The sequence below is a fragment of the Eleginops maclovinus genome, chromosome 22 (genome assembly GCF_036324505.1).
Source record: "Eleginops maclovinus isolate JMC-PN-2008 ecotype Puerto Natales chromosome 22, JC_Emac_rtc_rv5, whole genome shotgun sequence".
NCBI classification, from domain to species: Eukaryota; Metazoa; Chordata; class Actinopteri; order Perciformes; family Eleginopidae; genus Eleginops; species Eleginops maclovinus.
Window position 1 is genome coordinate 19,880,012 of NC_086370.1, and position 53,588 is coordinate 19,933,599.

Here is a 53,588-nt window from a genome sequence, read left to right on the forward strand (position 1 = left end):
AAGTTGGTGTTTTAGACTGCTGAAATGTTTTCTGTGCACAAACTCTGTGGCTAGGTTTTATGGAAACAATATTTGCATGTACTTTAAAAAAAAGGTACATGTGAACTGTTTTAGGTGTAACTATAGAGAGATAGTCTTTAGAAAGTTTGGTAATGGCTATTTTTAGAAGGTTACACTTTGTGTGATACTATATATTTGGCCATGTGTTCAAAAACTAAAGAAAATGAAGAAAGAAACCTGGAGAAAGAACAAAAACAAACATCTGAAAAAGCAAGCTGCAAAATGTGCCTGTTTTATCTCAGTAACGGAGAAAATTTATTAGAGAGGATACATCTGGAGAAATATAAAAGTACATGTGATGATATCCTCTATATGGATCGCCACATAATTAGCATTACATAATGTAAGACACACACACACACACACACACACACACACACACACACACACACACACACACACACACACACAAAGATACATAGGCCATTTTCACAAATTAACTCCCATTTAATTTTTCTTTCCCTCTGTACTCTCCCTCCACACACACACACACACACACACACACACACACACATCATGTGGAACAGATCCTTGTTCACAGTGTTTCCTGTGTTGTAGAGCAGCTCATCACTGCTTGCTATCCGGAGCCTTTATATAATGGCTGGAGCTGTTTATATCTGGAGAAACAAACAATGGACCCGGATTGTTGGCCTGTGTTTTTTTTTATTAATCTTTGCTCATCAGCTGACTGGATGACCAAGATTGTAATAGCTTGAGTTTTCATTCACTTCACTCAGTGTGGTTCCCCTCGTCACACCAGTATACAACAATCCACTGTGCTAGTTACTGAAGACCCAATTTCTTCTCAGCTCTTCAGTGAATGAACTCTGAACTCGTAACACATTTCTAAGTTCAGGTTAATTTATTTACTTTAGTTTTTACATCTCTGAACCTGGAGGATTGTCTTAAATCAACACTTACAGTACAGTGTGCTCTTTGTAGACAAATACTGCTTTACTGTTCTTGACATGATCCGCTTTTGTGGCATATTTTGACATTTGAAGAGAGGAGGACATAGTTCCCAGTTGGTTTTGTGTCTGATGACTCTGCTGACCACATGAAATTATCTTGCTGTGCAGACTAAAGCGTTTATCTCACCTTTCATAGAAGTCGTTCACCTGCCTTGTCCTTCGTAAATGGGTTCGGATATTCAACGTTAAAAGTTACCCGTCTCTGAAACGGTACTCATTTTAGTTTAATCGCAGGGATGCATTAAAAAGTTATGTCAGACGCTTCTTGGAAACTGGATGTTTTTTAGTGTTGGCACTAAACAAATTCTGCAACACATCATAGAGGGACTAGAGGCTATTTAAAACTAATCACAAATAGCATCAGGAATCATTGCAGCCAATCATGTGTAGTGGGAAATATACCAGCATATTTAGACTAGGGAAGCCCTAAGAGAACAGTCTTCCTTCTGTTCATTATGCAAATAATTTTCAGTTGGTTTGGCGCCCTGGAGCTGGCCGGTCCCATTACTAGATAAACCATTCACTTCTGACTGTTTATGTAAACTACCTGATCAAACACAGAGGTTGACATTTTGACGGATGTCAATCAGGCAGCTCCAGCTCACTTACATTTGATCCAAATCCTAACCCAGTATAAGAGGATATGAGGCATTATAGAAGGTGTTGTTTAGCTTCTCAGTCACTTGTAAGAGGGTTAGGGCCAATTAGGGCCAGTTAGAGCTTATTTTAAAGTTTGTTTTCCACACTAGTAGAGATGGAGGGGAGCATAGAGGCAGTGACTTGGATCATGAAGCTGCAACACAATTTTCACTTTACATTGTTTTTGCACCAAACATCTTGCAGTATGTGTAGGTCAATGTAATATAGAAAGATGCTTTGGAGTTCCACGCTTTATATAGTGTTCACGGTTTTGCTAAGTGTTAGATGCATGAATCGTGTTGTTTTGTTCTTTAAAATAATCTTACTCTCAGCTTTTGTTTTTACCTAATTTGACATTATCTTTCTGGCAGAGAGGTTAATAACCAGCTTTGTGATTTGGTGATGTGAGGTTATATTCATCCCGTGTTGCCTAGACCGACATGGGAGCGCTCCATATAACTGCGGCTGATTGACAGAAAGTCGATCAAACGTCCCCTCAGGAGCCTGCAGGGTCAATGGTTGTGAATGAACTCACTCCCCCCCCCCCACCACCACCACGCTCTCGCTCTCTGTTTCTGTCTTTCACATCCTCACAGTGAAAAGAAAACATGAATGAAAGTCCAAATGAACTGGAGAAGCTACATTTGCTAATTCCTTCTTAAAACCAATGTTTTTTTGTTGTTGTTGTAGATGATTGAATATTAAATTAACTTTTTAGTCACAAAAAGGTCAAATAGATCAAGTTAGGCGTTACACATGCTTATAGAGTGAAAACCCAGTGTATTAGTAGTAGCTTTGGGTAACTAGCAGATGGTTGGTATTTTAACTTGATATACAATATTGAATTACCTGTATGTCTCTGCACTATTCAGGCCATAAATGTCCCTGTACTGGGAGTTTCAGCACATGTGGTAAAATACTGCTCAGAGCACCAAAAGTAAAAAACCAATAATGTAAAAATGCAGATTGTGAAGCCACTTCCTGATCGCTTGTGTGTGTGTGTGTGTGTGTGTGTGTGTGTGTGTGTGTGTGTGTGTGTGTGTGTGTGTGTGTGTGTGTGTGTGTGTGTGTGTGTGTGTGTGTGTGTGTGTGTGTGTGTGTGTGTGTGTGTGTGTGTGTGTGTGTGTGTGTGTGTGTGTGTGTGTGTGTGTGTGTGTGTGTGTGTGTGTGTGTGTGTGTGTGTGTGTGTGTGTGTGTGTGTGTGTGTGTGTGTGTGGTGGGGGGGGTTCTGTTGATCCAGCAGAGGTGCGGCCAGTCATTCCTTATCAGAGGAAGTATAGCCGCCCTTATCACACATGGCTGGGCTGCCCTCACTGGCCCTTTTATCTGTCACACATGAGCTGGATTCCAGGCCTGATAACCAGCCCTCTTTACTGCTTTACTGCAATATTGTTACTCACAGACCACGTCAGGTATTTATTTGCTTCCCACCAACTAGTTTATGCTCCAAAAAAGGAATTCAAAAGAAGTGTTTCAGCTCTATTTTGTGGTGTTTTGAAGGTACAGAATGCTTACAGACAAACTCTAAATGGATCTTAAGAGTTCATAGAATGTGCTCTAATGTGGCTTGGCAGGGAGTCTACAGGTGTTTGTACTCCACCCATAGCTTACTTCCTCCAATATCATACAGACTTGTTTGCAAGGTGTGGACCTGTCATACAAATAGAAAGTATAAAACAAATGCTTAAAACACAGCAATGGTGCAATGACTCGTAACCTTTCTAAATAATAGAATTGTTTGCAACTCCATAGAAAAACAAACAATTGGAACTTTGAGATAATGGGGCATGTGTAATCACACTGTAGAGAAGCTGTTTGCTAATATTGTTTTCATACTACAGCCAAGACATGAAAACCATGAATGAATAACAAACTACTCTACACTAGCTTGTGTAAAAGCAGCTTTAATTTAAGATGTTAGATATGAACCAGAGTGAATTATCACATATTTTTGTTGTTGGAAAACCTGTAAAACTCACTTTATGCTACGATTAGCTCAGTCAGTAAGTAGCTGGTAATTGTAGTAGTGAGATATTTTCCTCAGGCTTTAGTTGAGACCAAAAAAAGGCAAAAAGGAGAGCGCAAAGTGGAATTTTGGTCGCCATGTTTTCTTAAATATGACTCTAAATGAATGCTAATGTTGCTCTGTGTCTGCTGGAAGTGTAAATAGGCCATTTCAACCTTAGAGGAACTACCTCTTAATGCACACTGAATTGATTCATGATGCATTCAAGGGTCAGTGCTAAATTATACCAATAGTAAAAAGCATTATTTGTTCCTCAAAATAAAGGTTGAACTAATGTCTGTGAACATGGAGGCGTGGCACCTAAACCTCCACTATCTTCAGCTTCGTTCTGCTCAGTGATGGTAGTTTGTGTGCCAGGTTGTTTAACTCGGTGTTGTTAGTGATAGTCACCATGCTCTCTCACCTAACTTTATATTATTATATTGAACAGCTGGCGCCTACACGAGCAGAGGGAGCTTGTGAGTCATGGTGGGAGGAAGTGAGCCTGCAGTAAATTACTAATGTGGCCTAAAGACATGAAAAACAACGCATTGGCCACCAACAGGCAACAGTACATTGTGGTACAGTAAAAGACGTTGAGCGGCTATAAAGTAATACCTATCTTTGAGAAGTAACAGCCAGGCACACCTTGCACCGACCTTTGACCCGCACAGCTCATATTCAATTGAACCAGGATGTGATGCATGAATTGCTTTCCTTATCAGTGAGCTGTTGAGTTCCCCCTCTTTCTTCCTCCAAAACTGAGTCATCACCACACTGTAGATGCACCGTTTCACCATAAAGACACTTCTGGTCTGAGCATGTGATGATTGCAAATCACCTCAAGGGGTCCATTTTTTGTTTCAAACATTTGGTTGGAAATAGAGTTTTGTGTGCTGCACAAATACGGGATTATAAATACGACCGTCTTTTCTTAAGGTGGACGTCACCATCCTTTTTCCAGCATGTGTACCTCGTGCCACATTCGTGCAGACTGAATTAGATTCACAGTTCCCAAATGTACGAGTGTGTATTTGTGCATGAATGTGTGGTCACTCCCAAGTGTATTAAAGAAGCGCGTTGCTGCTGGTTGTGGCTGTCTGTGTGTTCCAACCACAGATTACAGGGTATGTCTGCAGACAGGGCTCTAAACATGGGTCACAAGACGAAACCAAAATGTGACAAGTTCATCTCAGAGAGCCGGTGTCATGTATCTTAACGCACATGTGCTTATATAGCGCAGAATTTGCTGTTATTTCTGTATGCGGGTGCACTGGATGTGAGGTTCTGTATGTGCCTGGTGTCGGACATGTGTTTGAGTCATGCTAAACCGCGGTGGTGCTTCAGCCGTGTGGATTTTCACTGTAAACATGTTCAGTGTCAGAGGCAGATAAGACTTCCTAGTAGAATCAAAGTCTGTGTCGTGGTTTCTCGATACAACTCACCACAGATTTCTATCATCAGGCAGTTTTTTTAAACCTACTCTTCAAAAGAAAAGTTAATTTCTTTAGTCGCTCGAGCCACGCGAAGACTTTCCACCGTATGAAAAAAGCTGCAAAAGGAAATAATTATCCACAAAGCGGTGGCGTAAAGTACATTTACTTCTCTTCTTCGGTACATTTAAGTAACTTGTTTAGTATGTTAATTTTACGCTACTTCCAATACAATTTGGAAGAAAATATTGTACTTTATACACCACATCTAAAAGATAAGTTACTTTAAAAGGTTGTATTAAATAAAATGAATTTAGGGAGATTTTTGAGATTAGCATTATAAAAAAGTCTTGCATTTATCTCAATAAAACTATTGTGTTCACATCAATGTAATACTTATCATCCAGCAATACAATCAATAGTAATTCTGCACAATGATTACTTTTAGTTTTTTACTTTATGTCAATATATGTTGCAGCACAGGCAGTATGAGAACAATAAAGACCTTTAAGTAACATTTCGAATACCCAACTTTTACTTGTATCAGAGTACTTGTACACTGTGGTATAATTACTTTTACTCTATGATCTGTACTTCTCAGCCAGAAAGTTAGTGCTCTATGAAAGATCTTGAACCATAAAGACATAAAATAATCCAGTTGTTAAAGGCTTAGCCGGCTGTCAGATTCAATAAGGCCGCCGGTAAACTAGATTCCTTCCTCTCAAATCAGGAAATAATGTGATCATAAATAGATCATTGACGTTTCTGTTTTCAATTTCCTTTGTTATTATTGTTGCCATTCAAGTTTCCCACGTGGCTAAATATTTTCCTCCGCCCATTGTGGTTTGATGAATGAAATGACGCCTTCCTACAAACTGTACCACAAACAGTTGCAGCCTGCCAATAACAACTCTACTTTTCCAGTGTTTTTATTTTGAATCTCCACCGTCTCCACCGTCTTAACTTAATGCTATTTGTCTAAAAATACTTTGATTCGCTTACACAATGAACTTTAAATATCTGAAAGGAAAAGTCTGATTTGAAGACAGGGATTCTGTGTGTGTGTGTGTGTGTGTGTGTGTGTGTGTGTGTGTGTGTGTGTGTGTGTGTGTGTGTGTGTGTGTGTGTGTGTGTGTGTGTGTGTGTGTGTGTGTGTGTGTGTGTGTGTGTGTGTGTGTGTGTGTGTGTGTGTGTGTGTGTGTGTGTGTGTGTGTGTGTGTGTGTGTGTGTGTGTGTGTGTGTGTGTGTGTGTGTGTGTGTGTGTGTGTGTGTGTGTGTGTATAAGTGCATGAAAAGTGCAAACCTTGTGGGATAATCTGTGGTTGCTTTTCTGTAGGAGTTGTTTGTGCTCTGTCACCCAGTCAGTCTGTCCGTCATTCAGTCGGTTTTATGAATGTGTGTGGGCGGGACTCGGTGAACCAGTTTTGCCGCCTGTGTGTGTTTTCATGTGTTTGTGTATGTGTGTGTACATCAAGTCCCTGGGACTGTCTGTAAGCTAATTATATAACAACACCTCTCTCATTCACTCCTACTTGTCCTCTCTTTCTCTCTCTATCCTTCTGCCACCCACACACACACACACACACACACACACACACACACACACACACACACACACACACGCACACACCGTGCAGCGTGGATGGAATACACAGAGGTACATCCTGTTATTGTCAGATCATTCATGTGGATTTAGGCTGTGCTCGCTGTGTCCCTGTGAGGGAGGTGGCTGTCATGCTCACGCTTGAGAATGTTTTGTATTTTAAAATTCACTCTCCATTGTATCGTCTCGTGTTCAACTCTCTGACGACTCTATCCACTGCAGAGGGAGTTTTTGTCATGAATTGTTGTGCGCAGACTAAACTGTAGCTGTTGTTGTATGGAGGCTTCACAAACTGAACAGAACAGAAGCTGGAAGAAAAATTACTCTGGTTGAATCTGTGAACGATAAGTCTCCTAATCACTGCATCTGGTGATGAGAATTATTAGTTTTAAATGAAATCGCCCCGCTGAGCCAAAGGAGATGACTTCAAGTTGCGTGTTTTGCCTGAACAGTCCAAAAATATGGACGAACGTATTAAAAAGGAAGAAAAATAGAATACTCTCCTCACGTTTTCCATGTCTGTGATAACCCTAAGTGTTTATTTAGATAATCCTTTTTAATGGATGACACATTGTGACTTCATTAGCTTCTTTCTGCTATTTATTTAGCATTGATTGGAGGATTTTGAAGTCACATACGGTCACAATTTTGTCGTTTTTTCTTTATCAGACATAGATTAAAGGTATTATTAACAGGACTTTTTGAATGACTTTAATAGTGACAGTTGAAATACAGACAGGAAATGCATTATTGAGAGCGTGGAGTATTATATATAACCACTAAGACACTGGACCCTGGTCCTTTTTTCCACAAATGATCACAGAATTACCTCAGGAAAAAGTTGAATCGAGGTGTTAAGCCATGCAAACAGCCATATTTATTCAATGTTGAAAAGCCAGTTGGCTCATCTCTGATCATTGCCGATTCTCGATTGATTCTTTGGGTGGCCAGTTATTTGATTGAATAATCATCCCATGTTGAAATGAACTTCTAGCTGAACTACCTCAAAAGTAAATGCAACACCGAGCTGCATTACATTCAAGTGTGAGAGTGTGTGAGTGTGTGTTTGTGCAGACTTTTCCCGGTGCGACACCTCCCACCTCACACAGCGAGGACGAGGCAAAGTCGTGACTTGAGAGACGCCCTCAAACAATCTGCTCTGTGTGAAGGCAGGTCTATAATTGCCGGCTGTGGCATTAACCCCCCCTAAGAATTAAAACTTAAGTTTGAGTTAACAGAATAGATCGGTCTCACAGCTTGGGGCCGGGATTAAATGGTTTGTTGCTTCCTGAGGAATCATTTCTGTCAGCTGAAGAGCTTTTGTGTTGCGTCGAAAATATATTTGGTGCATTTAATGCTCACCTGGTTTCTCACAGTGAGGTTTCTGATTATTCTTTTTGTTATTTGTAGATCTTAAATAGCTAATAGTTGTAGTTGCAATGTGTTTGATATTAGTATACGGGCATAGTTGAGGTCTATATGAGCATCAAGATGTGTAAATAAAAGTGTTTTGAGACTTTTTTATTATAACCCCACCCTACTTTATATATAAAACTAAGACATCATGCTAATAGTTCTTCCTTTCTCTTTGTCTCTGCAGTGACAGCTACATCGTGCGTGTGAAAGCGGTGGTGATGACGCGGGACGACTCGAGCGGAGGCTGGCTGGCCGAGGGCCCCGACGCTCTGAGCAGGGTGGGGGTGTGCCGCCTCTTGCCGCCTGAGCTGGGGCTGCTGCCGACCTCCAGCAGCTCCCAGTTCCTCATCCGGGGGGAGCGGCTGCGGGACAAACAGGTAAAAAGAACACACTCCCAGACAAAATAAAAAGCATGTCAAAGTTTATTGGGAGGATGCCTGTACCTATAAGCTTGTGTCTGTACTTATGGATGTGCTTGGGTCTGTTGTGTGTTTATGGTTTTGTATTAATGTGCTTTTTAACTGAACATCTGTGGTTCAATTGCTTATGGTAGTGTGTCGTTCTATGATTATAATCAGCCTCTATTGCTAAATCAGATAATATTTTGTGGTTAAAGGAAATTAATACGGATTTTCTTCCAACAGGTGATCCTGGACTGCCCTCTGAGGAAGGACCTTGTGTACACCATAGCTACGCCCACGTTCCACCATTGGAAGGTGGAGGACATGAAGTGTGGGCTCTCCTTTCAGAGTCCAGCTGAGGCCAGAGCGTTCGACAGAGGCGTACGGAAAGCCATCGAGGACCTGGCTGAAGGTACGGGGGAACGACTCATAGATGCACACAGCTTTTTTTCCACACAGTCCATCTGCTGCTCACTATCAGAGGACGAGCTGCCGGGTTAGCCATGTGAAAAAACATCATCCTTGAGTGTTAGATGGGTGAATTAAAGGGTGTTTTCTTCTCTGTAGGCTCCACCACCTCCTCTACAGCACTCCAGAACGAGGGCGAGCTGGGTGACGACGACGTATTCACCGTAAGCATGTTTCCTACTTTCATGTGCTGAGGAGAGATTAAGTGCTATCATGTTACCAAGTAAGGCGTCATGGTGCAATAAATAGCATGTTTCAAGGCTATAGAAAATTCCCTTGCTAATCAAACAGGACATAAACTGTGAAAGATATTGGTTAGTTTTCATAGTGATGTATTTCCACACATGTGTTGGTAAGAATTAAATGAAGGGAATAGCCTACATCCCAACTTATACATCTTTTTACAACACATAACTTTTGCTTTGTGAATTTTCTCCCCTTAAACTGAGACTTATAAACACGCTGGTGACGCGCTTTTGCTTAGAAACTCAGGTATTGTGTTTGAGACTGGACAGATACCTCAAAATCAATGACCGTGACCATGTTTGCTTCTTTTTTGGAGTCCATCCCTTATTTGTTTAGCCCCATTTAATAAATTAAAATATCCCAGGCGTTGCTGACCTTGTTGCCGAAGCTATGTGCATATAACTCCAGCATTTAGTAAAGATGCTGCTGCCTACATGTGCAGAAGGCAAGCTATTGTACAAGCCATTCGCGGGAATTCTCACATCCAGAGGGTTATCCTGTTTCCTGTTTTGACCAACACATGCCTGCAAGGTGAACGTGAACGGTCATGTGATGTGGGTCTTAAGGTTGGAATAAAGGATGGTTATTCCTGAAAGCCATGAGTGTGGATGTAGCCTAAGAGTACTGGGAAGCTGCTGCTGGTGACCTTATTTTTATCAATGAAACGGAAGTAGTGCCAAACACTGATCATTTATTCAACTAAAACCAAGAGGAGCCTTTCATGGTTTGATCCATGAAGCAGAAAGTATTTAACTTCACTGTGTGTGTGTGTGTGTGTGTCTGTGTGTTTGTGTGTTTGTGTGTGTGTGTGTGTGTTGTTTATGTGTCAGGGCCTCTCTACCTTAAGTTAGCATGAAGGTCCCCCTCCCCCTGGTCCGTAACCTGACACCAGGAGCAGCAGGCAGGGTCACAAGGTCACTTCCTGTATCCCACAACCTCTCCTGACGACCCCCCCCCCCCCCCCTCCCTCTCTCACCCACCCTCCCGGTTGAAAAAGAGAGCGGCCACCAAACTAGCAGCTAGCAGCTGTTTCCCAGCTTAGTGCGGGCCGGTGATTTACGAGAGGAAGTGCCTCGTGGTTCATCTTTGACTCGAGCTGTCTGTAAGGGCCAAGACTAATAGGTGCTCTGCTGGGAGTGTACAGCCACCACAGAGACGCATACAAACACATGGGGGGGGGGGGGGGGGGAGGCTACAGTGATGTCAGAGGGTGGAGCAATTCCTCAAATGGAGCATCAGGTTTTCAGGAAAGTAGGAGCTTTTAGTGCAATTCATTTTGCTTTAAAAGCTGCCATATTTACCCCAAATGACTCAGCTGCTCACTTGTATAGCCATGTGGAGGCTCATGGTAAAACAAATACTGAGATCTCCTCCATTTTTATATGCAAGAATACTTTCAAACTACTGGCATCATTGCAAAGTTTTTGACGGCTTCATTTCTTAAGCAAAGTGAGGGCTCGCCACAAGCTCAAATAGCCCCCTAAACTGGGGATGTATTTTGCATCTATACTTATATAATTGTACTTCCACACATCACCAACATTACACCTAGTAGCCAGCAGACCTGCACACACACCTTTTTATATATACAGTCTATCACACACACACTCTTGGCCAGCATTGGAGAAATTGCCAGCCTGTGGTCTGTATTTGAAATCCAAAAAAACTAACAGTGTTTAGGGATGATAAAAATCCAGCCTGCCACTTAACAGTCTATCTTTAAACTGTCTCGTTATGTGTCTGATGGCTGGCGCTTTTAATTTAAGCTTTGCACGGGTGTAGTCATCAGAAGTGGAACAAGACAAATAGGATGATTGAGAGCACGGAGCATTGAATATGCAACCACTACAAATTGTGCAGGGCATATGAGGTGTTGCAGAGGAAATGCTTTCACCGTTTCCTTTTTCCTATCTTGTTAACAATCATCTTACTGTCAAGTGTAGCATCAACTTCAATTGTCATCCATGGGTTATGGGTTCAATTCTGCTTGTGCTCCTCTCCGCCCATGCTAATGTCCTTTCCTAAAGTTAGCGGTGGCGGCAGGGTTTGCGAGGCAGGCAGTCGTGGACAGGGGGAAATGCAGCAGCAGATTTATAGCCTTTAGGGGGGGACGGGGGAGGATGGTGCGGAGGAGGGGGAGCTAGGATGGACATACTTCCCTAAATTATTCCTCGTTCGCCAAACCTAAACTTAACCCAACCCTTCCTCTGTCCCTCCCTTCAGCACGTCTCCCCTCTCTCTCTCACTCTGTCTCTATTTTGGCTCATTCACAACAGGGGGAGTGAGAGTCATTGAAGCAATTCTGGGCTCATCCCAGGAGAGCGAGACGGGCCTGATGAAGGATGAATCCTCCCGAGCTTTTGAGTCGGGACATGTTTTGTGTCAGAAAATAACTTGAAATGCCCTCTGTCCAGCCTTGGGCCTGAATATATAGAGGAGAGGATGTCCAGAAATACAAAGTCTCCCCCTCAACTCCTCTCTGTCCGTCCTCTTGTGCAGCGTGCAGAAAGCCTGGTCTGTGTTTTGAATTAGTTGCCGCCGTGGAGGCCAGAGTCGGACTGGTTTTAAACCATATCCCCCCCGGTAATGTCTTCTGCAGGGGGGCGGGGCCTGGAGCGGAGGCAGCATGTTATGTTATTTTTGGCCGGCTGCTCTGAGGGCTTTGTAAGAAAGCTGGGGGAAATTCTCAGCATGGCGGTATCCATGTGGGGAGCAGGATATAATAGGGGATAGCTTCGGCAGACAGACGGACAGACACACACCAGATCGTGGTCGTATAACTCTGGCAAATAATATTTTGCATCGGTTAAAGGGCCAGGTTCTGACGCACGGGACAACGATTTTCACAATTTGATAACGTTTGAGAATGATTGTTGTGAGGGGGATATGTTACCTGAAAAGAAACCATGTTAAAACTGCAAATAATATAGTTGACAACCCTAGAATAACACTGCTTCATCAACAATCGAGTGCTAAAAAAATCTAAAATGAGTCCACATTTCAATTCAAAGCTTTTTCATTGACCCAAACAATGGATGAAATCAATCAGGGAATAGTTTTGTTAGGTTACATTAATTTTGAAAGCTTTTTGTCTAAAGTAAATTCCAATGAATCCCAATGACAACCATCCCCTGATTTCTGACATACAGCCATCATTATTTGACATGTGTGGTTCGATTGAATTATTTTAAAAACTGTTAGATGGATTGCACTAAAATTGTGTGCACACTTTCATGTCCCTCCCTGGATGAATTAAAATCACTTATCTTATCACCCTCATCTAGAACCAACACCTGGTTAAAATTGAAGTCCAATAATTGGGTTAATTGAAATCCCCATTAGCTGTGGTGCTAACAACAGAAGCTTCTCTTCCTGGTCTTCAAAATGTATTAACAAAACGAAATCACAATTACTGACATCTATATGAGGCTCAAGTATACGCACACACGATAATGCAAATCCCGTCTAGCATGCTACAACAGATGGCTCGAGACAACGTATTTTTATTCAAAAGGCCACGCGCCTCCTCTAATTACAAATAAATAATGATAAATAGCTGTGTACATGGATATCACACCATTAGGCAAATGTTAGCATGCTAACGGGCTCAACTGAGATGATGAATATGTTAAACACGCTCGCAATGCCATTGTGATCGTATGGCCATGCTAGTGTTAGCATTTAGCTTAAAGGGCTGCGCCTAAGTACAGCCTTCACAGAGCCATTAGCATTGCTGTGGACTCTAGTTTCATCATACTGTACATTGCGAGCAATCTGGGGTTCAGTTTCTTGCTCAAGGACACTTCAACATGTGTTCAGGAACCATGGGTTTGAAACACCAACCTACTTTGCTAACTGAGATACAGCCAACATCTATTTCTTTTAGTATTTCCAGTAAAAGTTGAATAAAACCGGGAACCTTTGAGTAAAATGAGGATCACATTTCTCTCAGGTTGGTTTTTTCTTTGCTTTTTATGGGGTGAAATCAAATCAGTTCAGAGGAAAAAAAGAAAGCATATAAATCTTATTGCTGCTGGCAGAAGCAGACGATGTAAATTTCAGCCAAACTTTTTATCGTGGACAAGCTAGTCAACCCTTGATACAAGTTCATATGGCGTATTGACCGCTGGTGATTAGCCATCGAAGCATGGTTAAACAATTGCAGACAGAAACAGACCTTCTTCTTTTCAACAAGAAAGGTGTTGTGAGGACAGCAAATTGTCTTGACACACTAAATGATGAGCAGCTCAGCTCCAGAAGATAAAACCAGTTCTTCTTCTCACACACAAACACTAGCATCCTTTTTGATTGGGTCCAACACATCTTGAATATCTCACCCGTAGGCCAACACATAACCAGGATGACATGATGAGACAGGAGTCCTATCAGCTGGTACACCCCCGACCCTCCACATTGGCTGACCCCCAGTGTGCCGGTCTGAATTCTGTCTGTCTGAGCGCTACACTGCAGCGAACCGACTGTCTAGTGTCTGGCCAAGGTTTGAGTTGGAGCGGAGCCCTGACAGGCTTTAGCGGAAAGGGGACAGGATACTGTTCACACAAACACACACCCCACCAGGCAGGAGAGGTGGAAAAGAGAGAAGGGAAGGAGGAATGTGAACAGAGTGAATTTGAGGGAAGGAGGACAGGTTGTTGGGGGTGAGGAGGAGGACGAGGAGAGGCCAAGAAAAGGCAAACCTGCAAAAACTGTGTGTGCAGATTACTGGCTCTCTATGATCGGGTCGCACCACCAGCTTTATCTCAAGCATGATGAATCATTATCAAACAATGTTTGTATTGAAGTGGATTCAACCGTTCATTTATCTTTAGAGTGTGGAAGCTGAACAGAGTCAAATCACTTTTATTTCTTATCAGTACTAAGGGTGTTAGAAAATAAGGATGTTTTGCATTTACTTAATTAAGTGTCGATCCACTGCAAAAAAAGTTAACCTCCTTTCTCAGATTGTATGCATAGTGGGGGTGTGTTTCTCTAGAATGTAATTTAACCCCTGCTAACAGGCTGAAGTTTGTGCTGCCGTTGACTTCTATTGGGATATACGAAGGTGTTTCATACAAGGGTTGCCCTATCTACCTACAGTACAGTGTTTTCTTCTTGCCTGTTGCAGATGTTTTACGGCAGATGTTGTTTAACTCGACACAGTGATCCAACTGTGGATCAAGTGGCTTGAAAATGGGGCTCATGCTTCCTGTTTTTCCCAATCAGAGTTTTCCCGAGGCTTCCTGTTTTTGTTTGTCCAATCGTGGCGTCCTTTTCGCAAAAACTATTTGTTTGGCATATCCAATCAAAGAGCAGCTTTTGACCGGCATCCTGTGTTTGTTTGTGTCCTCAGAACACCACAGACAGCTCATCCAACTCCTCCCAGAAACTAGAGAGCTCTCTGCCGCCGCTCGAGTCCTCGCCCCTTCCGCAGAGACACAAGGGTATGCTGGGACATCGCCACGACCTCCATGACCCCTACCGGCTCACAGACCACTACTTCATGGACCAGGTGAGACAAAGAACGACCAGTTATATCACACAAAAAAACAGCCAGCAGTGTTTAAGTTTCATTCTGTCTTCTTTTCAGCCGCTGTCTCGGATTCCCCGTCATGTCACCTTCCAGGAAGATGAGGAAATTGTCCGCATCAACCCACGGGAGCGCAGCTGGGAGCGAACCACCGAGCGCCACTATGGACGCCCGTCGGACCGCCCCTCTTTCACGGGCTACGAGGACTACCGCCACGCCACCGTGCGTGACAAGTTCATCCAAATGGAAGACTCTGAGTCGTACGTCCACTTTGCAAAGACTGAGTCGCAGAAGCACGACTATACCTATCCCCTGGCCCCAGCCCTGTCGCCCTCAGACTCTGACCCCGCTCTCGGACCCTTGGTTAGTAAGGGCCAGGGCGGCTCGTACCGCCAGGGCTTCTCCTCGGTGGTCTCCGTCCAGCCCCGATCCTTCCTTCCGAGCTCCTCGCCGTCCACCAATGGCGGGAAGGGGCGGAAAGAGGACGGGTTGGAGCGTGCTCAGTGTGAGCATTGCGGTGAGGCCTTTTACATCTCCGACAATCGGAGAGGCCGGTGCCATGATGCGCCGGACCCTGTGCAGGGGTGCATCCGGAGGGTCAGCTGCATGTGGCTGGCAGACACCATGCTCTACCACTGCATGTCCGACCCAGAAGGGGACTACTCGGACCCCTGCTCCTGTGACGGAGGCGAGGGCGTCAGTGGAGGCCGATTTGGCTCTCGCTGGTTAGCTCTTCTCGGTTTATCTCTTGTGGCGCCCTGCCTTTGTCTCTACCCGCCGCTCCACACGTGTCACCGGGCGGGGCTCAGGTGCGGCTGCTGCGGAGGCCGACACAAACCCCTGAGCTGAGGAGAAGAGAAGCGACAAGAACCTAAAACCCAACGCAAGCACAGGGAAAGGGAAGGACGGGGATGGACACAGAGGGGACTAAGTGGCTGCTCACTCTCTTGCCTTGGTTTCTCTGGGATTCTCTACAAATTCCAGACACTGAAATAAGCCAAATACAAAAACAGTTGGTGCATTTTCTGAACGGCCTGGGAAGATAAGCTCCCCCTTACGGCAGACAGTTCTCTCAGCTCTCCACGTGGCCATTTCATGCTCTGTTTCTAGTGAGAGAGCACTCTTTTTCAGGGGGCCTTTTTTTTTTATAGCTGACCTATATGTCATGTATCACATATGCAGGTACTTTATACTTTGTACACTGACTCGGCGTCAAAGAACTTGAATTGTTTCTTTGTTCTTTTTTTCTTTCTCCATTGATGTACGCGTGGCCATTTTGTTTATATTCTATTCCAATATCAGGCCCGCTCAACTCCAGCTACAAGAGAATCAGACACTACACCTCTTTGCGTGTGTGTGAGAGTGTGTGTATGTGTGTGTATGTGTGTCTGTGTGTGTGGTTTATGTGCGTGCTAACAATGCGCACCGAGGCCTTTTGTTGTCTATACTGCAGCTTATAGTAAAGCTCATGTATATAGTCTACATAGCTCTCCACCATCAACATCTTCTTTGTTCGCTGAAACAAACGTGGTACTCATCTTAATCTTATAATATCCCAAAGATTCTTGTTTTAACCTATTTATTTCTCACTGAATTGATCTACCAGCAAAAAAGGGTGCTGGATTGTGATTCACTCAACTAATGAGACGGTGCTTTAAATCATGCTACAATACGCTAGCATTCGTCTCCCTGCTCCTTATTTCAAACAGTGCCTAAACTTTCACCTACACCAGTCTTATAATTCCAGTCAGTTTCTTGACACTTACACACAAAGCGGTGTCAGACTATAAGGCTCTGATTTCCTCATCCTCCGCAGAAGTCAGCATTCAAGGATTAAAAATAACAATCAGACATACCATTAAACTTGGCGCCCTTTATGCCTTAAAATGTGGAGTCATGCTCCAAATTTCTCCCCCGTCCCCTGAAGATGTGTGCTTTAATGAAAAGCGTGAGCATGGTTACGGCTCAAAGCAATCAGCCTCAACACTTACTCTTTTTAAATTGGTTTAAACTATTTTTATACTGAAAAGGAACTTTTTAAGAAGGTTCTGATCAAGTGTGTAAACTAAGGACTCCAGTTTGCTTGCGGTGTACAATCAACTCCCATCTTTTAGCCTCGTCCTCCAATGAAGCCCACCAGTCACATCCTGTATGAGTCACAGCAAAGTCCTATCATATATGATGGTTGATAAGAGACTAAAAACGGTCATTAAATGATAAATGTAAATACAGTTCTCAAAACTCATTACTAGTGAAAATTAGTATAAAACATTTTTTCATTGTTGCCTAAAACCAAATTATGAATGACTTTAGGCCTCTAAAATGTCACTACAGCAGTGTAGTGAGTTTTTATTTTACACGGATATATAAAGAGTCTCATTGTTGAGTTGTATGAAGAATAATTTATAATTTTAAGAAACACAACTCCTCACTTTCTTGCCAACAGTTTGATGGATACACTGTCTTGTCTCTGAGGCAGAAGGTGGTTAGCTTAGCTTAGCATTAACATTGAAACAGGTGTAAACGGCTAATTTTGCTCTGTCCAAAGGTAATAAAATCCATCTATGGGTACATATACAGCTCACTATTTAATAAATATATAATATACAATATAACTTGTTTGTTTTGGACGGACAAAAAAAGCTTTGCTAGCTGTTTCCCAGTATTTATGCTAAGCTAAGCTAATCGGCTGCTCTTATCCTACACTCAGTAAAAGAGCAAATAAGAATATTTCCAAAAAATGTTAAACTATTCCACTTAGGTCAAAACATGTTTTACTAAATGTTTCATTAATATAAGTGACCGCTTGCAGAGACCACCATAATATGTAACTGGTGGGCTTAAAACTGACCCTCATTTGGGCACTTTTGATCCTCTTTTAAGAATGACAAAGAAAGGATTAGCAGGACATCAGTAGGGTCCAAAAAACGGGAGTCCAAAAAACCAGCTGAAATGCTGGAAACAAACATCCACCCCTGATTGTTTTGCCAAGGAAATGTCACTTACTGTAGTTGAAATACAGAATGCCTGAGGATGTCCTTTTTCCTTCCGTGGTTGTGTCTGTTTCATACGTCCTGTCCTGTGTACCAGTATGTACGTCCTTGGTGTGTGTGTGTGTGTGTGTGTGTGTGTGTTTCCCACATCCCTTTCCCTTCTCCTGCTCCTTGATCCAAAGCTACTGGGATCAGCTGAAAATGCCATCACATGCTAAGTTAACATCTATCCAGTACAATCAGATCCTAAGATGATGTGATGTTTCAGGGACAGGACCAATCAGATTGGAAAGTGTGTGTGTGTGTGTGTGTGTGTGTGTGTGTGTGTGTGTGTGTGTGTGTGTGTGTGTGTGTGTGTGTGTGTGTGTGTGTGTGTGTGTGTGTGTGTGTGTGTGTGTGTGTGTGTGTGTGTGTGTGTGTGTGTGTGTGTGTGTGTGTGTGTGTGTGTGTGTGTGTGTGTGTGTGTGTGTGTGTGTGTGTTAATCTTTTCTCTCTGTCTCGTCCGGTGTTTAAGTGTGTTCTCACATGTCAGAGCCATTTACAAGTGCCTGAACGCATCCTCTTTATGTCCTTGTATTTAAATTGAAAAATTAAAGAAACAAACTCCCTGTTTTGAATTTGACCCATTTTTTACGCTTACTATTTTTACCTCTGTAAAAAAAAAGAGCAAAAATTATATTATATATATCAAGTGTATGTTGTACATTTTTATTTCTATTTGTTTTTTTTAAATAACTGTTTCTAACATGTACGATGGATGTAGCTCTTGCTTTGAGAAGGAACAGGAAGTACTTTGTAGATACTGAAGGGTGGCCAGGTCTGTGAGAAAACTAAAGTGAAATGTGTGTCCTACCTTCCGCCTCCAATAAAATCAGAGAAAACAGTGAAACCACACGCCTGTCTGCTGCTTCATTTTACTCTCTAAATGAAGGTACTTCCCCATAAATGTCTACTGTTACTAACCAAAGCTTTTCTGCTGCACGTATTATCAATTTCTTCAATGAAACTTCTGTTTTATTCTGCATGAAATCAGCTCAATTAAGGAACAACACGGGTTAACGGATTTATGCATGAAATGAAAGTGTAAAAGTAAAACTGTAAGGAATCATAAAAGAGAAATGTACAAGAAAAGAAATGCTAGCCCATCTGTGGTTCTGTAGTTGGAAACAGCTGTGCTTGAGCTAAATGCTAACTTAACAAAACTAACAATGCTGATATGCTGATATTTAACTTGATTTCTTTAGCGTTAGCATGCAAAAAATTGCCAATTAGTGCCAAACACAAGTACAGGCTAACATGAATGTCTTCATTAGGAAGATATTTGGTCTCTAACCAAAGTATTGAAACAAGTCATGTGGTGATGCTTGAGCTACATGCTAACTTAAGCACCCTAATAATGCTAATATGCAAATATGTTTCATAGTGTTAGCATGATGAAATTAGCATACTAGTGCCAAACACAGCTACAGGCTCACATGAATGTCTTAAGTTCTGAAGATATGTGGTCATTAACCAAAGTATTGAAACAACAGGTCATGAGGTGATGAAGACAAGTCAGAAAAGTGTTTCCAAAGTTTCTTCATCACTATCTGTGGTAAAGCAAAATAGGGGCTTATTTGAATTAAGTAGTTAATCACATTTGTTGGAGGACTTCAGGTCATAAGGACTGACTCATCAAGTTTTAACTATAGCTTGAAGCCATGCAAAAAGTCCCTACAACAAATCCATAATCTTTATACAGATTCTAATCTTTATCACCTCATGAAGGAGAAAGGATGTCCTCCTTCATGAGGTGAACAAGTTCAGTCAAGGTTAAGGTTTCTTGTGTTTGAAGTGATACTCCCATAGTCTAATGCCCCAAAACTCCTTAAGTATATAAAAGAAAGCACAAAGAAAATATCCTCAGTAGAGTACATTCTCTTCAAGATGTCTCTCCCCGGCTGCCTCCCTCCTCAGCAGGAACATGTGATAGCCATCGAGGACGTCGAGCTGTTTCACTCAGGATGTCTCTGGAAAAGCATGTGGGCGATAATGATGGAGCGCGAGAGAGGGGAGGGGGAGGGAGAGGGAGAAAAAAGAAGAAAAAGACGGTCCCTCAGGGCTTTTGGGGGCCTGCTAAGCAGCTCAACGGCTGCAAACAGCATCACAATCCACATGTGCAAACATTTAAGATATCTGCTCGTGTAATGGGGTCAGCGTGGCCCCTCTCTGGTGCACGGAGCACCGGAGCTCACTTCCCACTGAAGTTTTCAGGAATGGGTGGCTCGTCCCGCACCAGTGCTGTGGTCTCATGTCCAAAGATAGGCAGAGTTTTGATGATTTCCTGCACTTCGTTTTACATTTGCACCATGTGAGCATTACTTATGCAACAGTTGAGCCTGTTGAGTTTCTCCGTCAGGTCTGCATTACCTGATAAACTCACAGAGCAGAAATGTTGCAGTGGAGCTAGCAAAGCTTACAAGCAGCTGGATAATTGTTTCAGCATTCCCTGACTGAGTTCAAACCCTGCACCTGAGATAAACTGTGTTAGACTGCAGAGGAAAACATCTCTCTACTCCCACCCTGTGGAAAATGGAAAGGGATTGTTCAAAACAACTTACAGAGACAGAGAAATAAAACAAATACTTTTAACAAAGTCTGTTTGAAGTTAATTATAAGTAATGTTTTAGCACTGAAATGTATAAGCACACACAGTTAGAGTATTGTTAGGGAGGAATGGTTCCTGTGTTAAAATAGTGACGCAATGCCGAGTGAAAGGTTAAAATATCAGCTTCAGAAGGACCCAACATTTTACATGAAACAAAGGGAGAATATATTTAATCTGAAAAGAGACTTTAACTCTAATACATTCATAGATTTGACTTTAAAGTGTTGGTCATTTGTTATAGACACAAAGATGAGCACTGCAAATATTGATTTTGAATATTTAAGGGTGAAAAGTTTAGATTTTCACCTGAAAAGTGTTATTGTATCTCATTTATCTGACAAAGAATGTACACCTTGAATTTGTGGAGGTAAAAAACTATAACAGCTATCAGATAAGATACATCAATTGGAGTGAAACAAAGAATATTTTCCTTCTGAGAGAGTACCACAGTACTTTGTCCTCTGCTGTTTGTGCTCTGATGGGGAGGAAACTTCAAACGGGGCTTCAGAGGTAAGAGTTCAGGGTTAAGAGGGAAGTGGCAAGAGTCGAGGGATTAAAATGGAACAAGGCCGGAAGAGTCTGGGTGAGATCTTTATTTCAGGCACGGAAAGAGAGCCTCTTCCTCTGGTGGCGCCAGTCCTCTGCCACTGTTCCATTTCCTCTTCCTCCTTCTGCTCTGTGGCCGAGCCTCTGTCACCTCCGTACCTCCATCCTCTGGTGGTTTAGTTATCTATCAACTCCTTTTATCTCACCTCCAGCTCTCTGCAAAACACTGGGGTTGCAATCATGAAACTGAAATGAAAAGCTGTAGTGAGGCGATGGTTGCATGCTATCTTTCTCTCCAGTTTGATATTAAAATGTCCAGTTAAAACCTGTATCACTAGCAAACCTCGGCTTCATTAAATGATGATGTAAACAGGAACATTTGGCTCTCTGCTGAGGACAGTGACAGAGTACTTTCCATGTAGCTGCACATGCATTGAAATATATACAGTGGTATATTACCAGCCACTAATGCAACTAATGAAAGGTAAATTAAGTAACTTTCTTACGCAACGTTTGCTGAATAACAGCCAGTGAAATAGCGAGGTCTATCTTGAGTTTGCTAACATTAGCTAGCATTAGTCAATATAAACTACATACCAGACCAAGTAAGGCTGCAAAACAGATGACGTGTTAAATGGAGCGAGGGTTCGAGCTTTGTTATTGTTTATGAATGCTATGTTTTGTTTGTGACATAAGGAATGTGTTTATTTCTTTAAGAAGACACAAATTCTAGCTTTAACACTTAATGAGCCGGTAATGTATTTGATTTGCTCCAACACTAAACAGAAGAAGAAGTGGTTGATCTGAGAAATGGTCTGTTATTTCTCTCTCTCATTCTGTGATTTTTAACCACTGATCTTTTCCTCTCCCTTTTTTTCCAAATCGATGTGTTTCTCTCAGCCCAAAAGATGACTCACAACTCGACTGGCTGCATGTCAGAGAGTGGAGCGTGTCATTACAGCTTTGTGTTGCATAACAATATTTGACATATTATGAAACTTTTACTCATTAGGCTTTCCACTGCAACACATGGTGTTCAGATGCAGAGCGGCTCTGTTGACAAAGAACCTCAGAAGATATCTCACTTGGGATTGTTAAGTAAAAACTATTTCCAGATGTACAGTAATAAACTTCCTTGATTAATTTCTGGTTGTTTTATTTGTGTCTGATAGATTGCTGATGGTGTCTGGACAACAAGACGCCTCTGTGGACACTACATGTAAAGGAAAATAAAGGTAAGGACTAAATAAAACCAAATCTAGTCAAACTAGTTTTCTAGTAATCTATTTTTTTCTTGTTATGTTCTCCAGGTGTGTATCAAATGAATGTCTGGATAAAATACTGAAATATTTGAATAAATTAGGGTTTAAAATCATAAGTTTGCCAACAAATTCAATATTTTAAACGTTTTTTTCAAGCAACACTTGTCAGTTACTTTGTTAACTTAGGGGTTTCGACTTCTGTTATACTTTTAAAAAATGAATCTTGGGTCCTAAATATTTTTGTAGACTAAACAATAAATACTTATTCAAACAACCCAGAAGACCTGCTTCTTAGAGAGTCTGAAAATGAAGAACCTGCCACAGAAACGTCCTTATAAATCACTTTTCTTTATTTAAATCAGCGTTAGGCAGTTATGCTATGAACAACAAAAGGAAAATAAAAACAGTGACAAAAGAAAGACATTAAAACAGATCCAGTTAACATTAACTGCACTTGGCACTGGATAGACGTTCATGGAAAGAGGAAAAAATATACACATTTTAGAACAAAATAGAAGTGCCTCCAGTAATCATTTATTCGACCATTGGGAGTGAAATACTGGAGGGCTTTACGATGGTCTCAACAGTATTTCAACGTCGATAAAATACCGTTTTACTATTCCCAGGTTTGCGGTGCCCTGTGCCCAAATTAAAACCGATTTCATCGTCAAGCTGCCTCTGCGCTGAGGTGATCTGAAGAGCGACACTACAGGTGAGGTGCTATATGTACTACACCTGCTCACACCTGATCATTCAGCTCGAGATTTATAGCAAGAGGAGGCGATGGTGAGGCTGTCTGATGAGGAACAAATATCACTAACCCTCGCCCACATACCCCAAAGTACCTTCAAACACCCGAAGCTCAAGGGCTTTCCTCCTGTGTATTCATCCCTTTATAAATCAACCATCAATTCTTCATAAAAACATGGAGGAACTTCTGTTACCACAATACACTCCATTTACAATGGTAGTAGTGCACAGCAACACAAAAAAAGCAAATGAAAAAAAGATATAAATTGAACTCAGAAAAAGCAGAAAACTGTGATCCCTCTCCCGGAAGAGAGAGGAAGAAGTCATGATATCTTTTATAAAAAACAGACATAAAAATGTGATCGCTCGCCTGGAACAGAAGCTGAAAGCGGCCTGTGGCTGTTTGTGGTGGACCCTGATTGTGATATTACAGACGCTTTACAGAAACTTTGCATCAATTAACCCTTAGAGGTTTAATCAGAGGAGGAAACTAGCCTTTCTTTAACACTCACTGCAGCAGCTGGTGTGTTTACCTGTCAAATTGTACAAACTAGCAGGTTCTGCACCGGCTAAACATTAACCGTTTTCATTTCTAGTTTAGGTAAAGGTGGGGTGTCAGTGTGAATCTGTAAAAGATGGATCAGGTTGTCGGGGCTTGCGAGGAAAACTGTGAGCCAATCCCAAACCAGGAGAGAGAGAGAGGAACAGGTGAGAGAGGAGGAGGTGGAGGAGACTCGATTACCTCTGATGTTTGAGGCGAGCCGATAGAGGAGAAAAGGGATAAATAGATATATTCTCTGCGATGTGGGCGAGGGGGACGTGTGTGTGTGTGTGTGTGTCATGTTTGTTGATGTGTCATGTGTGTGTGTGTTTGTATAAGTGTGTCCGTTCAGAGCTTTATCTGACGGTGACTCCGAGTTTTTCCAGCACGCGGACTCCCTTTTCCTCGTACTCCTCCCGGGTCAGCCAGAAGTTGTCCTTGTCCTTCATGATGTCGGCCAGCACGGCTCCACCCAGGAACACCATGTGCTTTCGCCTGGGAGGATCCTCGATGCGGATCTTGAATTTCTGAAAAGACAATGGGACACGGAGTCTTAAAATACAGCTCAATGTACAAAAGAAATATCCAGCAGACCAAAGATAACCGTGGGCCAGAGCTAAAACAATACTATGGTATATCATTTGATTATCAGTGACAGAAAACTGTCAAATATTATGTCAATTTAGGGGTTTGTCCTCAGTTTTAAGACATCTGCAGTGTCCAAGTTTGTTTTTCCTCAACTTGGTGATGTGACATCTTTATCTTTGTCTAAATCAGTGTGGATTTTATTTCCCAGTTTCTGACCGGACTACATGGATTTGCTCCAAAACTTCATAAACCTAGTCAGGGATTCTTTAGGGGTTATCAAGTTAAATGAAAGACTTTTTAAAACCCTACTTAATGCATAACATGTGATTTAATTAATGTTTCCTGACCAAACTGATCAAAATATGGAAATATGAGGGAAAACCAGTTACAGGAAATGGCCTTCAATTACATTTATATTTATTATATCACCTTCTTAGTTCTTCCCAACGAGAATTGATATTGATGTGGAAAGGGCTAATTCAAATGAGTCATTTATTAAAGCTAAAACCAACACTGAGTACAGTGAGCGTCCCAGCTGGTGTATTTAGTGCCGACTGAACTTCCACAGAAAAATGATTAAACATCCTCCTGATGTCAATGTCATTAAACTGTCACATCAATCCAAACTCTTATAGGTGCATCACGTCTTCAGATAGCCTGCAGGCTTTAAAACAGTTTGTTATTACAGACATTACCACCGTGGGCAAGCAATGCACAAATATTAAGATGAACAAATCCTGCAAGCGTTGGTACATTCAAATCAAAATGTGGATTTCCTGCCATGGCTAACACCTCCAACCTAATGGTGCGTAACTGAACTTCAGGAAACAGAAAAAAAGCCTGAGGTGAACAAGGTGTGTGCATTAGTGCCATGCTAGCTTTTGGATATGGGAATCTTTAAATGATGTTAACAGAATGAGGGACATTTGTGGACACAACATTTAGAATATCAACCTGCAACCCTTCCATCCGGATCACTGCCAGTGGATTTTTTGGGCTACATGAGGCAAGCTGTAGATACAATATTCAAGTCTAATAAAGTCAATAGAATTCGGATGTTAGCAAAATGCTGCCAATTCAAACTTCAAGTACATACAGGTTCATATTAGCATTTATGTTTTGGTCACTTTATGCATTCAACGCTAATATTCAATCTCTTTGAGCTTGGATTTGGTCTCTATCGTCCCATGATGAAATATGTAGAACAGAGTGAAACTGGACAACTGGGAATGAACCAAATCTGTTTAGTTTGCGATGTCAAACCAATATAACAAACTGCTAAAAAGGCAGCAACAAGCTGAGGGGCATTGCAGAGTTGGGAGATCATTATTTGTGGGTTTCGTCAGATAGACAAAAGTCTCGTCACACAAACTAACTTGAAGCTTTATTATTACAAAATAACTAGTTAGTGCCTCTCTAAAGTGATACTGCATGTGGCTTGCCTTCATGTCGCACACAACTCACTGCACTGGTGACACATTTACTCTTCAGATGGGAGCAGTAATAAAACATCAACACAAACTTGTGGAAACACCCTTTGCGTGTAACATTCCTGTATCGTCCGAAAGACTCATATTTTCACCAAATAGGGCGAAAGACACAGAATCTGTTTAGTGTTTGGAGTTTGAAGCAACAAACAAATGGCTGAAAGGTGCAAGCTACAAACAGAGGTGTACTTACTGACATACTTTGAGCGTTTGGATGATCAGAAGGAGCATGTGCCGAAATATGCAGCAGTGTAAAACATTTTTATGGATGCCCTTTAACACATCGACATCCACTGCAACCAAAAACTTGATAAAAAATAACAAGGTCACTATGGAAGAGTGGATTGCAAACCTTTTTACACCCATGTCTCAAATATTAGGTGTATATATACTCTCTGTTCTCTGTCTCAGTTATTTTAAATGACTTATATGTGATGTTTGAAGAATAGCATAACTACATTTAAAGGATTTTATACTAAAAGGAGATAAGCAGTGGAAGAAACCCGGGGGTGGCCGCAGTTGTGGGCAGAAAGTGGAGCACATAATAACCTATGAGTCATCAGCAGACCTTTGTTTACAAAAAAACTCAGAGTAAAATCATCAGCGTCTCTGGGATGCTGAAGTGGAAATGTAACGAAGGGATATTTCTCCAAAACAAATATTTATCATTGAGAAGTGAGCCCTGCATGTGTTGTTATTAAAGACCTGCGATGGAGTTTAATTAACGTCAGTTGACCTCTATCGCCTCCTGGTGGTCGTCCGTGCACACAGCTGCGTATTGAGACTACACGTGAAGGGAAACTTCGCTTCAAGACAGTCACGGTTTAATAAAATCTGGACATAATTCAAGGTGTTTCAGACCTTTTACTGTGTATTGTTTTTACCCTCTATGTGTGTGGGATTTAACCTCGTCAGGACAAAGGAGAGACTGTCAGGTGTCAGCGTTTACACACCAGAATAACTCAAACGTGTTCCCGGTGGAGCTTTACTGCTCTCTCACATGTGGGAAACTCCGCCCAGGCCAACCTAAACAAACCCAGGGCATCAGCTGGAAATAGTAATTCACACCGCCTGCGCCGTGGTGTCAGACTTTGGCTCAACTGAATGTTTAATGAGACACGTTTTCTTTTAGAGCACACTGTTCACAAAGCAATTGACAATAACTTGTTCTAATTCGAGCAAAAATGAATGTGGTATGTCCCGTTTCCAACCACATTAGAGTTGTTTTGAGAAGCTTCTGAAATGCTTTTACCACAAGCGGAACAAGCACTTATTAAAGTACAAGTATCAGTGTAGAATTACTGTGTTAACAGCACCTTTCCTGCACTCACATAAAAGAGTGTAAGAATCCAAACGTATAAAGAAAGGTGGGTATGAATGTCCTTTGGTATTTCTTGTGAGCCAATCACCTGATCCACTTTAAACCTGCCGGGTGTTTTGCTGTGGCGCCTTGGCTTTGCAGTTTCGAATGTGGTGCAATTTGGACGAGCTACAAGTTCAATATTAATAAAACCTTAAATAAATAAATAAGACGTTTTGCAGCGATCAGGCAGGTCTTCAACAGACCCTGCAGTATACTTAGTACCAAACGTGCTTATTTGGTACTGATGCAGTAATGTGTTCATCTCTTTAAGGTAAGACATCATGTTTACTTCTTTATTAAATAATAATAATAATAATATGAACAATTATTATTATTATTTTAGGGGGAAATTCAGGTGTGTAAAAATACACTACTTAATATTCAGAATTGATTGGTAGATTTATATTTTGTAATAATAATCATAATCTGCAAAATAAATGGTAAGTAACATTGATAAATACATAAAAAGTGGAGTAAAAAATTGTATTTCTTGAGTAAATGTACTTTCGATTCCACCCTTACCCCTCACACTGAATAGTATAACTATCAACGAGGTGTTAAGGGTTGATATCTCACCGAAAGCTTGTCCACGTCTCCCTTGAGGACGCGCTCCAGGTACAGCTGCTTCAGCTCCCTCTCCAGCCGGGATGGCAGGCCGGGGTACATGGTGGATCCGCCCGACAACACGATGTGTTTGTAGAACTCAGACCTGGTGAGGGAAGACAGGGAGAGGGTGAGAGCAGGAAGAGACACATCAACGAGCAGACAACGAGAAGGAAGATGTTGCCATGTTTATGAAATACATCAATGCTGAAATGACTGTTTGTGTTTTATTGGGAAACTGTGCATGCAAAAACTATGAAATGTCTTTGAGTTTTAAAAGCCAAACCCCCGTTTACTTTAAATTAACAAGGCACCACGTGGAAGCATGCAAGAAAAACTAAGATTTCTATAAGAATTCAAATGAATATGTTGTGATTATAAACGCCTTTAGGTCCACAAATGTTCAAAATGTACTTTCAAGACATCGCAGATTTAAGTCAATTTATTCAACTCCAACAGCCAGAAATAATTATTCACGTATCGGGTTTCAAAAATCTACATTTCAACTCTTTCACATCCCCCAAAGATATATTTTTTTGTACTTTCCATACAGAACTCTGGTGTGCAAGAAATATTTAGTTTGATATCTAAAACCCTCGGTTGCACGAGAGAGATCTTAGCAGGCCTGTGTGTGTGTGTGTGTGTGTGTGTGTGTGTGTGTGTGGCTTGTTAATGTGCAATAGGGCAGATAGACAGTGATGTATTTTTATCAGCACTGTAGTGTGTGTCGTTGCACTGCTGCTGGTCTCACCTGGTGTCTATGTCGGCGGCCTGGATGGTGTTGAAGAGCAGCTCGGCCACTCCGACACCCTCCACGTTGATGAGGTGCGGCTGGAACAGAGCCTCGGGGGCCTCAAAGCGCTCTCCTCCCACCTTGATCAAACGACCATCTGGCAGCTGGAGATGTGTGGGAGGAACGAGATGAAAAGAGACGGGGAGAAAAAAAGAAAATGACACCACTGAAGAGGTAGGATTTAATGTATGACTCAACAGAGAGTCATAAATCTGGACTGTGAGGATCAGGGAGAATACAGCTCTATGGTGCTTCACTATGTAGGAAGAGACGCCATAACTCCTTTATAAGGATGTGTATCTACCAGAGGTGGAAGAAGTATTACGATTGTGTACTTCATTAAAAGTACCAGAGTGTGTGTGTGTATATGTGTGTGTGTGTGTGTGTGTGTGTGTGTGTGTGTGTGTGTGTGTGTGTGTGTGTGTGACTATAAAAAGGCTTCATTCAGCTGAGGGCAGTGGGAGGAAGCCACCGCCGCAGAGTGGCTGCACAGGAAATGATGTAACACGCAGTTCAGGGCCCTTTCGGCCAGTTACATTGCCCTCCTTGTTTCGTGCACACAAAACCATACTGACACTTACATGTTCACACACCTACACACACACACAGTCGCCTACACTAACCCAAACACACACACGGTCAGTGAGCTCTGAGACACAACATGCTCGCTAAGGCGTGCCGTAACGCAGACTGCAGGCCCTGCGTTTAGATTCTGTGGTTCCCTCTGCAGGGAGAAGGGCCCTGGAAAGAAAAGCAAGCCTGGTGGAGGAGCCCTGCACCCCCATATGTGCGAGTCCCAGAGAAAACAGTTAGTCAGCAGCACGGCCCCGTCCTTAAAGGAGCCAACAGAACCAACAGCAGCCATGTGCTACTCTACTTAGCGCAGATTTAGTTACCCCCATTACTTTTGATTACTTCACAAATACTGAGACTTTTCAATAACAAACCCTTGGGAGGGTGGGGGGTGAAAATAACTCACATTAAATAAAAACAAAACACCAGAGTTACAATGGGGCGGAAATATGTGGCTGTTTTACGTTAAAAAAACAGCTGCTTTTTGTTTCCGAAAAATATGGATCCCCTCATTTTTTGGAGTGGATTCAATGTCTTTGAGCAGTCGTTGCCATCACAGATCCAAAAAATATTAAGACACTGTCAGCTTTGTCAGCTTTAGTCACATTTAGTTAATTTATCTTTTTTATTCTGAACTTGATCTTTAATGTGTGTTATTTATTAGATTAGTGACAACAGGAAACATGGGGCTGCATACATGAAAACAAGCTGGCTCATCCCAGGGTAGAACAGTTATTAAAACGACAGATTATATTTTAGATCGTCTTTTTTTGTCTGTATTTAAATGGTTTTGTTATCTATAATTTGTTTTTTTGTTGTCCTTTTTTTTACGCAACCTGAGTGAGGAGTGCACAGACTGTCCATGTGAGGGCAGCACCTCATTAAGTCTGGTTTCAGGCTTTCTATTGTTTCTGCACAGCTGAGATGAGATGGTGACCACTAACATGAGGTTTCATTATAATCCTCACACCCACATCCTAAACCGTCTGTAGGTATTAACAGAGACCGAAAACATGTCCACTGACACACGCACATGTGTCTCTCCTCCCTCAGTCTCCATTAAAACAATACTATGTGAATCTGAAAGTAGATTTAACAGAGTTGTATGATGTTTCAAACGAAAACACGCGAGTATTTACCGTGTATGACTCCACCAGCACGGTGGTCTCCAGCGCCAGCTTCTGCTCCTGCTCGATGTTGTAGCCGACGTAGCACAGCTTCTCCTTCATCATGCGCACCGTCTCAAAGTCTGCAGAGTGGTTGAAGGCATATCCCCTCAGCAACAACAACTGCACAGAGAGGGAGACGGGTAGCGGGAGAGAGGAAGAAGAAAGATATTGATATGATTAACGATATTGGAGGGATTGGTGCTTAATGTAGATTTCTCTAAAAGGTATAATAAAAGGATCCAAGTGTGATCACTTAAAATAATCTGTACCACACAGGTTAGGTCTGTATGTGATATGCAGTGATTTGGATATTGTCAATCTGTAGCTCAGCTCTAGACAGGAAGCTTTATTCTTTTACATTTCTATATTTGCGTAAAGAAGAACTAGAGTCTTGATCTTCTCATAATTTAAGCCCTGTCACTTCCCTTTTTTTAGAAATAAGATGTCAGTTCCCACTTTCTAAATGGTAACCAGACTACAAAGAAATATCTTGAATAAGTGATTTCACATCTCTTACAGAGGCTAGATTCACATATATGTTTAACTCTAAATGCACAAACACCGTCCTATGGAAGTAAAGTAATGTTTCTTTCCACATCGTCTTCTCTTAGTCTGCCATGAAAACCTACTTATTATAATATACAATCTTTTGCTAATTTACTCGTTTTCACGGACAGTTTCAGTTTTTTCACTACTTTGAAACAGACTGTCATGGCGGAATGGATACCTTGATGAGGTAGCGGGTGATGTCCCTGCCTGCGATGTCCAGACGTCTCGTCAGATGGGGGAGGCTGAAGCCCTCATACACGGGACAGATGTGAGTCACGCCGTCACCCGAGTCCACCACCACACCGGTCAGAAGGCCTAGAACACACACATACACACACAGTTAATAATCTACAACCTTACCAAGCTAGGTGTGTCTGAGTTTTATCCAGTGTGTGCTTTTGGCTACTGATTGTTAGCCGTGTTGGCAGGGTAAACACACAAAACATGGAGAGATAGCACATCGAATGTTACAAATACTGCTACTAACAGCTCTCTAGTTGGTGTTAACCTCACAGAGAAATGGTATGTGTGGAAACAGGCTTAGTTTCACTGTCGATGCAAATAGTTTCAGAGTTCATCTGATCATGCCTGAAGCAACACAGGGAGCTTTAAGCCATGTGAACACTTTAGATGATATCAGGGTGTGTGTGTGTGTGTGTGTGTGTGTGTGTGTGTGTGTGTGTGTGTGTGTGTGTGTGTGTGTGTGTGTGTGTGTGTGTGTGTGTGTGTGTGTGTGTGTGTGTGTGTGTGTGTGTGTGTCAGTGGAATATTATAAAGTGATGTTAATGTGACTAGTGTCTATACTTTCTGGCATAGAGAAAAAATATCTGCTAACCAATAGTCTCATAAAGCAAATCTTTGCACAAACTATTTGACAAAGGTGTGTTCAATAATACCCCACGTGAATATTTCCACAGTTAAAATGAAAATCCTATCGTCATGCACGTGTGTGTTGCTACCTTGGGCATAGAGTGTCAGCACAGCTTGGATAGCAATGTAGACTCCTGAGAACTGGTAGGTCTCAAACATCACCTGTAGCACAAGCCAGGAAAAAATAAAGACTGAGTACAATTGTTTGTAAAGGAAAACAAAAACAACGTGGCTGAAATGTGTTATGTAATAACTTTGAATAACTGTTTATTGAGTGGGTGAATAAAGCACAACAACCAGTAGTGATAGAGAGTAGAAATCCTCTTCTGACCCACAGTTGGAAAAATAAAAGGTATCTTTAAGCTGCTCACAAACACTTGAAATGTCCACATACCTCAATGATTTTTTCCCGGTTCTTGGTGGGGTTCATGGGGGGTTCGGTCAGCAGGATCTTGCAGTTTCGGGACTCGATGTTGAGCTTCTCGGGGCCGAAGGTGTAGTCCCACAGGTGCTTCATGTCATCCCAGTTCCTGACAATGCCGTTTTCCATTGGGTAGTTGACCTCCAGCATGGAGCGCAGCTCGCTGGCCTCGTCCCCCACCATCAGGTCCTGCAGGGGGAGGGTCAGAAGTCAAACAGGAGTTATTTTACAGTTTAGTTTCCCACTTCTGAAAGCCAGCCTGGATCATTCAGGGTCACTTGGAGTAAGAATGAGCACTGAGTATTGGTTTAGTGCAATAAAATCAGGAATGTGTTCCCCTTGGCCTGCTGGTCTCATAAAATCGCAGAAACTGGATCATCAAGCTGAGTCATGTGTCGGCTGATGACAGCTTTATTAATGTCTTCTCCAAAAGGAATTTTAACTTTAAAACTCAGTTACCCAGCATGCACAACAAGCCATTATTTTCCATGCACCTGGAAACAATTGCCTCTCCCTCCAGCTACAGTAAACCACTTGTTATAGCACCATTCAACGAAATGCATGCAAGGCAGCCGGGCAACGTAAACATCGGCTGGGTTAGCGCTTAGTGTTAGCCACACAGTCAAGCAGCTCACGTTCCACTTGGAGACATCAAAAGCCTCGTGAAGGCAGCCATTTTATGGGTTCATCCTGTGTGCTTTGGCATTAACAAAGTACCAGTCAAAGGCATTGCCTCCATGTGGTCTTGCTTTCTTTTTTTTTTAAGTAAAAAGTAAAACAGATGTGCTTCCGTCTTTAACTTCCAGCTGTCTGCCATGCACACTTCTTCCTCCACACTTCCTCTGAGCTAGTAAAGGTGAAACAGCCGCAGATACTTATGTAAATGTTGTCAAATGGACGTTCCTTGAGTAAAATAGGTTTTCACAGCAAGGTACAAATATCTAAAGTGCATATAGGTACACAACATTTATCATTTAGCACCAATCGTTCTAGCTGCAGCTGACATTTCAAATTATTTTTTGCTGAAAACTGGATTTATTTCACTCCTTAAATAGCAGCAGGATGGAGGTGGGGGGTGGTGTAGCTGTCAAGATGCGGCAGCAGATCAGAGACTCTGAAAATGGAATCGGTCCAAAATCTCTTTTAGCAGTCCATCGATAACAGCTGGCCTATGATTCATCACAGCCATTCCTGCAACACTTCCAGTCGGGAGAGAGGAGTGCATTAATGTGGGGGCTGTACATCTATCAGACCCTCTGCCACTCATTTGGCAAACGTTCAAACTCAACAGAAACTAGTTGGGGTGTAAAAGAATGTAATCATTGTACGAGTAATTAAACAAATTAAAACACTGGACAAAAAAACAAAGAAAAGAGATTATTTTTGGGTTGAGAAAACATGACAACTCTCCGAGCAGGCAAGAGGAGGCACACACCAACCTGAACTTACCATCTTATGGGCATTCTACTTCATCGCAGGGGAACAAAACATGGAGGAAGAGGAAGGCAGATTTATATAAAGAGATGAATAAACAAAATAATAGGAAAGAACATGAAAAAGAAAAGAGATAGGATCAAACTAAAATAATGGAAATTGGCCCTCTGCTGCTTAATTAGCTGAGCTTCACCCAAAATAGTATCTATAATAAAGATGTTCTATTTGGATGAATGCACTGGATGTACTGGGAGGTTGTCTAAATCAAGCTGGTAGAGGATTAGAGGATTCAGCAGTTGTCAGGACTAAATGGGGCTCAATATAAAGATCTTTTAGAGTGCAAGTAGACAGCATGTAGCTTCGACACTGGGCCCGTATTGGACACTGACTTTGTGATTCTATAACTTGCTTTGCAGTGCTTTCCAGACCAGGTTCACATCTGAAATAAAGACCTTCTGGTTAAATTAAACAATGATTCGAGGCCACATCAGTTCGTACCTTGATCTCAATGTTCCCGACTTTGGCTGTGGAGCGGATGATGGGCCTCCCAACGAGCGCAGGGAAGATGTGCTCTGGGAAGTTGGAGCCTGCATAGCCGCACTTGACAAACTAAGAAAGGAGAGACATGAGAAGCAGTGATGAGAGGAAGTCATGTGACGAAATTCCTTTAAGTACTGATGAGATAAACTGTGCAATTCAGGGAGACAAAGGCCCAGCCATCCTGCTGATAAGAGCTGGCCTAATTAGCATTTGGACGAAGATCCGTCCAGCTATAAGCTATGAGTCTGAATAATTGTGGCCAGTGCCTGCTTTAGCCTGCTTTGGTCAAACCACAAATGTATTTCTACGGTTTCTGACAATACAATTAATACAAGAGAAAATATACAGCCACAGAGACAATAAGTGCTGTGTGTAGATGAAGGCAATGCATGTAACTCAAACAAAACATCAGAGAGTCCTATCATTGAACCAGGAAGAGATAGCATCTAAGCTCATGGTGAGACCGTAGTTAAGACACTTAAAATAAAACATTGATATCATTTTTTTACATTCATTAGGCCTATAGGTTTTTCCCAAAAGTGCACACATGTTTGCAGAGTGAGAGTCCATCCTCTGCAATGTAATAATGGTAAAAGTATGCCTGTTATTGCATCTTCTGCCTTGTGTCTAACCTCAAACAGAACATTAAAATGAAAGATGTTACTAAAGACTTCCCCCCAAACAACTGCCAGTGTTAATGAGGACATTCAAAGAACATCCACCAACGTATTTATGTTATTGTTGTAAACTTCTAGACTTGCACACAGTTTGGGAACTTGGGAAGGAATTTGGTTCTAGGAACTAACAAGTGAATTGACCAGATTCTCTCAGTGAAGTTAACAAAATCAGCTGCTGTATGATAACTCATCTTACAGTGCCTTTCATGGTGAGTTTTAGTGAACAATTTGGTTAATAAATCAAGCAATTCAGAGTTGTTTTACAGCTGAAGATTTAACAGTGGACTATGCTGTTTAACCGCAAGTATCTTTGCTCTATAAATGTGTTAGTGACATATCTGGGTGACTCGTCACACTTCCTCGTGACTTCTTAGTTCAACTCTGACACTCTGTTTTTTTTTTCTAGTTTTACATTGCTCTTGAAAAAGACACTTTGAAAAGGAAAAAAGCCAAAAAGTCAGTCACAAGCTGAGCTAACATCCTCTGTAGACAACGGAGAAAGGAAGTCACTAGCATTGAAAGAAGCTGTGTTACCTGTGTGCAATGAGTCATTCCTGCACATTATCACAGATCAGCAAAGAGTATTTTAGTAACTGCTCGAATTGTTAACAAACCACAGCAGCTTGAAAACCCCCTATACTCAGCAGCCCAATAATCTATTAAAACAGCAAGCTAGGTTTGGACAAAGGAACCACAGAAATGTACTGCAGCTATGACTAACATTGGGCTAGGGGGCTGCTATTTATTCCGCTGTACGGTATTTCATTTTATATCCTGTTCTTGTTTATCTCATTCTATTTAACATGTGTATTAACTCTCATTAAATTGGTAACTTGCAATATTCTCAGCAACCTTTAGCTTATTGTATTTTTGTTGACATGTGTTTAGTTTACTTCTTCTCTCACGAGTCTTGCAGCATTCTCTTACACTATTTTAATTCTGATGTTTCTTCTTGCATTTTTGTATCTTTTGATTCCTTATATATATATATATATATATATATATATATATATTTATGTTGCATTGTTGAAAGAGCCTGGGATTTAAGATGTGCATTGCGATAACTACTACTGTGTAAATGACAATAAAGGCTTTGAATCTTTGAAGTATATGTTGAGCTGTCAGATACGCTTTAACTACTAAGTAAAGATGTGTTTGATAAAAAGCTGATGAGTGAGGAATGCATGGATTTTTTTAAATGCTGTGTGTTATTTTCAAGGCCGAAAGATCTAATTAACCGCAAGTTAGGTGACATTTCTATCCGGCAAGTTAGAGCTGCTGAACAGGAAAGCATAGGCTGGTTCCTTACTAATCTGACATGGCCTAGATAAAATCTTATATTAGCTGACAATAAATAAAGATAGTGCTCTAATAATTATACCAAGATAAATACATCTGCAAATCCTGCATCGTATGCAAAACAAATCACTGAAATGACGGACAGCCAGACTGTGAAAACCAGACAGCCAGCTGTTAAATGCTAAGTTAGCATGCTAGTTAGCTGCCTAAGCTAAGTAACCATTAGTAGCAAATTAGCAGTTAATCGTCTGGTTTATTCTGTGTGGTTATTCCGCTGTATGAGCATTAGTCTGAGCTGTGTATACATCTTTTATCCTGACATTTATACCCCCTCTACGTGCTGTTACCGTGTCGGATCTGTATGAATGAAAATTAGCCAGCTAACAGGCTAGGCTATCGTTAGCTGGGTGGGTAGCTTGGCCGCTGACAGCAACACTTCCTGTTTCAGAAAATCACTCGATATAAAGACCCTGTTCAAAAGACAGCCACGGATCGAGAGTGTGTTACAAACTCACCCCGGTGCCATTGTCACAGACCACCACTTTCCTTCCCTGGCTGTCCATTATGTTAAAGCCCAGTAGCCGCTGAACCTCCCTCAACTTTCTTCGGCAAGCCGGAAGGAAGACACACCAACCCGGCCGAGAGGAGGAAGGGAAGGGTGGAGAACATCCGGTGTGTGACTGAGGCGTTCAAATGTCACTTCCAAAACTGTAGTTCTATATTCATCTTTACACTTTTTACATTAAAAATCACAACAAATGAACTAACAGAACTATTGCACTCCCCAAAAACAGTTAGAAGGTCCTTGGTCCATGTATGCAGAGCATAGGCTGTATAAAGGATGCAGAGTAACGTAAATACAATTTCCACATGCAACATGTATAATTTCTGTTTCCTACTTTAGTCTGGATCTTCAATTAAATTCTTCATCTTATATATCCTTGTCCTCTCAATTGGTACGATTTACGTATGTACGACGAGTCTGTTCAGTAATAATTAAGGACATGTAGTTGAAACATGCCACATGATCCAGTTAGTTCACATTTGAAGCTTGATGTTGAGGGAAATAATTGAATTAGATTACATATATATTATTGATCCTAAATTGGGAAATTGTTTATGGGAGTTTAGTAATGCCCCTTCCCTCTCTTCATCTCTTTCTCTTTAGTTCTCTCTGCTTCTGGAAAAATCAAGTTATAGGGATGAAAGATCATACCTGACATAAATAGCAAAGGTACATCCTGAGGTTCAGTTGTTTTATTATCAACTTTTTGAAATTTCCATCAAAAGGAAAATATTGTTGTATATTTCACACACCTTTATTAGAGCCACTTCCACTACATCTCTACTTTCTGTCTCACATATTATTTTAGTATATTTATACATTTGTTGATGATAATTTTACATACAAAACAGTGACATGTTTTACAATAATAAATATACTATCAACAATAATGGTGAGTGTGCAGTCTGTAGAGGATAGAAATATGTGTTTGGGTGAGTTGTTCACCATGATAAATCACAGCACTCAACTTTAAGAAGACTCAAACCAACCAGGTTTAAACAGAAACACTGCTTTTTTGCACTCTGCAGATTTTGTACAATGAAATTAATGCATGTGCTGATTCATGTTGGAGTTATTTGCCTCACAGAGATAACATTTGAGGCTTTAAAGAATGAAAATAGCCAGCAGGGGGGGTATTTTGACCAAAGCAGAAAGAGCAGCTCACTGTTTTAGGGTCCACAATGCCTCTTGTTTTGCAGTACTTGAATCCTGCGTATATTGCAATATGCTTATTAAGAATTGGGTATAAATGTTTGTGGAGATCACACTTCATTGTAGTTTTGGGGAACAGCATTGTTTGGCAGGAGGGTGCTTGGGAACATGAGGACTTTGGCCTGCATGAAAGAAAGGTTAGGCAGACCAGAGATCAGCCTGCAGGCCTCTGCACTCAGCTCCTCGTCCTGCTGAGGTTTCCTGATGGAGAACACACACAAACACGATGAAAAGACACACAGAGAAGACTAGGAGAAGTTACACTGATGATACAGTAAAATAACCTTGTATTAAGATTTTAGTTTCATTGTAAAAACGAAATATTCAAAGTGCATGGATGTAACAAATGGGCAAACCTGACTGAAGTGCTGGTTGTCTCTGCAGCTGACATAAGGCGATTCAACGTGTCCTCCATGTGGATACTGCTAACACCCGTTTCCAGTTTGCTGATGGTCAACTCATACAGCTCAGGGTCGACTCCTTTACATGCGAGTGTGTGTAGCAAACACACATACAACTCAATGAGTGTCAAGAGGACTTACACACCCACAGCACAAGCTATATTTAGCAGCAGCATACTTGATTACTTGAAATTTGCCATTTAAACCTCATGAATAAAATCTGACCTGGAGGAGGACTGTTGCTGCTGCTGCTGCAAGATCTGCTCTCCTCCTCATGACCAAAATAATCCAGGTTGAGAGCAGAGCATTCTGTGCTAACAAGGGGAGACAGTGGGTGAGGATTATTGTAGGGTGAGGAATATCTATAAAAGGAGATTATGTTTTCTCCTTTTACTGAGACAGTGGGGAAGACAGAGAGCGGGGAACAAAGCAAACAAAACAATGCAAAGCTGTTGTTATCCATCTTACTTGTATTAAGATTAAGAGTCCCCTTTACCATGAACTATCCAAGATACCACCTAGAATAAAGTCACTGAAACATGGAAATAACCTGACTCAGGTGATGGTGGTCCGAATCGCTGCTGAAGTCAGTGGTCAGTATGACACCCACATTGATTGTATACAAAAAATGTTTCCAAAAATCTGACAATTGAGTTTGATTTGTCGTTGCAAAAGCATTTTTTTCCCCCAATAGTCCTCTGATCTCTTAGATATAAAAAGGAACCAGCTACTCTTGAAAATTACACCACCTTTTAGATTTTACATCCTTTGATACCATTTCCCAGAAAGGCTGTGTGGTGTTTGAATACTCAAACTTTGCATTTATCCACAGAAGAAAGTGATACAGCTTCGATCGAGGGAGGAAAGCTGAAGGAAGAGAAGTGAAACCGAGCAGAAATGATCGACTTATTTATTTCAGTATTTACAAGGATTTTTCTACAAGTCCTTATTGCAGTCAGTGCATTAAATCTGGATTTGAGCAGTCAGTAAATCTAAAGAAACAAAAAGTACTTTTTAGAAAACAATTGCTGGCTTAAAGGCACAACTCATATGAAACACTGTAACTCCAGTTGTATAAACAGTTCTGATTGGTAATGAAATATTGACATGTAGATTTCAGTTGTGAATATTCTTCAGACTGAAGTGCTTTGGAGATAAACACTCCTTTATCCTGTTCAGCTGCTCATACAGTACTGTATGTGCATCAGTGAGGGAGTAAAGCAATAAAATAAAAGCAGAACAAAACAACAGCGGTAATGATTATTAGAGTTACAACAATAATCTCCCAGGCATTTACACCTAAATCGCACAATAAATACATAAACAAAGCAATGCACATATTACTACAAACACAGCCTTTAGAGGTGACTGGTTGTTTGATTTAAAATGACCTAACATCTCTTGATTTGTTCCTCCTGGATACAGTAAATGTGTTTTGAGCACCTGTAGAGGATATACTGCCCTCTGCTGTCCATCCTTTACTATCACAACAATGTTTACTTCCAACTGTCCTCTTATCACTGAACATTTGTCATTAACACTCCTGTAAAACACTAAATGGGCAAAATGCTTTCTTTTTTACAGCCTGAAATCAACCTGATTGCTGACTTTTACCACTTCTTTATAGATAAGTCAGGAATCTTTATGAGCAATTGCTTTGCTATAAAACTTTTCTTCATACTTTTATTTTGCCAACTACAAAAACATGCAGCAGATTGGATTTTGTTTCATGTCTAATTTGATTTGAATCCATTTTTTTTTGTTCAGCAGTATCTTATCTGCAAAAACAATTTGTCTTGTCTTTCTCTGGTTTTGTGTTTCAGTGATTTTTGAATGATATTCAATTAACCAAAGAAAGCCCATAACATAAAGTAGGAAAGCATCAAGTAGTTATATATAAATAATAATATTGACTTAGAAACACATCCTTTGTATGTAAATGTGATGTAAACACTACTCTATACATCTAAAAACTACTACATCAAATATTTCCTGAGCAAAGAATGACTAATACCTGTGTTGTCTTTTTTGGTTTCTCTTTATCAAAAGGTCTAACATTACTGTGGGACATTATACCTTTTTGGCAAGCTAATATGGGCAAGTAAATAGTTTCCAACGAAAACTAAACACTATTTAGAAAAAGGGCCAGAAACTGGGTAATGGTGTCAGATTTATAGGCCTCATAAGTCTTAGTGCGTAATATAGTCATGCACTGGGAAAAAGTAGACAGAATTAAGAGTAAATTAAACCTTCACAGTGGTCAAAAGTAAATCCAAGAAATCCTCATGGCACATGTTGTGACCAAGCTCCATGAATGGACTCATATTAGGATGAGTCAAAAAGGTCAGTACTTTGGGGATGTATCTAGCCTTACCCTCAGGTATTTTGTGTTCATTCATTCTTTATAAAAAGGTGGCAGCAGATAAAGGTGAGACACTAGCTGAAGGAGAGAGAAAAGAGAAGCCAATACAGTGTTTTCCTCAAGAAAGCAGTCCCAGTTTGGGTCTGCTGGATGTTATGTTTTTGACAAAAGAATGATTTTCAACACTAGCTCTATCTGTTCTTCATGAGAGGTAAAATCACCAGATGTTGTGGCCACCCACTGAGTGAATAGAGGGGAATCAAAGGGTGAATTAAAAGCAGCAGAACATGCCCTGAAGGAAGTGAGGAGGAGTCCAGAGTAAACTCTCAGAGGTTCATTAGAAGAAGAAGCCACGCAGGGACGGATCAAACTGTGGTCTACTTCCAGCCCCAGAAGTGAGGGGCTCTGCGGGGGGACGTACCGTCCTGCGAGCTGCTAAGGCCACGGCTGCTCCAGTCCAGCTGCCGGGAGGGGAGCGCCTCCTACACACAGAAAACAGCATTAAAAGAGGTCTCTGAGCAGTAGAATACCTGTCCTGAAGCATGTCTGTTATTTGTTGATCATAACATATCAGGTATGAAATTAATCTGCAGATACTCTGGATCAAAATGAGACCACTTTCCTATGGATGCCATTTTTTTCGTAGGCTTGTTTTTAGCTGTGACTCGCTAGAAATGCTTTTAATATTGAATAACTTTCTGCCAATAAAGAGGAACGCGGGGCCAGCAGTCAACAGTGCTACAGTCAATAAAATACTGCAACCACAAGAGGTCCACAAAAGGTGATAAAAATCATTAAGCTGATGGCACCAGCCGTATGCTAGACCAGCTGCAGCATGATCTCCCCAGTAGCTTACACCTTGCAGAGATAGTTAAATGAAAACAAAGAGTCAAATTGACCTGCGTTGAATACGTTGAGTGGTCCGGTGAGGCCGGGGGTTTTGGAGCTGTTGTTTTTGTGGTGCTGACCACTGTGTGTCGTGGAGAACAGACAACTGGTACAGAGTCTTTGGTGGGCTCCAGCATTCCCTGAGAGGTGGTAAAAATGAGATGGAAAAGGTTTAGGGCTTTATAAGCACTAACACAGCTCATATCAAATAATACAAATGCTTTATCTTCCCAATAGGGCCAATTAAATGTTGTTCTTATGTGCTACAGTTGACTCACCAGGCCGGATGCAAAAGCTGGCACAGCCACTGGCTGCTTCTTCATGCCAATGAACACCTAGGCAACAAAACACAACATGGAAACAAAATAAAACTGGCTTTTACCAAAAGGAACCAACAGTACAGTAACAGCTTGTATTAATATCACTACATTTCCCCCTAGTTTAATGTTCCGTATAAGTACTGTCAAGCTTATTCTTTTGTCCTTAGATTGACCCTTAATAATTAACATGTTTACTCTGTTTGGTTTTGCTGTGCCAAACTCACAATGTTCCTTGTCTCCACACCAAGGCACCTGAGTAGAGTCCTGTTAGTGTAGGAGCCCCCCCACTGAAACTTGAGGCCAACTGCATCATGGAGGTCCTGGTGAATCCTGGGAAAGGAAAAGCATCATATGATGGATTCAGGGGAATGATTAAATACTAGAATAGCTGCTGCATCCTGAAAGTGTCACAAAATGTTAATCAACATCACAATTTCCAGGGAGTCAAACTCACCACTGAGATTTGGGACGGATTGCAGGTTCTTCCTCCTCTTTCTCCTCCTCCTCCTCACTCTCAGGGAGGTATTGGGCATGAAGCAGAGCATCGAGACTGAGCACCTCCTCCTCACTTTCCACAGCTGGGACCTCCACCTCTGGAAAGTTGGTCACGAGGAGCTGCTGGACACGGCAGGTCAGTGACGCCTAGCCAGAGAGAACGGGAGAGGGTAACAATGGTTTTAACTAACAATGTTCTTTAATGTTCAAAATGTATGATGAACTTTTGATTGACATTAAAGTGGCTGTCGAACATCGACACCATCAGCATTTAGGTTCTGTATAAGTCTCGCTTTCACTATGCATTTCTGTCGGACACACTATTTCTGTCGCTTCTTTTCCTTTGCATAAAGCCTGTTCAACAATAACCCCTTTTGGAAAGGTAAAAGTTGTCTGTTGCCTCTTTAAGCTTTTGCTGGTAGTTATTTTATTGCCTGTGAAGCATTTAGAAAGCATGAAAAATACAGTCTCTGAAAACACCCTCTGGATAGTAAGAATCAATTTTGTCTGGGACCTCTAATTATCATCACAAAGAGCAACAACAAGCGAGACAATTTTTAGGGAAATGCCGGCCACCTGACAGCTGTTCCTCCTGGAAACCCCACACCGCCCCGCCCTGTCCGGCTCCTCCTCCGTGTCCCCATCCGCCTGCAGGCTGCTGACTGGCTCTTTGAACTGGGTCCAGGTTTTTCCGTCCTCCTGCACCCTCTGTTCCTTGAACTCTGCCCACGAGTCCTCTCCATCCTCCTGCGTGGGCGCTGAGCAGAAATCAGCAAAGCTGTCACTGGGTGGGAGGTTTCCTAGACTCAGCACCTCTGCACCTTCATCAGTTTGGATGTGTCCTTGCTCTACAGTGTACTCTTTAAAGTCTGCAAAACTGTCTCCTGCGTGTGTTTCACTTTGTGAGTGTTCGGAGGTAGCGGAGGTTTCCTGAGTCGCAGATTGGTCGCAAAAGTGAAAACCCTTCTCTTCCTCCGACTGTCTGTCATTTCCCAGTGCATCTTCTTCCTCATCATCATCAGTCTGGTCCCAGTCAGTCTGATCATCTTGAGAAACAAGAGATGAAACATTTGGCTCTAAGTCCAAAGAAGGACCCTCGATTGACAGATCATCACAGAAGGACGTGAGATCCTCTGAGGCGGACTCATGCACACTGAATGTTTGGGGGACAGTAGAAATGCTGTTTCCCCGACCTTCTCCATCTGACTCTCCCTCCTCCTGCACCTCTGTGGTTTGTAATGGATTTAAACTGTTCCCCCTTTCCCTCTGACTGTCCCCACACTCCTTCCTAGAAATAGGCTCTTCAGATTGGAAGTCCAAAGTGTCTGCAGCTTCCTGAGGCTGATCGTGGTCCTGAGATGTCACTGCATCTCTTTTCTCACAGTGCTTGACCTTAGTGCACACATTTTCCTGCTTTGTGTTACATGCACAAGAAGACCCGGGCTCAGAGTCCATCACATCATCCTGTCCTGAATCATTCCTGTGTTCCCCCGAGCTGTTGGTATATTTTTTTCCTACTCCTCCTCTGGCATCCCATTGCTCTTTGCTGTCCATAGGAGAGAAGCCACAGCACCAGGGATGTGCAGCCTGCTCCGTAAACAAAGTAAAATCAGCAAACCCTGTTTCTTCCTTAGGAGAGCATGCACCAACAGCAGAAGCTATGGGGATCTGAGAGCTGTGGTTCCGTTCAGAGAACCCATTTGTGAGGTGCACAGATGATTCAGCATTACAATCCTGCCCTTCCACGTACATCTGGCCCCTATCAGACGCTAAGTCCACAGTGGAAGTGGGCTGGGATTGTTCAACTGGGCGATTACAGCTACAGGTGGATTGATGAGTGGCTGGCTTTATGGTGGTATATGAAAGCTGTCTGAAGCTGGATAGTGAATTAGTAGACTCCCCGACGGAGAATCCCCCAAAGTCCCCAAACTCGTCATCTTCTGATCCCGCCTCCCCGCCACCGTCATCATCCAGTGGAGGGGGAGAGACGGAGTGCAAGGGGATGATGTCTGGCTCCATGGGTTCTACTAGCAGGACCTGAAGGCCTCATGCACCTGGGAGGAGAAAGTGGAAAGAGCAGGAAGAGAACGATCATAAAGAACAGCTTTTTATATAACATATGTGCACTGATGATGATTATTTTGGGACCTAACTGTAAGGCAATGAGGTCCAGAGTAACTCTCCCACAACAACTTGTTTGCAGCCTAAGATCCTCAGGCATGAGTCATGGACGTCCCAATAATCAGGCTAGAAATTGCTTGGATTGTGAAGCACTACACTGAATTCATAAAGGCCCATTTTTTATTTCAGCTTTAAAATATCCTTCCTGGGGATCTCAGTTTTTTTTATTAGCGTTGCATCTTTTTACGTAAAAGCCTTTGTAATGTTGGTTTTAATGGTTAAACACACATTATAATTCAGAGACCATTCAAGATGTTCATATACACGTTTCGAGTCAATAACAAATTGATGACTTCCTGATTTTCAGGTGAGGTATTTCAGATCACTTCTGATATTCAGCAGATTATTGGTTCAAAAAGAGGAACCTGCACAAAAGTGTTCCACAAAGTAGAAGCTAAAACAAATCTGAACCTAATAAAGCTCTCACACATCCTCTTTTGAGTCTATTTCAAATGTCTCAAATGTTTACACCTATTAGAAACAGCTCTCTGCCTGCCCTTCTGCTGCTGATCCCGGAGTGGAAACTAGGCCGGTGGGTAAAGTGATACAGGAAACTCTATCCGCAGCTTTGTGCTACACGGACGAAGAGTTTGAACCGAGTCCTGTGCCTTCAGGATCAGGGATTAGTGCCTAAACATAAACACACAACTGCTCCTTACAAGTGGAAAGAAAAACTATAAACATGAACACAATGAGCCACTGTGATAACTATTATTACACCACTGTTTGTCTGTAAATATTTGGTAGAACTGGAGAAATACCCTGTCATTATTTCTAGTCTCTTATTCCTGGACAAACAGGTTTCATGCCGTTACATTAAAAGCTTATTGTAAAGCTTTTCATTTCATTCAAACACTCTCTAAGGAGGTGATGGTTTATGTTAAGCCGAGCAACCTATTTGTGGTTAATTATGTTGGGTTAAAACAAACGGTGAAACCTATATTTCAAAACGCATTTGGTTATCAAATCAAAGTTTATTTATATAGCCCAATATCACAAAACACGCGTCAACATGAACGAAAGTGTTAAAAGATAAATACAATGACAAGAATATCAAAACAGAATGTTAAATATAAATAAAACTAACTAAATAAAATACTAGGAAATAAAACAACATTTCATGGTATTATATAACAATAACGACAGTGCTAAAAGATAAATACAATACAATAAATAGATAGAATGTAAAATAAAACGATAATAATTATCTTGCAAAGAAAGGGATTTTAACTGGGCTGTTACAACACACAGCTGATTAGCATGCATTACCAGCGGCTAGCTAAAGTAGCCCCTATCAAACGATAGCTTACCGTCAAAAACAAACCCTGACGTGCAGTTTAAACGATGCTAATTGCTAGATAGGAATACAAAGAGCTTAATGTGTATTTACCGACACTCATGCACTCTGTCTTCTCGTTATTTGTTGTGTATTTCTTGTGCCGCAGCTTGGCTCTCCATCCCCTGTCATCCTTCACACTAAGTATTACCGGAGATGAGAAGAAAGAGAGGAGGTCTCACTATGTCACGTTTGCCGGTGCTGGATGTAATCACAGTAAAATAGGGAATGGGGATGTAGTACTTTTCTTTTTAAACCCGCAGTAAAGAACAACAGAGTCGATGGAAAATGGTTGTCATTAAATTATATTTCATCCCCGCAAACAAAACAAAATCGGGTCAATTGTTTCAGTCCAGGAGGTGACTCTTCTTCAAAATAGACGATCTTGTCTTTCTACCTCTCAAATTAAAAACGTACATTGTTTTTTGTTGATGCCACACTAACACATTCTAAAGACAAAAACAGACATTTAAACAAAAAGCTATTGTCTTAAAAGTGATGGACCCAAGTAGATAAAAGATATATTATAAAAGAAAATGTTTCAGTGTAATTCTGCCTGAAAAACCTTGCTATAATTCATTAGAAAATCCTTGTGTTTCTCATTCATATGTATTCCAGTTTAATCGACATCACATGTATTAGTTACGGTTATAAAGAAGTGAAAATCTACCAAAAGGTTTGGACTTCTCCACGTTTATCTGATGGCTGGAGTTTTGTTTTTTTTGCTAAAGATTGTTGTGTACTGTGATTTAAAATGCAACAATACAGATGATTGCTGGATCCATGCTTCTAATTGTTACAGGCTTACTACTGAGAGTCTATAAGTATCACAGACAATGTGTTTTCTTTTCAAAATACAATAAATTATTTTATTTATTTGAAACGAAGTACAAGACAATCATGAGCAGAAACAGGCATCAGACAGATGAGGAGAAAAGTGGTTTGAGATCTCAAATGCACAGATCAAAAAACCTTCAGAGAGAACTACATTTTTTAGGGCACCAGATAATTTGATCTGCATTTTGGCATTTCTCAAGAAGCTACAAACATGCTGCTGTCAAATGTTAACAGTGGTATTCTTAAGTTTAAATATTTTGTATAGGTGCTAGTTGTCCTAACATGTGACAACCTTTACATCAGTATTGAGTCCTTGTTTACATACTACATACTCACTGTCCTTCAAACAAACTCCTTTAATACGTGTGACAAATTGTTGCATCCCAGATTCTGATCAATTAATAAAAAATATAACAACACTTCTTATCAGTTGGTCGCATTAACTGCAAGCACATTCAGGGAGGACAGAAGTGTGTACATGTTTTGTGGGAAAACAATGAATGAAGAATGAATGTCAAAACTGCCTGCGATGGATTCTTCTGAAGCAATGGAGACGAAACTCAGAGAGACACATGGGAGAGCTGGAACTTTGATGGCAAACACTGAAGGTTTATTCTGAAGTTAACGGCCGGAGAATTGACAAGACATTTTGCTGCAGCCACGAGTTCACAGAGCGACCAATTCTGAAGATCTCTACTACAATATGAGGTTTTAACCAGTTCGAATGGACAGTCAACAGTCTTCAGTCACGTCTAACTAAAACTGTCATCTAGGTCAATAGAATATGTGTACAAGAGCACCTGGTGCCAGATAAACTAGTGCCCAGCTGTCCCAAAACAATAAACCCAATCTTAGGTCAGCTCGTACCCAGTATGGGAACAACAAGGCTCAGGAAGCCCAGGCTGCCCCTCCTTAATAAAGATAACAGCACCTCCAAGGCTGAAGAACTATGCCATGGCAATACAGACAGAGGAAGAAGACAAGGATGAACCAGGTCAAAGGTTAAACACCTAATCAAAATATTCCTAACACTAACTAGGCTGGGATGTGCTGGCTTCATGCATCTGCTCGTGATCCCACAGTTTTGAAACTGTGAGGAATCTTTGACTACACCTTGAACAGCAAAATTTGAGCTCTTTTATACCACATTTTTTGAGATGATTGGTACTGGCGACCTTTTTGCTACACGTTTTGCAAAAATATGGCTTTTCCCCTGTGTGCCTCCTCATGTGAACATTGAGATTTGACCTTTGAGCAAATGATTTCGTACAGTAAGAACACTTGAATGGCTTTTCACCCGTGTGAATTCTTAAATGCACAGTCAGGTGGAACCTACAGACGAACGCCTTGTCACATTCAGGGCATTTAAAAGCCTTCATGGTCATGTGAACCTTGTCAACGTGTTTGATCAGATCAGAGTCCCTGTTAAAATCCTTGCCACACAAATGGCAAGACCTGTCATCCTTCTGGGTTTCTTCTTGCTCCATAAAAGCATAGTCACTGCGAATCGGAGCACAGGAGGATGAGCCTGAGCCTGAGCTGGTGTTCCCATTCCAATCATCATTTAATGTCACAGTGATAGTGCTGTAGGTGGGGAACAGCTGGTTGTCATTTTGAGCCATTGTTTCAGTATCCATGAGTCTGATGTTGACATCCTTGGAAGAACAATCCTTAAGGGCTGGGAGGATCCACTGATTCACCTTTTGACTCTGAGGAGGTAATGATGAACCATCCCTTTCATCACATTTGTCGTCTGTGCTTTTGTTTATGCTACAAGTTAAAGCCGGGGAAGATGGGAGCAGCTCACAGTTTGTAACTGGTTCTGTTTTAAGATGTTTAGCACTGTTGGAAGGATCAGCCTGCGTGTCTAGATCATTCATAGCGTTGTCTGGACCGATACAGCAGTCCTCCTGCTCTTCCTTGATCTGAAGAGAATCACAGATCTCAATTTCCTCCACACTGGGCAGCTGGGCTGGCTCCTCAGAGGCCGTCTGGGTGTCTAAAAGACAGAGAAGACACATGTTATAACTTGTTGAATGACCCTCTAATACCTTACACAAATATATTTACACATGCACGTAAGTTATGTTATAGTCAGGTGCTTTGAATGTGCCAAGGACGCAGAATCACTTTTGTTTTTTGCAGCCACTGCCGTTTAATTTGTAATCATTTCAACACGATCAATTTAGCTATAGGTTTGTTATTCATTCAGGTCTTTGACTCAGATTCTCTGACTGTCGGCACTCAGAGGACGGTTGGCTCTATGCTACATGGATTAGGAGTCATAATGTTAGGTGATAAGGCAGCTATTGAACCAAATCAAGAGTTGGTGTAGTAATACATCTATGCACTGATTTGGAGTTACTTGGTCACATCACAAAGCTATTAAAAACAAAAACACAATTTCAATGAAACAACTACAGAGGTTTTCTTTAAGGTATCATGTAGGAAAAGAGAAGTTCTAAATCCAATAGAAAATACTTCAGAATCAGAAATACTTTATTTATCCCAAACTGGGAATTTTTTTTCTGTTGCAGCAGCGAAATACAACAAGAAGCAAATCAAAGAGCAAATAGTTAGAACTCAAAAATCAAATAAAAATAAAAATGAATGAAGATTCAAAAAAATGAGAAATATACAAATGTACAAAAAAGGCAATAATGTAAATCAGTATAATGTAAATGTACAATGTTAAGTGTGAAGGAGTGCATGTTAACTCCAGTAACGACTTATACTTGATCCCGACTCTTCCAGTGTAGTAATACAATGCTGCATTGATTTGGAGTCACAGGGTCACATGACAAAAAAAGAGGAGACAAGAAAATGGTGATTTCTCATTCAGATATTGACATACAATAGACGGTGGACTAACATCCAATAAAATGAGAGATGTGTCCTGCTCGCCCAGTGTAGTACTACAATGGTGCATTGATTTGTAGGTCACGGGTCACATGACAAGGATGCTACTGAAAAAGATTGAGTCTTTGAACAACGAACAGCGGAGGGTAACGTAACATTAATGTTGACACAAACCTGCGCTCAATAATATAACTGTAGGTTTCAGGACGGTCAGCTGCTCGATCTGCTGTCTCAGTTGGAGGATTTCTCTCTTGCATCGGACAGTTTCCTCCTGATACTCCGACACCGTCTTCTCGACCACTCCGAAGATTTCCTCTACAGCCGCCTCAAGTCGCTCGCTGACCCGCAGCTTGAGCAGCAGCGTCGCCGACATCATGAAGCTCCACAGACACTCACACTACGTGACCTAAATAACAGCCGTTCCAAGTACCAACTACCAGACTGTCAAAAGGAACACAAACCGACGGTCAAACGTTAGTTAGCACTTCCGGTTCGACGTCATGACGTACGCACAGCGTCCTCCTTGCCTTTTTTTCCCGCTACTTAGCAAAACAAAAACAGTAGTCTTAAATGTGGAACTATTTCCCCGCCAAAACTCCACAAACAAACTAAACGTGTTTTTAAAATGCCCTATGATTCCCTAACAAACACAGTGTGGTTCACCTTTTACCAACTAAAGCATTTTGGTTTGCAAATTTAAAAAACGTGCCTATCAAACAAACATTTTTCTTAAAAGTAATGTTTCAGAAACACAAAGATATGGGGAGAAGCAAGAGTCCTTTTATTATAGCTGAGAACCGGTACTACATGTTCTGAACAAATAGATATGTAGAATAACTGATTAGAGTAAGAGTTACCTTTTTTATTATATATATATTTTTTAGTTCTTGACTTCTTTGCTTTAAGTGCTGTCATGTCAGTTTATGTCTTTGTAATTGTAAATGTGGAAAAAATGAATAAAGAAACATGAAGTATCAGAAAAAATGTGTAACTTTTATTTGGTTATTTCCCTGCCATACAATAGTGTACAAAATGTTAGTTTGATAAAATGTAAATATACAAAAGTGTTTGAACAAAAACAATGTAAAAATGTTTAAAAGCTGGAATCAAATGAAATCCTCTTTATACCATCACACAAATGTACACATGCGCAAACAGTTAAATTCGGTATCTGCATGCATTAATTCCATCTTCGTGGATGCAGTGGGCAGTCTGGTGCCTTGATCAACGGCACTTTGGCAGTAAACAGGAGGTGAACTGGTAAAGTAGCACCTCAGAGTCCAATCCATACTTTTTTTTCATTTGGGAAATTGAACTAGTGACTGTAGTGTTCCCAACCCAACAGCTACTGAGGATGTTTTGAATGTGTAATTTGAATAAGGAACTAAGAAGACACACATTCTCACACGTTCTGTCCTTGCCTTTTCTCACTGATGTGTAGTTTCCATGACTCGTGAACCTCCATATGCACCTTCAGGTCGGAATCTGTGTAAAATGTTCTACCACATGTTGAACACCGAAAGGACTTATCTTCGCTTTTCCCTTTTGCCCCTTTGCACAATGTAAGATGTGTGCTACAGGCAAAGGTCTTGTCGCATTTCTCACAAAAGTATTTTTTGGGGTTTTCAGTATGCCGTCTCATGTGAGCCAAGCAATTAAAGTTGTATCTGAAAGTTTTGTGACACAAGTCACAACTGAAGGGTTTTTCATTAGTGTGAACTCTTGCATGCAGAACCAGCTGGTGCTTCCGATTGAACTCCTTGTTGCATTCATGGCATTTAAAGTGTTTTTGGTTATCCTTTCCTTCATTCTGCTTTTCTTTTGCTATCTTGCGCTTTTTTCGCATTTCGCAAAGTTTAAAATGAGTACTTGTGCGATAACTTTTATTGCAACTTTTACAAAAATACGGTTTTTCCCCAGTATGCAACCTCATGTGAACAACACGACATGAGTTCTGAACAAAGGATTTGTCACAGTAATCACAAGTAAAGGGTTTTTCCCCTGTGTGAATTCTTATATGCATAATCAGATGGTGCCTTTGATCAAACTCCTTGTTGCAATGCATGCATTTAAAGGCCTTGTTCCCTTTGTGGCTCTCGTCTACATGCCTTCTAAGATGAGCATCAAAGATGAATTGTTCACCACAAAGACGGCAATATGCTTTGTCTCTCGAAGGCTGTTCCAGTTCCTTAAAGACCTCAACGCTATCACTCTGGGAAGGCAACAATGATCCATCTCTTTCTTTCCCCTCTTCTTCCTTGCTTTGGTTTACACTCAAGGTTTCAGCTGTGGAGGATGTGAGCATCTCACAGCTAGGGACAGGTTTTGATTCACCATCTTTTGAAGAATCAGCCTCCACGTCAGCATTGATATACTGATACACTTCCTCCTGTTTGACCTCATGGATCTCTGTTTCCCCAAGAACAGGAAGCTCAGGGAGCTGTTGTGGAAGGTGTGCATCTTAAGGACAGAGAGGACATGTGTTATAATCTGTCAACTCAGTAATATTATAATCAAAGTAAGCGTTGCATACAATTTAATATTATAGTTTACTGGATTAACTGGTCCATTGCTGGCCACCATAGTGAGTGCTCCACCCAATGACGTGTAGGGGTCATTGATGTATAGGGCGCCACAGGGATGACGTATTTTAGTAGGCCGACCCTGAAGTAAGCTGCGCAGGGGGTTCCTTCGACAAAAAAGCAATGCAACTTCTCCAGAGGCTTTTGGAATATTGTTAAAAAATAACATCAGTGGAAAACAAACTGTTTGATAAATGCACGTTTTGTTCAGCCGGATAATCTTCACATAGAACAAAATGTGATCCGTCTCTTATATTTTTGTCAACCACAGATCTTATTTCGAGCTATTTTCCAAAACCCTATGGAGAAATCGCATTGACTGACGAGGGAACCGGAAGTTGTAAAATGCTAACTTACCTCCGGGTTTTAGGACTCGTTCCTGCAGCACTCTATTAGCATAACCGCATACAGCGCATTTATACAACTTTTAAAACCTAATTAATCACATATTAATTATTATAAAGGTGTTCGTGCTGGGTAAGTTATTCAGGGGAAAAAAAAGATCTGCTGATTTGTCCGTTTGGACACTAGCCTCAGCATCCAGCGCACTTCCTGGTTGGTCAGTTACCTGCTAGTGGCTTCAAAGTTTGCTTATTACTCGTGAATACTACTGTGTAATATATGTTTACATATGTATTTAATAAGTACAATATAAGGAAAGCACAAGTTTCATGTGTGGGCCATATTCCATTATACTTTTTAAATTAGCTGAGGGCCGCATTTGGCCCCCGGGCCGTAGTATGGACACCCCTGGGCTAGAAGCTAACGTAGCATTAATGCTAAGTCTGATGAAACTAACCTGCACTGAATAATACAACTCTCGGTTTAAGGACGGTCAGCTGCTCGATTTGCCCTCTCAGCTGGAGGATTTCTCTCTTGCTACGGACAGTTTCCTCCTGATACTCCGACAACGTCTTCTCCACCAGTTCGAAGATCTCCTCTACAGCCGCCTCCAGTCGCTGGCTCATCTGCAGCTTGAGAAGCATTGTCGCAGACATCATGGTGCTCCGGTTAACGTTGGCAGATAATGTGAAAGGTAACAATGAACGTTTTAAACCAACGACTAAAATCGTGGTGAACTGAATGCCATCCACAAAATAAAGTCTCGCTGTAGAAAACGATTGGCATTCGGTAGTTAATACTTCCGGGTCAACGTCATGACGCACGACGTCCCAGTAGGTCTTTTTACGCTACTGTACAAAACTGGGCACTAGTAGCAAACACAATGCTTTTCACCACTGTTGTGATTTTTCTCTATAGAAAAGTGCCTAACCCCCATTCTCCAAAACAAAGAGGAGTATAATCACACTCAATTGTCCCTCTCATGTAGGACATTTGACCTAAGATTAAACTAAGTAAATAATCAGACACACTTTTCTTTTGCTTCAAATGTGTTTCCACAGACAGTCCCCATGAGCTGAGGCGCTCTGGAGAAAAAGCAGAGCCCTGACAGGGGGCTTTATTGCTTATGTCATGATGAAAAACTTCCACTCTCCTTTATTTACAACTGCAGCAGTAGAGCAGTGTGATGGAGGGGTCTGACAGTTGGCAGTTCCTTCCGTTTCTCTAGAAAGTTATTTCACACAGTTGGTGAAAGTAGGCCTCCAGCATAATTCTTCCTCTTTGATCAGCTGGAGTTTTTTATCTTGGCTCTGCTGTGGCTCCATGTTGGGATT

At 41.4% G+C, this 53,588-nt stretch overlaps 5 protein-coding genes across 5 annotated transcripts in view; 1 reads left to right on the forward strand and 4 right to left on the reverse strand.

Moving 5' to 3' along the window:
- The window catches only part of LOC134858954 (sprouty-related, EVH1 domain-containing protein 2-like), a 22,656-nt gene extending 4,000 nt beyond the window's left edge, over nucleotides 1-18,656 (forward strand). Inside the window, exons 2-6 of the mRNA XM_063875198.1 lie at nucleotides 8,312-8,504; nucleotides 8,772-8,940; nucleotides 9,096-9,160; nucleotides 14,593-14,751; nucleotides 14,830-18,656. Coding sequence (XP_063731268.1) covers nucleotides 8,312-8,504; nucleotides 8,772-8,940; nucleotides 9,096-9,160; nucleotides 14,593-14,751; nucleotides 14,830-15,618 — 1,375 coding nt within the window. The 3' untranslated portion in view covers nucleotides 15,619-18,656. The remainder of the gene's footprint in view (nucleotides 1-8,311; nucleotides 8,505-8,771; nucleotides 8,941-9,095; nucleotides 9,161-14,592; nucleotides 14,752-14,829) is intronic.
- A 3,890-nt stretch (nucleotides 18,657-22,546) lies between these two features.
- Nucleotides 22,547-36,544, reverse strand: LOC134858457 (actin-related protein 2-B). Its single transcript, XM_063874361.1, has 9 exons — nucleotides 36,390-36,544; nucleotides 33,857-33,967; nucleotides 31,898-32,113; nucleotides 31,593-31,665; nucleotides 30,812-30,948; nucleotides 30,055-30,204; nucleotides 28,301-28,446; nucleotides 27,523-27,655; nucleotides 22,547-24,035 (listed from the first exon to the last, which is right to left on the reverse strand). Exons 1-9 carry the CDS (start codon nucleotides 36,435-36,437, stop codon nucleotides 23,865-23,867), a joined length of 1,185 nt encoding a protein of 394 aa, XP_063730431.1. The 5' UTR covers nucleotides 36,438-36,544; the 3' UTR covers nucleotides 22,547-23,864.
- A 695-nt stretch (nucleotides 36,545-37,239) lies between these two features.
- aftphb (aftiphilin b) lies at nucleotides 37,240-46,423 on the reverse strand. The gene is given in 11 exon segments (XM_063874830.1): nucleotides 37,240-37,737; nucleotides 37,740-37,852; nucleotides 38,008-38,131; nucleotides 38,278-38,361; nucleotides 40,836-40,896; nucleotides 41,314-41,442; nucleotides 41,581-41,637; nucleotides 41,847-41,952; nucleotides 42,077-42,264; nucleotides 42,694-44,171; nucleotides 45,689-46,423. Coding segments are annotated over 10 exon segments (2,334 nt in total). The 5' UTR covers nucleotides 44,137-44,171; nucleotides 45,689-46,423; the 3' UTR covers nucleotides 37,240-37,708.
- Nucleotides 46,424-46,504: 81 nt separating this feature from the next.
- LOC134858745 (oocyte zinc finger protein XlCOF7.1-like) lies at nucleotides 46,505-50,160 on the reverse strand. Its single transcript, XM_063874828.1, has 2 exons — nucleotides 49,505-50,160; nucleotides 46,505-48,470 (listed from the first exon to the last, which is right to left on the reverse strand). The coding sequence occupies exons 1-2, from the start codon at nucleotides 49,704-49,706 to the stop codon at nucleotides 47,503-47,505; spliced, it is 1,170 nt and encodes a 389-aa protein (XP_063730898.1). The 5' UTR covers nucleotides 49,707-50,160; the 3' UTR covers nucleotides 46,505-47,502.
- A 176-nt stretch (nucleotides 50,161-50,336) lies between these two features.
- Nucleotides 50,337-53,079, reverse strand: LOC134858746 (zinc finger protein OZF-like). Its single transcript, XM_063874829.1, has 2 exons — nucleotides 52,712-53,079; nucleotides 50,337-51,790 (listed from the first exon to the last, which is right to left on the reverse strand). Exons 1-2 carry the CDS (start codon nucleotides 52,911-52,913, stop codon nucleotides 50,733-50,735), a joined length of 1,260 nt encoding a protein of 419 aa, XP_063730899.1. The 5' UTR covers nucleotides 52,914-53,079; the 3' UTR covers nucleotides 50,337-50,732.
- Nucleotides 53,080-53,588: the final 509 nt, after the last annotated feature.

Bases quoted from the DNA above. Each gene is read 5' to 3' on its own strand.
- LOC134858457 (XM_063874361.1), bottom strand. From the start codon at position 36,437: ATGGACAGCCAGGGAAGGAAAGTGGTGGTCTGTGACAATGGCACCGGG. The intron at 32,114-33,856 runs GTACGAACTGAT...CTCCCCCTGCAG, and splicing joins TCGGGAACATTGAGATCAAG to GACCTGATGGTGGGGGACGA. The intron at 30,205-30,811 runs GTATCCATTCCG...CTCTCTGTGCAG, and splicing joins TCACCCGCTACCTCATCAAG to TTGTTGTTGCTGAGGGGATA.
- LOC134858745 (XM_063874828.1), bottom strand. From the start codon at position 49,706: ATGATGTCGGCGACGCTGCTGCTCAAGCTGCGGGTCAGCGAGCGACTT. The intron at 48,471-49,504 runs GTTTGTGTCAAC...TCTGTCTTTTAG, and splicing joins AGTTATATTATTGAGCGCAG to ACACCCAGACGGCCTCTGAG.
- LOC134858746 (XM_063874829.1), bottom strand. From the start codon at position 52,913: ATGATGTCTGCGACAATGCTTCTCAAGCTGCAGATGAGCCAGCGACTG. The intron at 51,791-52,711 runs GTTAGTTTCATC...TCTGTCCTTAAG, and splicing joins AGTTGTATTATTCAGTGCAG to ATGCACACCTTCCACAACAG.